The sequence below is a fragment of the Chlamydomonas reinhardtii genome, chromosome 16, assembly GCF_000002595.2.
Source record: "Chlamydomonas reinhardtii strain CC-503 cw92 mt+ chromosome 16, whole genome shotgun sequence".
NCBI classification, from domain to species: domain Eukaryota; kingdom Viridiplantae; phylum Chlorophyta; class Chlorophyceae; order Chlamydomonadales; family Chlamydomonadaceae; genus Chlamydomonas; species Chlamydomonas reinhardtii.
In genome coordinates, this window is record NC_057019.1 from 3,429,471 (window position 1) to 3,491,203 (window position 61,733).

The window sequence follows — 61,733 nt, forward strand, 5'->3', positions numbered from 1 at the left end:
TTCCCCCCAACAATCACCACCCGCCGCGCCTCCCAACCCCCCACCGCGCCTGGCTGTCAAGGCACGACAAGCCACACTCCAAGCATTCCTCAAGGCTGCACAGGCGCCTCGGGAAGACCCTGCAACGCAGGTGGCACCCACACACACCGATGCATGCCACCTCGTCACACTTAACGCCCGAGGCCTGCTCTCAAATCTGACAGCGATTCGAGATGAATTAGAGACTTGGGACGCAGACATCCTCATACTCACCGAAACCAAAACGAGAGCCCATCGAACCAGGACGGAACGAGACATCATCAAAAACAGCCTCAAAGCGTACACGTCGTTCGTGCACAGCACACCCCGCCCCCCACCACTGAAGGGCCAAAAACAAGACCCGCGGCGGCACCATCCCTCCGGCGGCGTCACACTAGCCGTACATACCAGATACGCCCGGAAAGAACACATTACATGCTTGCCCACACCAGCACAGCTGCAAGGATACATGGTTCACTTGCGAATCGCAACACATTCATCCCTACCGCTGCATATCATCGGGATATACTGCCCACCAGACAACAAATCCACCCGCGATGCATTATACACATACATCACCCGTGCCACCAAGAGCGCAGCCCGCCTAAAGGAACCCCTCCTAGCCGGCGGGGACTGGAACGCCGCTGCTTATGACACGGATAGGAGCACCCGCACTGGTACCCAAGGCGACAAAACGCACCAGACCTTCCTGACTCGCACAAGCCTCAAACCAGCCGCAGGCGCCCTCACACAACCCAGGCTGTACACATACACACAGATACAACACGACACCATCACCCACGAGAGCCGCATAGACGACTTCCTGGCCAATACCCACGCCCTGCGCCAGGACAGCCCCGCTCGAGAATGGACTACAGAATGTGCAGGCACAACTGATCATCTCGCTCTCCACCTGCAAACTACCCTACCCTACAAACCCCCGCGCGACGCCTCCCCACACACTGAACAGGAACCTCGAAGACAACCAGACGATGCCAGCCCAACACTTGCAAACATTGTCAAACCTATCACGCAAAGCCAAAGTCGCGCCATCTCGCAACAATGGGAGGCAGAAGGAACCACCGCGCTTGTAACACTACACGCCACACTTGCCCTACCCAACTGCAGCGCACAACAAATCATCGACTCCACCGTAGCCGCAATCTCTCACCACACCAACTCCACGGCGTTGACACGCACCGCCCATGACATCATAACCGGCGCACGCGCTCAACTCTCCGCCATCGACCTCAACGCCGCCTCTACCGCTCTATATGGAGCGCTTGCCGTCGGGGCAAAACTCATGCTGCAAACGTGCCCCCAGAAACCACCTCGGACCTCCAGAGCGAAGCCCTCCCGAACAGAAGCAAAGAAACTCAAGCGCTTCAGTCGAAAAACAAAAAAAGCAACAGTACCTCGCCCTCGTGCGGGCGGCTCAAATGCAGGAACCCGCAATCCCGCCTCCAACGGCCCCCAACCCCTCACAACCCGAGCCCCCCGCGACGCCCGCGCCCGCCACTGCCGCCCGGCAGGAGTGGCAAGACGCACTCAAAACACGCCGCACCACACAGAAAGAAGTCAGCGCCAAGGCCGCTAGCAAATGGCTGACTAAGATTTCCAAACTCTTTGCAACCTCACAAAGCAAGGCAGCCAAAATTATGCTCGGAAAATCAGGGCCCCGGCAAAACCTCACGGCTGTGCGGCACCCCGCAACCCAACACATAGCCACAACCAGTTCTGACATCAACGACGCGCTCCACGCCCACTTCCAGGCAGCCGCGGAACCCACCGGAGGCCAGCGCACCGGCCGCTACAGACCCGAGGACAAGGACACAACCTTCCCGTGGAACGAACCCGGAGCGCCCGACGGCGGCTTCCTATTGGCCCGCACAGCACACCCAGACGCTCAGTCCCTGCTGCCCAACGTCGCCGACTCCAGCAACTTCCAGAGGTGCATGCAGGCCCTCTCCCGCAATAAAAGCCCCGGCCCGGACGGCATCCCGAACGAGCTACTGAAGTGCATGCCAGAGGCGTTACAATCCGCTGTCCATACCCTCATGTGCGTCGCGTGGATTAAGGCCGAACTCCCTGCCGGCTGGTCCACAAGCGACACCATTCTCCTGTACAAAAAGGCAGACCCGCTCTCCATCTCTAACTACAGGCCTATTGCGCTGTGCAACACACTGTACAAGCTGTATACCAGCTTAGTCACCCGGGCGGCAACTGAAGCTTGCACAGACCTTCTCATCCACAGCGAAGCACAAGAGGGCTTTCAGAAGCACAAGGGAACAGAACGCCAAATCATGAACCTACTGCATGTAATAGAAGACGCAGCCTTAACGAAACGAGACCTATATGTCGCATACATTGATTTCTCGAACGCCTTCGGTACCATTGACCACGACCGTTTGCTTACAATAATGCACCACCTGGGCCTACCAACCGACTTTATTGAAGTCGTACGCAATCTGTACTCCTCCGCAAACACCACAATCCGCACAACACACGGCCGCACCAACCCTGTTCACATACGGCGCGGCACTATGCAGGGCGACACCCTATCGCCCCTACTGTTCATTATCTTCCTTGAACCGCTGCTGCGGTGGCTCCACTATGGGGGACGAGGCTATCGGTACGGCTGTCTCACCAACAGCGAAAACGACGAACATAACTGCTCGTCCCTAGGCTACGCGGACGACCTGACTGTAGCTGCCAACTCCCGAGACAACCTTAGGTGCCAAACTGACAAGATCGCCCGGTACGCTGCCTGGGGCGGCATGCGCATCAACCGCGACAAGAGCGCGTGCACTGGCTGAAAGCGGTCAAAGCCGACCTGACCGACGCCGGCGAGGAGCTGAGCAGGTACCGAAAACTCCCACGCCAATGCTACATGCTCATCAAACAGTGCCTGAAAGCCAAAGTGGCCTACTCCTTACCAACCATGGCCTACACGCAGCCAGACATTCGGGCCTTGGACGCCCAAATCGCAGGCATCGCTCGAAGATGCGTCGGTCTACCACGCGATTGCGCCACCCGCGCCATCCTACTACCCGCCGAGCTAGGCGGTCTCGGGATCGGCTCACTCCGGGAAGAATACGTGCAGAGAGCCTCGAGGCTACTTGTAATCTCGCTCAACGACACCGGCCGGCTTGGTGTCGTGACACGCCGCCTGCTCCACCTACAGGCCGCGCACGCAGGAAGTGACCTCCCACTGCACGACATGAAAAGGGCGGGTCAATTTTTTGTCACCCTTAAACAACTCACACTTCTACAGGACCACGACCTACTTGCCATGCTGCAAGGCAAAGAATTCACTGCCGCCCTACCAGCCCTTGTCTCTAAACTACGGGCCGCTGAAGCCACCACGCCCGCCTACCTTCGCGCCGACTGGATCAGCCCCTTGACCATCGATCTTGGACTGAACCTGGCGGACCTGGTGGACGCAAACACAGGGCGGCACATTATTGACACCACGCAGCTTGACCGGCAATTCCCAAAAGGCAGGGTGAAAGACAAGCACAAGAGGGCCTTAAACCGATTTACCGTCGCCCTATGTAAACCGGCAGAAGCACCCCCCAAATCTATGGGCCACAAACCCCTCCCCATGCAAAGCCGCACCCTGCCCGCCGGCGTCTCCAAGGCCGACCTCAATTCAGCTGGAGACCTACCTAAACCCATACCCCAACGAACTCTCACCTCCCTCCTGGCCCGCTGGCAAGAGGCACTACCGAGCCCCGCGGCTCCACCAAAACCTTCCCTAGAAGTCCTGCAGGCAAAACCGAAGCAAACGGCAAAGCAACGTCATTCTCACTTCATCAAACACGACACACGCACAAGAAACCCCGAGGTCGAAGCCAATGACGACGCCCTACCCGGCTCTACGGTTCATGACCCCTCCGACCCCACAAAGGACCTAGCTTTCTACATGAGTGCCGCGAGGGAGTTCGCCCCACTCGCTCAACAATGCAAAACCCTAGGGACCACGCGATGGACGGGGACCTGGAGGTCCCCAATCAGGCAAATGCCAGCCCGCGCACTAATCACCGGCCCACACACCCACACAGTCCACGCGCTACTACATACCCGGCCATACCAGCAACCTGCTGCTCCCACGTACCAGCGGCTGTACCTACCCGATGGCTGCCCAGCCACAACCCCACCGCCCGCGCCCGCACACTCGCATAACCGGCGTAAACGCGGCTCCCAGCCCACCCGCTGCCCATACACTCACCATGCTATTCAGCCGCGGGCCCCTACACGGGCAGCCGCACCCAGGAGAGACAGCGCAGCCGCGCAGCCAAGCTCCCGCCCTGCATGGCGCAAAGTCAGAGACAATGCGCTGAATGGCCGCCTACCCCAGTCCATCGCTGGGGTACAGGCAGCACAGCACATCACCGCCCATCTAACTAACCGCGACGACATTATCGCAGCCGTCGTCAGCGGACCCATGACCCACAAAACTAACGCCCCGCCGCCCAAGCGAAAACGAAAGCAGGGCCCACCGCCCGAGGAGCCCCCCTGGGCAGAACGCTGTCGCTATAAGGTTCGGTGGCAACCCACCCTGACCACAAACGGCATCCTCCGAGCCTACGAGCTACAGAACTACAACGCCACTAGCACAACCAAACCCCCGTGCCGACTATGGGGGCAAGGCATCCGGCGCTTCATGGTCCAAGTGCACTGGGCTGAAACGGAAGACCCCCTCTCCTCACTCTCCGAAAACCCAGGGTGGGCGGCCGCCCTGGCACGCTACACTCTTGCCCAAGCCGTAGACGCGCCCCCTGACCCTACCCCGCCTCCCGCCCTTGACAATCACCTCACCAGTAAGCAGCGCCAGGGGAGATGGCGAGACCCAGCACCCAGCGAAGCCGCACGCAAACGTGCGATCCTCCGGTGCAGCACCATCGACGTCAAATCCTGTAACCCGGACACAGACATCCACCCGACAGGTCAATACTGTATTCAAGTGGGCACACGTGAGCCGGGCAGCGCCACAGGCACGCCGTCCGGCCCCCCCCAAGACCCCGACCCCCCCGCTAGGGTCTACGGCCCGGACGGACGCTGCATAGGAACCGTTAGCGCTGCCCGACTTGCCCTACTCCACGCCCGGTACAGGACCCTTAACCCCACTCACCCCCCGGAAAGGTTCGCTGCCGCCCTGGCCTCCCTGATTATACGGTACCGCCCCAGCAAACGCCACAAGGAGAGTTCCACCAACCCAGCGCACGAGGTCACCCTCTGCCCCGACCTAATGTCCACTCTCACGTCCCATATCAAGTTCCAGACGGAGGCATTCGCATCTCCCCTCAACGCCCACTGCGACATCCCGGCATACTACACTACCCACCCGCAAGATTCAGAGTTCGGGGCCGCCCATGACTGCTACAGCCGCACGCTAGATGGAATCTCCTTCGTTCACCCACCCCCACAACCCGAACACACCAGCCTGGCCATGGCGTGGGCGGTCGCCAGCGCCGAGGCGGCAACACCGCACACACCGCACCACTACGGCCTAAACCTGTTCGACAAGTTCTCATTTGAAGAGGCCCGCTGCGCGTTCAAATACCGCTGGGGCCTCTCCTGGAATGCCAAGCGGGCCGCAAGAGTAAAACACCCCATGCCCGGCTGCGCAGGCGGCGAATGCCCCCTGTGCCGCGGCGACGACGGTGGCACGCACACCCTGGGCGGCTGCACCCACCCACGCATGAAAGCAGCCTACATTGCGCGTCACAACCGCGCTGTCCAGCGGATAGCGAAAGCAATTAGTCAGGGCCACTATGGAGGCTGCGTTATGTACATGGACGCCGGTAAGGATGCCCCCACTTACAGCGGGGGAACCCGCATTCCTGCGTGGATGCTCCCCAGCACGCCAGAGAGCGTGCGCAAGAAGTTCCGTCCAGACCTGCTGGTCATTCCCACACTCCGGATGCACAGGCCCGGACTGCCAGCCCGTGCACCCCGCACACGCCGACAAAGGAGCGCTCATAAGGTCTACGTCATAGAAGTCGGATACTGCTCGGACCTAAACCACCCGGACAAACGCGCAGAGAAGCTGCAACAACACGAAGACCTCGTGGCCGCTCTCCGCGACGCAGGCTGGGACGTGATGTACAGCCCAGACACTGTAATTAGCCTTGGCCATACCGGCACGGTCACACCCCACCTTCATGCCCTCCTCAAAACACTCGGATGCCCCACACAGTCCGCACACAGCACATGCCGTAAACTAGTGCAGCACGCCATCCACACCACAACCGCCATCACAGCCCTCCGCCGCGAAATCTACAGCCACAAATGGCCAGGGAGACCACCATAAAACCGTATGACCCGCTGTGGGAAAGGGGCCAGGCCCAGTACGCCTAGGCGCACTGGCAACCTCCCCTCTCTCACTTGGGGGACAGGGGCTCAGCGGCGGAGACCATCTATGCGGTGGTCTCTCACGCCCTCACACCCCTACCTCCGCAGAACACGCCCTGTCATGCAGGGAGTACCTATTATTATTATTATTGTCCAGCTTATGCGCAGGCAAGGACGTGGCTGCAGCAGCTGTGGGCCTGCGTTGCGCCCCAGGCAGCGGCGCCGCCAGTGACGGACGCGGGCTTCATGCTGGGGGACCGCATGGGTATGTGGGCCTCAGGCCCGCGGGGGGCGGGCGCGCTGCTGTGGAGCACTTTGCGGGCCACCTTCTTGTACGCCGTCTGGTGTGCGTACTGGTCCCGCGAGCCTGCTAAGCAGACGTCGGAGCATGTGGTTCGGGAGGTGGTCAGCGAGCTGCGCAGGGTGATGCAGCTGCGTTTCACTGCCGCCACGCTAACCCCTGAAACCCTGTCGGCTCTGCCCACTCAGCTTCTCACCGCACAGCTCAAGGCGGCTAAGCTGGAGCACTTTGTGGCCATCTGGTCTGCGGGTGGCGCGCTTTGTGAAGTGGAGGAGGTTCAGGGTGGGTCACCGAAGTTGAACTTGCGGCTGACGCTTGCATCACCTGTGCAGGCCCCCTAGGTTTCCTTTTGGGCGGTGGTTCTTTCCAGGCGCTGGCGTGGCATTTATCGTCATCAGCTTATCTGGCGCCCATGTGTTTTAGCTCTGGCTGGCGTCGCAGCGCCTGGGCGGCTGTGGGCCTTCCTGCACAGCACGTCTTGCAGCGGGCTGGAGCCCGCTTAGTCAGCGCCACATCTGGCCCGTTTAGTTTTCTGCTTGTGTCTCCTCTGCCGGTTCTCCTGGGGTGTTGCTTAAGCAACCGACTTGTGGGGGTGGGGTGGGTTTGGGCGGGGCGAGTGCGTAGCGCTGGTGTTTCCTTTTCTGGCGCGCGGTGGTGGTGGTTCTTGCGGTTAGGCTGTGGTGTAGGTTGGTGCTTGGGTTAGGTCTGGCGGTGTTTTTGTGCAACCCCTCCCGGGGGGCGGGGGGGCCAGCCTCCTGATCTGTCTGCCGGGTCGGGGTGGGGTGAGGTGGGTTGGGTGGGGGTGGTTGTTGGCGCTTTCGGGGTGTTTGCTTTCTGCTTTCTTCTCTTTTCTTCTCTTCTTGCCCTGTCAGGGTTCTGGTCTCGGGGACCAGGCTGTCTTTAGGCAGCAGGGGGGCAGCGCGTCTGCCCCTGTTCAACCTTGTAAGGATGATTCCTCAAAAAAAGGCAGCGGCGCCGCCAGTGACGGACGCGGGCTTCATGCTGGGTGACGACATGGGTGTGTGGGCCTCAGGCCCGCGGGGGGCGGGCGCGCTGCTGTGGAGCACCCCCCCACCCCCCACACATGTCGTCCCACAACACGAACCCCCCACCCCGCCACCCGCCACCCAGCCACCTGTGCACCTGTGCAGGCCCCCTAGGTTTCCTTTTGGGCGGCGTTTCTTTCCTTGCATGGGGCGTGGCGTATTATCGTCATCAGCTTATCTGGCGCCCATGTGTTTTAGCTCTGGCTGGCGTCGCAGCGCCTGGGCGGCTGTGGGCCTTCCTGGAGCCAGGGGTCCAGAGCCACCGGGTTATTGTGGAAGTGCTGCGCCGCCGTGGTGGTCAGCTGCGCCGCTGCACGCTGCCACTCCGCCTCCCGCTCCGCCAGCCGCGACTGTGCCGCCGGCTGGGTCCCCGAATCCCCCGCCTGCTGTGCTGGCGCCGGGCACGGCATGGCTGCGGGGCGGGCCGGAGGCGGAGGTGCGGCCGGGTTGGCCGCGGTGATGGCCCGCCGCACGTCCCGCACCGTGTAGTCCGCCAAGCTGACACCCGCAATCCGGCAGTGCTCCGGGTGCACCACCACCCCAGCCTCCGGCGCCAGGAAGTACGGCGCCCGAGGCCACGCCCCCGCCCGTTCCCCTGGTGGTGCTGCATCGTACGCCGCCCGCTCGTCAAAGGTCCACAGGTGCCGCGGCTTGCGATGCTGCAGCACACAGGCAGGCTGCCACGCCACATCCACCGCCGGGGGCAGCACGCCAGGCCCAGGCTACCTGGCGCCCATGAGTACTAGCTCTGGCTGGAGTCGCAGCGCCTGGGCGGCTGTGGGACTTCCTGCACAGCGCGTTGTTTGCAGCTTTCTTCTATGTCTTGCAGCGGGCTGGACCCCGCTAAGTCAGCGCCACATCTGGCCCGTTTAGTGTTTCCTTAGCAGGTTTTCCTGGGGTGTTGCTTAAGCAACCGACTTGTGGGGGTGGGGTGGGTTACGGCGGGTCGAGTGCTGGTAGCGCTGGTGGTTTCGCTTCTGGCGCGCGGTGGTGTGTTTTCAGGTGGCGGTGTTTCTTGCGGTCAGGTTTTGTTGTAGGTTGGTGCTCGGGTTAGGTTTTGCGGTCTTGTTAGGGAACCCCTCCCGGGGGGCGGGGGGGCCAGCCTCCTGCTCTGTCTGCCGGGTCGGGGTGGGGTGGAGTGGGTTGGTGGTGGGTGGCCGTTGGCGTTCTTCTGGGTTTTCTTTCAGCTTTCTTCTCTTTTCTTTTCTTCTTGCCCTGTCGGGGTTCTGGTCTCTGGGGCCAGGCTGCGTCGGGTCCTCGTGCCCAGCAGTTGGGAGGCAGCGCGTCTGCTTCCGTTCAATCCTGTAAGGATGATTCCTCAAAAAAACAAATCACGCTGGACCCGTGCTGCCCCCCGCCGGCGGCGCCCCAGCGGCTGCACAGGCAGCCGCTCAACAGGCAGCAGTCGGTTCCACCAGCACTGGCGTGGGATTGGATGCTGAAGATGAGGGCCGTAAGCGGCGGCGGCGCGGGTGGGCGCAACGGCAGCGGCGCGGCGGTGCCCCCCCCCACACACACACACAGGCCATGGCTGCTGGCGTCGCAGGCACTCATGCTGGACTCGTGCTGCCCCCCGCCGGCGGCACCCCAGAGGCTGCACAGGCAGCCGCTCAACAGGCAGCAGTCGGTTCCACCAGCACTGGCGTGGGATTGGGTGCTGAAGATGAGGGCCGTAAGCGGCGGCGGCGCGGGTGGGCGCAACGGCAGCGATGCGGCGGTGCCCCCCCCCCACACACACACAGGCCATGGCTGCTGTCGTCGCAGGCACACATGCTGGACCCGTGCTGCCCCCCGCCGGCGGCACCCCAGAGGCTGCACAGGCAGCCGCTCAACAGGCAGCAGTCGGTTCCACCGCAGCCAACCCGGCCGCACCTCCGGCTCCGGCCCGCCCCGCAGCCATGCCGTGCCCGGCGCCAGCACAGCAGGCGGGGGGTTCGGGGACCCAGCAGGTGGCACAGTCGCGGCTGGCGGAGCGGGAGGCGGAGTGGCAGCGTGCAGCGGCGCAGCTGACCACCACGGCGGCGCAGCACTTCCACAATAACCCGGTGGCTCTGGACCCCTGGCTCCACCGCACCTCCGCGGCAGCCGGGCAGCAGAACACGCCGGCAAGAGAACTGCAGTCGTATACGTCCCCGTCCCAGCAGTCGGGTGAGGGGCCGCGGCGTTCCGAGCGGTTGCAGGAGCAGGCGGCAGGCGGGGCGGGGCCTAGCACGGGGCCTTTTGATTAATCATCCTTACAGGATTGAACGGAAGCAGACGCGCTACCTCCCAACTGCTGGGCACGAGGACCCGACGCAGCCTGGCCCCAGAGGCCAGAACGGATTCCTCAAAAAAAAGAGCCCCGACAGGGCAAGAAGAAAAGAGAAGAGAAGAAAGCTGAAAGGAAAACCCAGAAAAACGCCAACGGCCACCCACATCCACCCCACCCCACCCCACCCCGACCCGGCAGACAGAACAGGAGGCCTGCCACGGTGGCGGCGGCAGCAGCGGCGGCGGTGGAGGGCGACCCTCGCACACCGCCCCCGGATGCGTCCATTCTGCGGGGTACGTGGCGGAGGCTGTGGGACAGCCACGCCAGTCGGGGGGCTAAGGTGCTGGTGTACCGGCTGCAACATGCCCCTAACCGAACATCCCCTCCACAACACCTACGTACCCCATAAAAACACTTTACATACCGCCCCACAATAACTATCAATACCTGTAAAACACCCCCTTACCGTACTTCACACACGTCCACACAAGGGTACCTTGACGTGTTTGCCGTGTTATTACACGGCGCGCAGCCTCACAGGCCACGACGACCAGCCTAGCAATAGCACTTTTACGGCTTTCAAGGCAGCGCTAAGTGTCTCTTACAAATTGGCGGCGGCAGCGGCGGCGGCGGCGGCGGCAGCAGCGGGCGCGCGTGCGCGCATCTTGGTAGCGGAGGGGGCGGGAAAGGCCACGTGGAGGAGGAGAGCGCAGCGCCGCCCAAGAAGCGGCGCAAGCGCGCAGGCTGAGGAGCCGGCTGGTGTCTAGGTAGCGGTCCGCGGTGGGGCTGGCAGGGCATTCGTAGCGGCATGACGAGTGGTGCGGCTGTTGATAACTGTGCTGTGTCTGGCTGCGGTTGGCTCTGCTGTGGCATCACGATTGCTAGGCACCTGGTTTGGCTTTGTGCCTGTGGAAACCGACCCCGGCTATGTCCGGGCGATGAGGTTGTTCGGCCTCAGACTGGAGGGGCTCAGCCCCTTTTCCCGTGACTGGGGAACAGTTGTTCTTAGGCTTCATCCTTACAGGGGGCCGCGGCCGTGTGCTCCGCCGCCTACATTGGGGCCCGCTTCTTGCCGCTCCCCGAAGATTGGGTTGGTATTTACACCCCCTTCCCTGGAGGGGGCGGGGTAAGCGGCATGATGGGCCGGAGCCCACAAAGCCGTGACTGTGCTGCGCCCTGCCGCCTGCCGGAATACTGAATACGCGCGTAGCCAAGTCGTGTGGAAGGCCCCTGAATGGCAGCGTGATAGAGCCAATCAAGCGGAGTTGATTGGCACAACTTTGTATTGCATGGCTAAGTAAAAACCCCTACCGCTGCGCAGTACCCCGGCTTGCCCCTCCCCCCTCCGGGCGCCCCGTGTCATGCGTGCCCCGAAAGGGACGCAGCAGCACGTAGAATCCCGTGCACAGGCGCAGGTGACAGCCGCGGATCAGGTAACAGGGCGTGACGGTTCGAGGCTGTGGGAGCCAGCACACAGCATAGGTTGTGTCCCTCCAAACGCATACACTTCTGGCTCTGTCATTACGGATGTCCGCACTGTCAGGTTCAAGGCCAGCGCGCGCGCAACCCAGTGCACAGCTATTGCATCTCCCCACAAGTGTTCAGGTAGCGTTACGTTCTGAAGTCGAGGCGCAGACCGCATCATATCGCGGTATATGCAAGTGCAAGGCTTCCTCCTCCCCACTTGGCCGACTGCGTCCTGGTAGAGGGTTAGAGGCTGTGTACTGCGCGAGAAGGGTAGCTGCAGCGGTTCGTGCCCGGCCCTCGTCTACATAGTGTATCTCGAGCACGCCAATGTTATCGCCCACGTCTCCAAGCTGGGCGACGGCTTCTGAGTACTCCGCGAAAGCTTGTTCTAGTGCGTTCATGGCCCTCGCACGAACATGTGCGCATCGACCACTTGTCCGAGCACCATTGCTACGACGTAGCCTACTGCGTCAAAAAGATCATTCCCAACTTGATAGCGATAATTGGAAATGCGCTGTAAACCGCGTTGGCGTTATGCGACGCTGCAAGTGGCCTTGCTGTCGCTAGAGCGACCTTCCTTCACGGGGACCCTTAAAACTACCAGTCACTGCACAACGTAATACTATTCCACGGTGCTCGCGCTCTTCTGCGCGGATGAGGGCCTCACAACAAGTGCTGATGTGATGCCGCTTGAGCGGCAACACATTATATGAGCTGGTTATGGTCCAAGTATAATGACGTCCTTTACATTGGTAACCTCTGTGTACTGACCCGCCCGTCCAGCAACTCAATCCTGTCGCCATAATCAAGCGTTGGAATATAGGTGCCAGCGTTTGCACCTTTGCATTCTCAACGCTCGTCATTGCGTAGACCTTTGTGGGTTCTCCTGCACTTGCGCGTTACTCCTCCGCTGAACTTCGTCCTACCGCTGAGCTTCTGTTTTTTCCAAGTTTCGCATCGCTACGCACATATTCCAGAGCGTAGTTCTCACATGCCACTCGCCTGCTGTGCTCGGGTTTCCCGAGAAATAACTCAAGGTAAAACTGTCATAACCGAGGGGGCCCCACCCGGGAACTCGATGCGACCGCAATGGCTTCCGCCCCTCCCCCTTCGGGGAAGGGGCAAGCCAACCCCTTATCAAGGCGGATTCCGTCAACCAGTTGTCGGGGTTATTCGGTCAGTCGGTCCCGAGGGTTTCAGGGCATGGGCGTGGGGCATGGGGCTGGCACTCTGTTTTACGATCCCTTACCTGCGCCCACAGCGCCCACCGCCCCCCAGCCACTCCCACAGCGCCAATCTGGATATCGTATTAGCATTTCCTGCTGCATTCACTGTACTGTACTGTCATAACAGGCAATCCTAGTCCGGAGGTTCAACAACAATCAAGGCCAAAGACTGACTGATGTAGTTCCGCCACACTCTAGCTCTGCTGGCTCCCCGCCGATGCCGCCTTCTGCAGAGACCCGCCCGCAGGCTTGCTCAGTACAATTTCGTCGGGTTGGAGGAAGGGGTTGCCGTGGGCCTGCCCCTGGCCAGCCGTCAGCGCTTCCTGTTCTGCAGCCGCGTCCTGTGCGGGCTGGTGGAGCTGCATCGCCTGCTGTGCATCGACGCGTCCTCCTTGCCCACTCGCTGCAGGCTCTGGCTCAGCTGCTTGTACCAGTTGGTTCGGACTGGACGTCACGGCCGGCACACCACGTACATCTGCCGTGCTCAGGGTACTGGGCCGGTCCGCCACCCCCGCGGCGAACAGGACGCCCAAACCGGCCGCACCAACGGGCATCAGCGGTGGCGGCTGCCGTTGGACGGTGTACGCCTCGTATTGGCGGAGCTGTGCGCAACCACAGCAATAGCGTGAGGCGGAGAATAGTAAGTGGCAAGGCCCTTCCGTAGTAAAGCTTTACTGATGCGGCAAATCCAAATGCCAAGGGTTTAAGGGAATGCGGATGACGCACCTGTGCAGCGCGGAAGACCGCCAGAAGCGCGTTAAAGTCAGTCCATGTGGCCGCTGCGGGATCCTCCGCAACCGACAGGCTCCTGGCCCCTGCAGCAGGTCCAGCGGGCCCCAGGCTGGCGCCGAGCTGGAGCAGCTCCAACGTGGGGACGGCCTGCGGGAATGAAATACTCCATCCTGAGCTCCAAACTTTATACGCGTAGTCAGAAGCGCCTGCATCCCTTTCACAAGGCAACTATGGACCCGCGACACGCAAACCATCAGTTGCTTATATTGTGACCCATCTGCGACGCCGTCCCCCCTTTTGCGCGCTGCGGGTTGTTGCTGGGTCTTAAGCTACTTGGAAATAGAATCAACTAAAACACCCCCCAGTAGTGCCCCCCTTGAGGAAAATGGGAGAGCAGCAGCCTTCGGAGGGTCGACGCGCTGGAGCTGACCGCTGCGGGACTCTACAGTCATCTGTAACGACGCGCCTGCTGCACCAATGTGCCTGGCTACAACTCCGCTTCTCCCTAATTAATCATACATGCAACCCCGGTTTAGTTTGGGCTGGTATTTGCACCCCCCCCCCCTAGCCCCCTATGCCCCATGCATCTGTGTCCGCGTGGTACTATGTCGTGGTACTATGTATAGATTTAGGTATGGCCAGCAAAAAGGGACGCCGCAGCGAGCTCTGGCGCTATTCATCGGTACGCGCACCCTACACCCGCTGTCTACTTCGCTACACTTCCATGTACCTATCTTTGCACACACACACACCCCAAGCATCCCCTTGCAGCCATGCGACCTGCCTGCAAACGGGTGTTGAGCATGCGGAAGGCGTTGCACTGCGGGAGCAGCATCAGCAGCCCATACAGCGCCCGCAGCAGCGAGGGGTGCTTGCGCGGCTCCAGCAGCTGCAGGCGCAGGAACGTGAAGCAGGGCGTCTCCAGCAGCGCCACCAGCCGGTCCACCTACACGTGGTGACAACAACGAAGAAGAAGACCGTGTGCGTCAAGTGCGCCAAATGCGGGAGCCATATTTGGACGTGAACCAGGAGGGGCGTGCAGATGGGAGGATTGGCAGGTATGGACTAGCGTGGCATCGCAAACAGGGCGTTCCTAGTTTAAACCCTTGCATGCAGTCATTGCAAAGCGGTCTCCAAACCTCCTGGTTCGCTACTTGGCCTGCGCGCGATCCCTGTTGCCGTACCTGCACTAGCAGCTCCGCACCGAAGGGCAGGTCAGCGAAGGCGTGCACAATATCCACCGCGTGGTCATAAGCCTGGGCCACGAAGCAAAGGCTCAGCAGCGCGCCTGCGCAGGCAACCAGCAGCAGGTGAGCATTACGGTACCAAGAGGACGCACTGGGACAAGCGGCCAGAAGCATGAGAAGCAGCGAGGAAGAATTACTAGGAAGGCGGGCTGCCAACAAAGGCACCAATGCCGCCCCGGCCTGCATTGTAAATTGCTTTTACTGTCTCCGTACCTGCGCTGTAGCACCAGGACGGGTACAGCACGCTGAAGAGCCTTGCCCCCGCGGGATCCTTCGCCGCTCGCCGCAACTGGTCCCGGAGCTCCGCCAACTGCACGTTGCAGTACATGAGTCAAACGTTGGCCAACGACACCGGTGCCAGGCATAAGGCATCTGAGGCTGCCAGTGATCATACCAAGCCACTTTATTGACAGCAAGCGCGACGGCAGTCTGAGATCTCACCTCAGGCCCAGTCAGCAGGATGAGGTTTAGAACCTGCGGCAAAACAGGTTGCCAGGTACAAGCCGCGCTGGGCAGGTCCACTTCTTCAAGGCTGGTCAGGGTTCGAGTGTGAGATCTTTCACTGGAACTGCCCCGCCAACCTACTTGCACCCTTGCGCCGGCCAGCACACCGTGCAATGCGCATGCAGCGCCCAGCCCCAGCCCTTGCCCGTGCCCCAGCCCCAGCCCCAGCCCCAGCCCCAGCCCCAGCCCATGGCCCCCAGCTCCAAGCTAAACCCACCGACACCATGGTGGCCGCGAAGCCCATGTCCGCGTCACGCTGCAGGATGGCGCCCAGCTCCGTGAGCACCGCCGCCGCGCCCAGGTGGCTGCATAGCCGCCTCAGCAGGCTGGAGCCACTGCGCTGCAGCAGCGCGAAGCCTGCCTCGCCGCGGAACCGGTCCAACAGGGCCACCAGCACCGGCCTGCGCGCGTGGGCGTGCCGGCGAGGGTGGAGGTTGGAGTGCATGTAAGACGGCGGTAGTCGGATAACATGTACCGGTACATGTTATCCGAGGCGCAGAGCCTTAAACTAGCAGCTCCCAATGCACGGCACAGGGGGATGCGCCCCGGGTGATGAGCGGGGTGATTGAAATGATGGGCCAGGGGCGCGGGTGTTGTTGGGCATCAGTAGGTAAAGCGGGACAACAGGGTTGACGTTGCTGGTGTCTATCTCTTTTGGTCCGAATGGGGCTAGTGGCGAGTCATATTGCCATATGTGCCGGTGTACGATCGACTCAGACCAAAAGACGCGGAGCATGCCACGTGCCTCCTCCATGTTGAGGTGGGACGGGATACGAGCACACATGGAACCCAAGTGCGGCGCCCGACCCCACTCACGAGAACTGGCCGGGGCATTCCGCCAACGCCGCCAGCACACCCAACGCCGAGGTGACCACGGCGTCGCTGGGTGCCGACAAGGAATCCAGCAGTGGCGGCAGCAGGCGGCCCACCTGCAGGGCACAGTGGATGGGCAACAAGCGCCAGACGGCCAGTAAGGAACGAACCATACAAGGCCATCCTGAAGTGCGGACGTTGCAAATCGACACGCGTCTGGTAACCTGCATGCCGAAGGAAGGCAATCGTCCCTTCCATGTACCGGTATATGCCGATCTGCTCTTCAGGACTGCTATCTCACCCATTCCGGCAATCACAACACAAGCACACCATGTACCATACCTAACCGGTTACCATCATGCACTTCAGAAGTCTTCCGCCTCGTCCCCCCTTCCCCACCTGCTCCAGTACCAGGTCCTGCGCCCGCGCAAGCAGGAAATGGAGCCAGCGCAGAGCCTCCAGCCTGTGAAAGCGTGGGGACGTCCCGGCATAAATCGTGAACGGCTGGAGCGGGCGGAGAGGGTGCAAGCACGGTAGTAGGCAAATTGCACTGACCGCCTGACAGGTACGGTGGTACAGCGGGAAGAGCACAAACGACGCGGTGAGTTCCAGACAGAACTAGAGGAGACTGAAAAATGGGAAGCTAATTAAAACAATGAGATGAGGGGGGCTCGTGCGGATGACTGTTGCGGTGGTAAAGGGCGAGCAGCCATGCAGCGGATGCGGGAGCAGATGTGAGAAGGCGAACAGGCAGGGCTGGCGGGGCAGTGAAGCAGTGCGTATGCATGACACAGCCAGGCTGGCAGGCTCACTGCCCAGGGCCACGCCCAATCTACACACATGCAACCGCACGCGTGCAAGCGGCACGCACCGTGTGGCCTCCATCTCGCTGCGCATTTCCAGGATGACGGTCCCCAGGATGGCCGCCATGTCAATGGAGCTGATAATGCCGTGAGGCGCGCCGGCGGCACCATATCCAGCACCCGCACCTGCAGCCCCTGCCGCCGATTCGGGATGCCCGTCGTCATCGCACATGCCCACCTGGAGGAAACCGCCCGGGGCGCACGCCGTGGGAGCACACCGGCACACATCTTAGCATCATACATACAGATTGCAGGTTCGATGTCAATGACGCACATATGGTCTAGCACCATGCCACCATAAGAACACATACTTCAGGCTGCAGCTGTGCCTGCAGATCAAGCCGATGTACCTCCTTCCAGCAGACATAGTTATGTCCACGCATTTGCTAGGCATCCTCGGCAGCCTACGGCCCATCAGAGCCGACGTGCACCCGGTCGAGACACGCGCACCTCGAGCCGCAGCAGCGCAGCGTTGGCCTCCTGGCACTCCCGCTGAATGTCGGGGTTGTGGCTGGAGATGTTGTACAGCACCACGCCCAGGATGGCGGGCACGTGGCCATGAATGCGGCGCGGCGCCAGCTCCACGAAGGAGCGCAGCCAGTGGATGGCCGTGAGGCGCGTCAGCTCGTCCGGGCTGCCGGCGCGGTCCACCAGTGTGGTGGTGAGGCGGCTGAAGAAGTCGGGCGCCAGCTCCGAGGGCGGCGTGGCGCGGATCTCGGACAGAAAGTCCTGGTCGCGCAGAGATAGCAATCAGGGAGGGAGAAGCGGGGGTGAAGGTTGGCATTGTGACAGCCGGCAATGTTTCGCGCTCATGACCCCGCTCCGGCCACGCTCTGCTGCGAGGCCCAGGCGGCAGACTTCATCGGCCCTTGCCACGTCATGCCCTCACGCCCCCGCCCCCCAGTGAGTCGGCTAGTCGGGTGACGTTATGCATGCGGCGCGTCCTGCTACAAGCATGGTCGACTGTCCACTGAGACCACCTGCCACTTTATCGGGATACAAGCCGCCAGGCTGCGCTCCCGCAGTACACGTAGACCAGGGCTTGGGCCGGGTCGGGCCGCTGTCCCTGGGACCATTACCATTTCCCACCCTCCTCCCACTCATGCCCCGTTGTGTTCTTTTCCTCTGGCTCCCTGGCTGGCGCACCTTGAGGCAGTTGGCGGCTTGCGTGCGCACCTCCCGCACCGGCTCCGCCAGCATGGACAGCAGCCCATCCAGCAGCGCGGGCAGGTGGCGCAGCATGCGCACATGCGGCAGGCTGTCCAGCACCACCACCCAGCTGAGCAGGAATTGGCGCTTGTGCGGGTTGGTGACGCGCAGGTAATCGCGCAGCTTGGGAATGAAGGCGCCAACGTCCCAGTGCGTACAGTCGGCGGCGATGTCCTTGATCAGCGCGTCCAGGAACTGCACCGCGTTCTGCACGTTGGCCTCGCTGTCCGCGCACAACCTACAGGGCCGAGGCCGGGCGAGGAGGCGGAAGGAAGGGCGGGAAGGAGGCGGTGTGGATAGGTAGATATTGCAGGTGTGGTGTTCAAGCACCCAGAGGGGGGAGACATTTGAGGGAGAGGGTCGCGAGGTGTGCGGGAGTGCACCAAGCTGGGTGACCACATCGGCACTAGACCTGTGGGGCTGGATATGACCAGACGGCAATCAGGCTGATTCTCGCGCCCTCGCTGGTCATCCCCTGCCATCCCTCCACCCCGACCGCCCCCCGGCCGACCTGAACATGGCGTCGAACACCTCATTGAAGAACAGGATGAATGTGCCGCGAGCCACCTGCAAGGCGACGCATGCAAGCAGCACGGCTTGGGACTCCAGGCGCCAATGCTAGGATGCTGCTTCGCGTGACGCCTGGAATCAGGGTAGGCCAAACCGCCAGAGGCGCACAACCACCTTCGGGCCCTGCCCATGCCCAGGGCTCAACTGCAGACCCCTCCGCGGCCGTTTCCCATCCACCTTGGCGATGTTGTACAGCGCCTCACAGGCGTAGTAGCGCACGCGCGCGTCCTGGTCTGTGAAAGACGCCAGCACGGGCGGCACGATCTGCCTCAGGTGCACCTCTGTGGGGTCCCCCAGGCCCACCGCACTGGCCGCCAGGCACAGGAGGGCGCCCTGCAGTAGCAACAGTCAAACACATGAGACATATGGTGACTGCCATCCTGGGTAGTGTATGGGTATGGCAGTCGAGACGGTGCACATCGTTGACGCCTTCAGAGGCAACCAGCATGCATGCACCCAAGGGATCAGCAGCGCGTGCTGCCTTCCCAGAAGGAGTGGACGCTTTTCTGTTGCGCAGGCCGTCGGGCTAGCCATGCCCTTCCGCCCCTGCACACGCCACCAGCAAGGCGGAGCAGCGAGCCCCAGTAGCGCCTTGGCAGAACAAAGCACGCACCTTGCGGTGGTTGGCCTGACTTGAAAATGCATAGTCGCTGATGAGCTTGTCAACTGTGGCAGAGAGGGAAGTGACCGACAGGTGCAGGGCAAGGTCAAACCAGCCTGAACGGTACATCCAGTGGGTCTGCCGGTCGCCAAACCCGACACCCAAGGTCTCTGAGCGGCAAAGCGAGACCAAAGACGCGAGACGCTGCCTGAAGTTGTGCGGCTGCTACAGTGGCGCCGTCGCCAACCCCAAGCAACCAGGGGACTGGATATGGTGCCAAACTGCAGTACATGTCTAGTCCCGCAGGCAAAGCTCTAACGGAACATGGCTCGATCCCAGGCTCTCGTGCTGCGTGCTCCTAACCGGTCCATCCCCCATCGCTCCAAAGGCAAACTGCGCCCAGTGCGTGCCGTGTGACGCCGACGACGTCCCGACAGGCACCATCAACCGCCCCCATCAGCAAGTCCTATAAATCCACGTGTCGACGTTGCCTTTCGCTTGCTAACGTCACTCGCCTGTCAGCCGAATGCGGTGTTGATCGTTCTGTGCCGCGAGCCGCTTGATGAGTTGCTCCACTTCCAGCGCCGCAACCTTTCGCTTTTCATAAAGCTTATCTCCAATCTGCCGGAGCACAGCAGCTGGCAAGAGTTCGTCCGTGACTCCCATTGTGCGCAGCTGTCACCTCCGAGCTGCTAGACTGCACGTATTTATATTCGAGTACCTATTTCATTCTTTGTTGCACCTGCACGGCGTCCTTCTTGCTGATTTCCAGACTTCAGACTAGCCAACACCCCTTCCTGAGGACCGAGAGCGGACCTATGGTATACGTGTCTGCGGGAGGGTTGAAATGAGAATGTGTGTTTTGTGATTTTGTGCAGGTTGTGGAAACGCATGGGACAGTATGGTTTGACACCCCGCCCACGCCATACCCCCAGTTGCCCCCAGATCGGCGACTCCTCTTTTTCCTCCAACCCTGCGCCCTGAGTCCTGACCAAATACAGCCGTCACCATGGCTTCGTTGCACCGCCTACCTCTGCCCTCGCTGCCGCACAATCACAGCCTAGCAAGCACACCACCCCAAATCAGCCCCTCCTGATAGGCCCATCAAACCCCCTCGTCAAGCGTCGCGTGCCTGCTCCATCCCATCAAATCACCGTTTCACCAGAATAGCGCTCGCTCGTATCACACACGTCATGACTATGAGGCATATTAGGTGTCACCCCCTTTTTCAGGGTGGACGCAGGCAGCCTCCTGCTACGATTGCGGACCAGGGCCGTGAAGTGCTACTGCTTTCCGTACTTGAGTAGCGGCATGATGAGGTAGGATAGCGCCACCGGGATGGCGTCCTCGGTGCGAATGCGCAGTGTGCCAAGGTGTGGCGTGGTGTTGAGGTACAGGTTGAACACGTCCTGCACAGTGAAGGGAACATGGTACATTCTTGGTTGGGCGGCCGTGTCCAGTCCCTTCCGCACACGCGCATGACCATGGCATGTGCTTTGGACGGTGTCCGCGCCCCGTCATGGCTAGCAGGTTTGCTCACAGGACTCAGCCCTTGATTTCGAAGCCCTCACAGCGCTCACAAGCTGGCCAGCGCCCACACCTGCGGCGTCTTGTGCTCCCAGTCCGGCACCCGGTTGACCATCTGGTCCAGGTCCTGCTGCGGCACCGCCTGGCCCGGCACCGCCTTGGGCTTGGCCTTGGCGCCGCCCTCCGCCACCGCCGCTGCCGCGGCCACCGGGCTGCCGCCGCCAAAGACCATTAGCGCGTGTTTGAAGCGCGGCATCACGAGCGACCCCGGGTCCGTGTCGGCGCCGGCTGGGCTGCTGCCTGCGTCATGAAAGAAGGGTAGGGAGAACGACAGCATGTAGCTGAAGCGGCTGAGCGAGTACAATACACGACTTGTCCCTTCAAGCCCCAGGTCGGACACATCGCTTAACCGACATGAATAAAGGTGGCGCGTGACAACCACACCCCTCTCACCGATAGTCAGGTCGTAGCTGCCGGTCTTGCTCACGGCAGCGTCCTTGAACACGCGCTGTAGGCCCAGTGCAATGCGCACGGTGTAGCCCCAGTACAACCCCAGCCGCTCACGGGGCTCCGAGGGCGGCACCACCTGGCATAGTCCCAGACGACACAATGCAGTAAGGACGGAAATCAACACCACAGTGCTGCGCCTTACAGCGCACTAACAACCAGCAAGCTGCCATCTCCGTGTGTGCCTTCTCCTTCCACTGCACCCCTTCATGGTGTGATTCACAAACATACACCACAAGCGCACGTGCTCTCTCACCGTGCCTACGATCATGGTCTCCGAGTAGGCCGCGAAGAAGCGTGTGACCGGCTCCATGTCGCCCAGGTGCACCGTCACACGTGCCCCCTGCAGTGCAGCGCGGCGCAATGCAAGGCAGTAAGATGCCGGGCAAGATGCGTAGGATGTGGGTAGTGTAGTGCTCGTTGAATTGATAGACACGTAACTCGCGCCCGTACGTCACCCAGCACCACCGTCTACTGCCCCCAGCACCACCAGCACTACCCCACCAACATACCGTAACTACCGCGCCGCAAGCGCCCACCAAACGCACCCAGCACGCACCTGCTGCAGGCTGTGCTCCAGGTACACCATGCGGTCCAGCCCCACGTCCACATAGCTGCCCGTGCCCGCCTCCGCCTTGAGCACCACGCCCTCGCGGTACGGCATCCACACGGCGCTCGGCCGCGCGTGGTGCGGCGGCGACAGCACCGGAAGCGATGCCGCCAACCGTAGCTCCGGATGCTGGCGAGCGTTGGCGGATGGTCAGTTGCAGCAAACAGTAAGCAGGCGCACGTTTGGCTGGACGTTCTCAGCTACGTGTCCCGTACCACCTCTTACCGTGCTCCCTCCAGCTGCTGCCCTCGCTCACACTGCAGACCAACCGTGCATTACCCTAGGCATCCCATATCCCCGCAATGCCTGCGCCCCTGCCGCTGCCCCGCTCGTCCCAGTCGGCTACCCTTGCCTGTTGCAACACCTCCTCTGGGTACATGTTCGGCCGCAGGTGGGGCGGCGTGTCCAGGTACTGAAGTATACGCGCCAGCAGCGCAGTGCCGGGCGTCACACTGGCCGCGGACAGCGGCTGGCCGGGCTGGAAGGTGGTCGCCGCCAGCGAGTCGTCATAAACCACCACCTCATCCACCTAGATTCAGAGCAGGTGTGCGAGGTTTGGTAATGGGCGGTCGAGCAATGGAGCTGGGCACAGTCTGCCACCTGCAGCACAGCCCGAAAGCGTGCCACACCCGTTTGCAAGCCCACCTGCAGCGGCCGCCCTTACCTGGAAGTTTGCTGCTGCCCTGTGAATCTGACCAGCGGTAGCTACCGCAAACTCTACAGAGGACGGTGCATCCAGCAGGGTGCCCGGGAGCCCCACGCTGAGGGTCCACTTGCGACCGGTGGTCTCGACAGAGGGGTCCGAAGCCTCCCCCGCAGCCCCGCCCACATCCGTCGCTCCCTCCACGCGAGCCTTCTTGTGCTTCTTATCTTTCTTATCTTTATTATCCGTATCCACGCGAGCCTTCTTGTCTTTCTTGTCCATATCGCTTGTGTACTTGTGTGCGCAGGCTCAGTTTGTCGGCGGGGGCGACGCGAAGCCCTATAGCTTACGTATGAATTGTGCTATCTTTCAAAAGTGCACCAAGCGATAAGCGCCAATCCCTACGCCCAGGTCCAAGCAGGTGGCACTGGTGAAGGGAAATTTAGCGAACTTCCCAGTTCATTAGCTCGTTCATGGCTTATTTTTGCACGACATGCAGAATGTGTGCATGAGGCAGCTAAGAGGGTGAAATCTGAACCGGGTTGGTTTGCACATTGGCAGCACGCCGCGGCAACCCCGCCCTGCCGGGCCCCGCCCGCCCCAACCACCGCCCTTCCTTCCCGGCGAACGGCTGGATATTCAATCATAGAGACTCCGGCAACTCTCTCCATGCGAGGTGGCCTCTTACAACTTATATAATGCGCACGTCCAAGGCGCAACACTGCAACAGCAGGCACGCGTCCCTGTCGCCGACTCGCCGTGGCAGTAGGTGGCGGGAGCTGTTCTAGCTGGCGGGTGCCTTGGGGTGCCCCGTATCCAAAGCTAATTTGTAGACCATAGCAGACGAATCAACAAGGAGGTGGCTGCCTTATGGCAGGAAAAGGGCTGATCCCGGGGCCACCTTGACGCGGGCGCCTACTAAGCACACGCCTCTATGTTGGGGGCCTTTGGCATCCCCGCAAATCCGGACATGGCCGGTTGGGTGGGGTGCACAGTCCGTGCTAACCCGCAGCTAACAAATTAGTCACGTCACTCGCCGCCAATCACCACGTGCACCCTCAGCCCCACGCCCTGCTAGCGCCGTTCAGGCTCTCAGCCCGGCCCCGCCGCCGGCGGCGGCCATGGCGGCCGCTGCAGCTTGGTCGGCCGCTCGAATCAAAAATGCTCCTTCATCCACGCAACCCCAAATTACTTCATGGTAAAACGGTACGCACGCATCAGCAAGTAAACCGCCGGTACTCAGAAAATTGCCCATCGGCTCTGGGTAGCTTTCTTGTATGTCTGGCCTCGCATCTCAGGGCAAGCCGTATGATAGTCAGCCCGCAGGTGTCCACTTGCTGCGCTTCCATGTTCCTGGTTCTGCTCCCTGCCACCTCTGTCGCGGATGTTGCGCGCGTGAGCGCATTACGCGTCCGGCTTGAAGGCAGCACGGAAGCCCTCGCTGTTCTTGTCGTAGAACGCCTGCAGTTAACCGCCACCGAAACAAAGGATGTGAGCCGGTGAGGGGCGATGGCAGACACACACAGGCAAGGGTGCCGACAGCAACCCTCTTGCCGGCAGTGGCATGCCCTTTGTCGCGCAAAGTGCACAACCCAACATGGAGCCGGGCTCACCTTGACGCCTGGCTCCGTTGCAATTCTGCTGCGGAAGGCCTTGAGCGCGGGGTAGTTCTTGAACAGGTCCTTGGGGATACCGTCTAGCTGGCCGCAGATCACTGCATGCAGCAGGCGGGTGCAGAGGGGCGGCGGAAGGGGCGCGGCGGAATCGGAGGTATGGGGCAGTTGCAGAAGGATGGTAGGGCTGGGACAGCAGCAGCTGCTCCTAGCGCTGGGCGCCGCACAGGTTGGTGACCAGTCGGCAATTGCCGACTGGTCATGAGGCACCGCAGTGTTGGCAGGCACGGACAAGGACAAGGGGTGTACTGGTGTGAGCACTTACTGGTGGAGAATGACACAAACAGGGCCAGATCCGCGTACGACAGCTTCGCGCCCGCCAGGTACTTGTCGCCAATAGAGGCCTGCGACAGCGCATGCAGCTTCAGTTTGTGATGTACATGTTGCAAGGGCGTAAGTTCGCGACAGAATCTTGTTACCTAGCTGTGTTGTGATAATGGGTTGTGTCTGCATTCTGTGGAACAGCACTCGAACCGCATCGCTGCTTCAGTGCTGCTGTGCGCTGCAATCCATCGATGCATGCAGGCCATCCAGCTCTCAGCCTTGCGTTGTAACTCGCTACCCACCACAAGCTTCTCCAGCAACTTCAGCTTCTCGCCGCCCTTGCCCGCCAGCATGTCCTGGCGCGCCTTTATCTTCTCCTCGAGCGGCAGGCTGTAGCTGGACGAGAACAGCTGCGGGCAGGCAGGGCGGGTCGCAGCGAGACGAACGTATTCGCTTAACGTGGGCATGGGATGGGATGGACACATGCTAAGATACAAATGCGCCCCTCTTACGTCGGTAAAGTCATTCAGCAGGAATACGGCCTGGTCTGCAAACGCCGCCTGGATGGGGTCCTCCGGGTACAGACCTGCCAGCTTCGCAGTGTAGCGGTCTGCATGAGAAGGAGAGCAATGGAGTCATTGGAGGGCCTCGGGATGACAGAGGGGTCTCAGTTCCATAGATACACACGCACACATACACACTCTCACCAATGGCACCCGACTGTGCGAGCATCTTGCCATCTGGGAACTCCAGTACCGGCACTACGGGAGGGGTGACATCAGAGGAACTGGAGTAAGCGGATAGTTTCGGCAACGGGCCCTAGTCGCACCGCGCACCTTGGCCGAATGGAAACTTGGGCTTGGCCTCGCCAAATGTGGCCCCCGTGTAGATTACATCCTGTAAAGCGTGCAGGCGGGGACTGAGCACCGGTGCCCATGGCGATCCCAAGACGAACAAAGCGTTGACGAACCTCGTAAGGGATGTTTCCAATGGATAAGCAAAGTCGCGCAACCTCCGCACGGCCCGGAACTGCATGACAAGAATCGGGGGCGAAAATTAGGCATGCGCTGCAACGTTGCCCCTTTGAACTCGAAGCTTGCCTGGGAAATAGTGGATTTTGAGCGACATTTATGTGCCTGTTGGTGATGAAAAATTTTACAGGATGTGAGGAAGGAGGAAGGAGCTCGGATGCAGGCACGCTGCGTGTGTTTCGGCCCATGCATTCTCCCGATGCCAAGGCCCCTGACCCAATTCGGATGGTGGTGTGTGACGATAAGACACCCAAGATTGTTTTAGTCGGATACGTCAACCTAGCTTACAGGGGCAGCAACCAGTCGTTCAGGATACTTGGCAACTCCTGTCGCTCACCCCGGACTCGACCCTGGCTATCATCCGGGCGTGTTTGAAGCCCTGGCTTGTCCGCGGCTGTCATCCCACATGTAACCCTATTCGCTATCATAGCGGACACCACGGATCACCAGCAGCCTCGGACCCCGTACCAACTTCGCGGCTCCACGAGAGTGCACGTGCCCCACAGCGGGTCTTTCGCAGCTTTTGCAAGCGTCTTGAAACCGGAACATGCAATGACGAGGAGGTAACGTGCTTGTGCCACATGACCTTCACCTCCGTCCTCACACGTTGTCTACCAGCGACCGTTGCGACCCTCATGAGAATGCGCGATGCACCCCACCTCCATGCGACCCAACCAACGCCCTGGCAGCCCAGGTGTCCTCTCGTGTCGCCTCCATGTGCGCTGTAACGCACTTGGCACTCGCCAACACCTCAGCCATCCATGGGCCTTGCCACCAAAATGCAGGAAAGGCGCCACATGCCTCACAGATGTGTGCCATCAATTCCACCCTGTCGAAATCATTAGCAATGGCAGCGCCACCAGTTACATGAAAGCAGGCTTCTTCCGGCGCTTGTTTCGAGCTGCGGCTGCGGCGTCCTCGTCCTCATCGCTGCCCTCCGCTTGTGCGGCTGTTCGTGCCCCCGGCTTGGCCGGCCCCATGTGCACCCCCGCGCCTTGCCCGCGCTCCTCCTCGTCATCGCTGTCCTCGCTCCGCCGCCCACCGCGTGCCGCTGCTGCCTTCGCAGCTGCCTCTGCTCTCCGCTTCACCTCCTCTTGTCGTTTCCGCATCTGCTCAAGGATGTGTGACTGCAGTCCTTGGCCCTGCAAGATGCACGTGGCAACATTACAACATGACGCCTGCCCGACACATATCATGGTCCAGATCGCAGACAAGCCCCAAGTTCCTCCAGAGGAAACTGGGATCCACGGTCATTGCGCTTTTGCAAGGCTCAAACCCACCTCCTGTTTCCGCATTTCCCGTGCTCTGTCGTTCTTGGCCGCATTCATTCTCATGCGCGTGTCCAAGTCCGCCGCCGCCTCCTGCTGCTCCCTCTTCCGCCGAGCCTTGTCCGCCGCTCCACGTAGCACGTCCTCCTGTTGGGTCGACCAGCGCTTCAGTCAGGGCCTGCCACTAAGCAAAACCCTGCTTGTCACCTGGAAGCCTACGCTCCGCACGAATAGGTACGCCACATACGCATAAAACTTGAAGATCCATCCTAGGGCCACTATGCTTACCCGTGAGGTGGGGTCTTTGAGCATTCGATGCGCCTTGTTGAGCACCTCAAACGCCCGCCGCGCTTCATCATCACCCGGGTTTTTATCCGGGTGCACCACGATGGACAATTTGCGGTACGCCTTCCCCACCTCCACCTCCGTGCAGCTCCACACAGGGCGGCCCAGCTCGTCCGCCTCCGGCTCGGGCAACCCCAGCAGGCTGCAGCAGCGGGCAGTGGAAGGCCCAGGGTTTGCATCAGCGCACGCAGCGTGCCAACGAAGCACGCGCCTCCCAACCCTCCCCAGCCTGCACTGCCAAACCCTCCATTGAACATACTCTCTGCAGCCACCCCTGTACCTCCCACCTGAAGTAATCCTTTATCTCCCACGCCTTCAGAATTCTCTGGGCGGCGGTCAACGGAACGGCCGGCTCTGCCTTTCGTGCGGCTGCGTCCGCCTTTTCTTCATCCGTTGCTAGCTTTGCCGCCATTCTCTCGAAAGATGCCTTCGCCATTTCTTTTCCCCAAAGTGAGTGAAAGGCGTAGTATTTCGGCTTATCTGTGGCGCGTTCGAACCAGCATCTCGCCCTCTGATGGCTGATATACTGCGAGGAAGTAACCTAAGCTGCTGATGTTGATTAGTTATTTAGTATAGTGTGGCACCGCAATGAGGACACGAGTTTGCTATATGGATGCACACTGTCTCGCTGACGCCGGAAGCTATTCCCTTATTTACAATATATGCAACTTGTGTCATATAGCTTGCTCCTGTTCCGCTTCAAGGCGCATTTTGAATGATAGCTACCGACAGTCACCGTCGCTGCGCACAAGCATGCGACAACACCTACTAGAACGCGTATTGATACGCCGCTGAGTGGCTGTTGCATTTGCAGCCAGCAGCGAGGGGCCAGCAGCACACGCATGTCACGAGTCTAGCTTGTCACTACTCCGCCGGTACTCAGGTGGCACTACTCCGCCGGTACTCAGGTGGTTGCTTGCTTGCTCCATTCATTAGAGAAGGCGTGGTTGTCAGTGATGCTGCTAGGTGACGCTGTGACATCATGCGCCATAGCAGCAAGCCTTGGCGCTGTCCTGGGTAAGTGCGGCCGCCAGCAGGGTGGTGTGAGTGCCCTGCGTCAGCGCCAGAGCTGCGGAGCTTCGTCGATTGTCAATTGCCTACCACCACCGACTCGCAACGGACATACTCAATGTTGGGGTGGGGCAGATGCCATACACAGTATGCCCTTTGGCATGCGCTGCAGTCCTGGCATTGCGCTACCTCTTCTATTCCCTAGTTTACGAGCGGATACGCATGTACCTGCGGAGGCGATGCCCAGGCTATGAAATGTACACCCCTGTAGTGACAGAGGAGCTATGGGAGGTAAGTGAGTACGGTGGTGACAATTATGGTGTCCTGTGGAACGTGCCGGGCACTGTCCGGCGGGGTGCTGGTGTATGCGGCAACACTACCGTACGATCCCGCGCATGTTCGGTTAGCGGTACCTGTCCACATCCGCCATGTAATGCCGGGTTGTTGTGCTGTGTTGCCTATCCCTGTGTATCCGTGCTTCCAGGGTCTTGGGATGTCGCTGCTCGTGGCACTTAGTTCATGGGCCCTGTGGGCAGGCCACAACGCGCGCTGTCATATAGCTGACACCAGGTGCGCTGCAACTGGCCTCTTACTGGTGTGGGAGCAGAGCACATGACTCACGAGGTCATGGATAGCAGAAAGCATCGGTGATGGTATCGACCTCATCTCTCACGAGTTTCCCGCGTGCTATCCCCGATGCCTCATGTCTCACAGCGGCTGCCTGCTGGGCTGGCCCGACCATTATCACACGCCTGTGCTGGACGGGCTGTGGCTGGCGACCATTGCCTGGTACATGCAGAGCAGCGTTAAGCACTGGGTCGGGCTGGGCAGGGTGCAGGTGAGAGGGCTGCGGGCGTACCCTTACCCGGGCGATGTGGCCGCATGGCAACCATGCTGCGCAGCCGCCAAGCCCACCAGCTGCCCCGGCCTCCGCCGACTCGCCCCGTGTCCTCCTCACTCGTCACATACACCTTGCGGCGGTCGGCAGCGCCCCTGTAATCTACCATATTATACACCTTCACACCTCTCGAACGCAGGCCATACCATATTATTCACCTGTCGAACGCCATGGGCGAAACCGCGCGTAGAGTCTCCATCCAATTCTTAGGGACAAGCAGTTGGCTGTCCGTGCATTGGCCTCGTCCTGCTGCCGCTCCTCACTCGCCACACACACCTTTACGAAGCGCCACTACCTCACTCCACTGCCGCGGCCTCCTGCGAAACGCACATTCCAGGGTGTGCATCAGCTGCAGGCGGGCTCGCAAAAGCACCTGTGCACCTGCCCGCCCCCTACTACCAGACTCCAGCCCCCCCCCCTCCCCCGCGCACCGTGGCCTCCTCCACCTTCTTCAGGCTCCACACGTGCCCACACACGCTCACACACAGCATAAAGCCTGTGTCACGCGCCCTGCCACCACACCTCCGGGCCCCTATTCTGTAATCCTGCTTCTCCTGCCCCGCTGCGTGTGCCCCGCACCCAGGGCCTGGACACGGCGCTGCACCACGCCTTCTCGCTGGCGCTGCTGGCGCTGAGCTACAGCCTAGAGCTGCTGCGCGTGGGCCTGCTGGCGCACTGGCTGCTAACCGCCACGGCGCCGCTGCTGTCCGCCAGCAAGCTGCTGCATTGCCTGGACGCGCCCGGGCGGGTGAAGAAGCCCTTCTTCGTGCTGTACGGCCTGGCGGTGCTGGCGACCCGCGTGCTGTTGGTGCCGCTGCTGCTGCTGCCGTGCACGCTGCGGGACCTGTGGCGCGTGCCGCTCAGCCGGCCAGCGGCCTACGCGGCCAATGGGTTCTTGCTGCTACTGTACGGCATTAGCTTGTTCTGGTTTGGCAGGCTGATCGGCATCTGGGTGACGGGTAAGCTGGACAGCCGGCCGCAGATGGTCGTGAGCCCGGAGGTGCAGCGCTGGCAGAAACATGAGTGAATTGGCGGCCGGTGGCAGACCATATGGGACAGGCTTGCTGCTGCATGGGGCGTAGTGCATGTGGTTGTGCGCAGGATTGTGGAGGGGACAAGTAGCAAGGCGTGTAGGCGCCCAAGCCAGCATGTCTCAGCCTGTCTCAGCCTGTCTCAGCATCTGCTGAAGTGGGGATGCAGCGATTAGTCCTGATGCTACCCAGGTCGCTGAAGTGTGAGCGGGGAACGACGCGGCGTGTGAGGAAGGAGGGCATGATACCAAAAGCGAGTCTGGAGACAGAGCTGCTGCCGCTGCCGCGCCTGCCGTCTACGCTGCGCCTGCCGTCTACGCTGCGTTCTACGAGGAGGAGGAGGAGGAGGAGGAGGAGGAGGAGGAGGAGGAGGAGGAGGAGGAGGAGGAGGAGGAGGAGGAGGAGGAGGAGGAGGAGGAGGGCTGATGAGCAGCAGGAGCGAACAGCAACCAGGAGACGGAGCAATAGACTTGGAGCTGCTGTGTTGCAGGCAGGCGTGTGGGCGTTGTCAAGAGAGTTGTCGAGGGCGTGTGTTTCCACACGAACGAGTCGCCAGGGGCCCGCTGTAGTGCTGTGCTACATGAGGCCCGGGTCAGAATGGTTCGCCGCTGTTAGTGCTGACCCTTGCTCACAGGGTAGGCTGCTGAGTGTGTAGCGGGTGCACGGACCTTCGACGGTGCCGCCGAGTTGCTAGCTGTTGAATTGTCTAGGGGGGCTATCGGATCCTGAACGCCATTCCCCACCATGACCAGCGTATGTGATTGCTGCCCGTGGCTGTGACAATGCCGTGCAAGTGGGAGACCTGCCCCGCCAAGCAAGTAAATGGCCGGCGGTGGGATGCGGAATCGGGGCGCCGTTTGTTGCCCTGGTCAAGAAGGAAAAATGGGAAAATTAAGATGTATGGCACCTCCCCCATAAAAATGCCGCAGGGGACGCGCAGCCTCCCATGCATACCCGCCCCCTGCGTGCTCAAGGCCATGTTCCATCACGAGCGCATAGATACGGGATTTCGGGGCTGCGACGTATACAAAGTTAGGGGACAGTTACACTGATGTGGGCTGGTAGGGAGGGGCAGCGTTGGCACGGCCAGTGGAAACGATCAGCGCGCCTGCCATCTTCATGCCACGGCAGGCTCGGTCCAACAATTGGTCGGCGGGCGGGTCGGCCGCCCCTACCAAGACTGATGCGCCGGCCAGTTTAGCTTGCTTGGCCGTGTCAAGTCACGCAACCAAACTTGACTTTCGGGACACCCAGTGTGATCCGGCAGAAATATGTCCAACCAGACCCACTTCCGAGATATGCCCGAGTGCCTACCATCGTACCATCCACGCGGCACACCCCAGCTTCATCCTTCTCGAAGCACCTTGCCCAGTTACCCATCCACAAGTAGTCACAGGCTTCAGTGACTGGCTCACGGGAAGACACAATAGCATATCAACGCGCACGTTTCCAGCCCCAAACGCGTCAGCTTCATCATGGCCTGCGCCCCGCCTGCTAGCTGCGGCTGTTGAAGGCCACCGCCTTGGGCACCCGGAAGCTCAGGCACAGCATGAGCTTGTTGGGGGCCACATCGCGCACGGTGTGCACGACACATGCGCCCGCCTCCATGGGGCCGCCCAGGTAGCCCTCCGCCTTGGCCACGATGTCTGTGTGGCCGGGTGTGTATTTATGTGTGTGTATGTGTGTGGTTCTTTGTGCAAAACAAACAAAACAGCACCACTTACCGAGCGTCGTGTTGGTGCGTCGATCCCGGTAGTCATGCTTGTAACCCCACGGCACGCCCTGACCCCACGAAAAGCTTGCAACCCCACGGCACACCCTGACCCCGCGAAGCACCCATATGCATTGCACGCGCCGCGCCCTGGGCGCGCTACAACGTTTACCCAGCACGCCTAATTCCCTGATTCCCGCCCGCTGGTCGTAGTCGAGCTCACCTACGGGCGACAGAGGAAGCATTGGTACAGGGCGGCAGCGAGGAAGTGTCACAGGCAGGTAAATGGAAAAGGCGACAAGTGGGGCGGCGTGCAGCAGGCAACCGATGGAATACGCAATGTCCGCCCACTGGTAAACCGTTCATGGACAGCGGAGTAATTGAATCTCGAGTTGAAGTGCCGACGTCCAGTGGGAACAGGGATTGCATGTCGTGGTGGTGGTAGGGGTGTGGTGGTAGGGTTGTGGGGTTGTGGTGATGATGGGGGGCACCAGGGCACGGTGGGCGAGAAGCCAATTGACGTACGACACGTCGAGGAAGGAAGACGGGAAATCAACGTATTATGCCTGCGCCTTGCTGCCGTGCTCCGGCTACTCCGCCTCCCCTGAGGATTCTGCACCTACCCGCCTCCGTCTCGTTGGCGCGCTTGAAGGTGTAGCAGTGCACGGTGGGCAGCGGGCGGTCCGCCCAGGCCACCGGGTCAAAGGCGCCGTTGAAGGCGTCCAGAAACTCGATGGCGCTGGCCGGCAGGTTCATCACCTGTAAGAGCATAACACATGCAAGATGGGGCCCGGGGTGGTCACGGCATGGTGGCGGTTACATCCCGGGAAGCACGTGGCGAAGGCCAGAAATACCTCTGTGACTAGTCACCAGCACCGCCGGTATCGCAACCATCATATGAGCGGTCACGTTGGCCCCGCCCTGCACTACATCCCCACCACGTGGTCAAACATGATGCCGCCGACCGGTGGTGTGAACGACTCAGGCACTGGCGGTACAGGTCCCTGGGCCTCGAACACCCTCTCTTTGGTGCGCTGCCGCTTGGCGGGCTGGCCTACAGCCGGAGATGCCGCCGCGCCCTCAGCCGCAGCCGTCGTGCCCGCAGCCGCAGCCGCCGCGGCCCCAGCCGCTGCCTGTGGCACGGCGATGCCAGCAGAAACAGGTTCCGGCTCCTGCTGCTGCTTGGGCTCCTCCGCTGGCTGCTGTCCCTGTTGTTGCTTCTGGCGCCTGATGTCCGCCGCGGGGCCGCTCGGCGTGTCGCACAGCAGGCGCAGGAAGGCGCGGCCGTCCATGTTAAACACACGCACGCCGTCACCTAGGCGGTTCAGCCGCACGTTCACTGCCAGATAGTGCGTGGAGCGCGGATTGAGGTCGTTGGCGTACACCTGTGCAGCAAGCACGCCTGTAATCCACTGACAGTCCCAAGAAGCTCCCTTCGCGCTCAGACGCTGGCATCGGTTCGCATTCGTGCAATCCTTTGCCTTGCTTAGCCTTGGGCAAATGACCACAAAAATACCCTCCTACGCGCCTGTGAAGTCACCGCGGCCTGCTCCCTCACCGTGAGCCCCTTCTGCGCCGCCGGCACCGCGAAAGGCCCGATGCCCGCCATCATGTCCACCAGCACCTGCCCGCGCTCCATGGTCCCCACCAGCCGCAGGTGCTCCGACTCCAGCCGGGAGTTCCAGTACACCTGCGTTACGTGCCGAAGCGTTGCTATGAATAGGAACAAAGTGGCGTCGCGCAATAAACAGCGCGTGCTGCGGCTGTGCGGCACCCTTTGCAAGACAGCCGTGCGCAGTTACTCCGGTGCACCTACTCAGCAAATCCTCAGCTCTCCGCTGCATCCCGAACCCCAGACCAACTTGCGCCCACCTGCGAGAAGTCCAGCTTGAAGCGCGCGCCGTGCTGCGTCACCTCCGTCTCCAGGCGCTGCTCGCCGCCAATGACCTCCATGTTGAACACACGGAACTCGTTCTCAATGCTGCCCACCTGCGGCCGTGGCACATACCTCATACGCGGAGGCTGCAAGGCTCGCGCGTTCAGCCCACACCGCGCCGTACCAACCGCTAAGCACCAACCCAAACAGCACCAACCTCCGCCCCAGCCAACGCACCCACGCCTTGTATACCGTTACACGAATTGCCGTGCCCGCCCCTCATCACCACTGACACGTGCTCACTCGACCGGTAACACGCGCGCTTACCTTGTTGACAATGGTTTTGAGGTGCGGGTTCTTGTCCAGCAGCACTTGCGCTATGAGGTGCCGGTACGGCAGCTGCTCGTCGCGCAGGTTGAGGTGCGCGATGTGGCCGATGGTCTCAAACGAGCTGGGCGCGTCCACGCCTTCAGGCAGTAGCTTCTGCGTACCACGAATAATTGGGTAAGGGTGCCAAACTGATTAGGCATACAGTTCGCCCCAGGCCCCCCCCATCCCCGTTGACCAACACTCGCCACGGACGAACATGCACGGCCATTGGGCGCCTGTCCCTGAAGCCGTAGTACCAGGACGAATCAGCCGGTGTGTCGCGAACAAAGTGTGTGGGAGCCTCACATGCGCACACGCAAACGCATGCCCGCACCTTGAGCACCGCGTCCGCTGACAACATTGAGTACTCGAGCGTCACCTGCACAGACGACATGCAGCCGGGCAGCCATGTGAGCGTCGGCGCAAGTCTGCAAGCAGTTGGCTTTCCAGCTGCACAAGCTCCAATACTTCATCTGCCGTGCCTTTGCCTTATAAAGACGAAGCAAACGACGAAGATGTCTGCCACGGCTCCCACCACCCTGTGCAAAGGCCGCTTGTGCACACCACGCTGCTCCTAATGCCGCCCGCGTGCCAGGGCCGCTCGCACCCACGCCACACTTACCTGGTGCGTCTGCACCTCCAACTTGTCCGCCTCCACGCGCCCACGCAGCTCAAGGGTGAGGCCTACAACGCGCCCGTGCGTCCGTGAATTGCCGTTAGATGCTGGTGGGCTTTGGTTCACTTGAGCAGGTCACTTCATTCTATACGGTACGTCCACCAGGGAACCACCGAAGCCAAACTGGTGGAGAGCACTTGCAATGTGACAAGGACAAATCCGCAGTTCTGGTCTTTGGCACTCACACACTTACTCTCGAGCGTGACGCCCTCTTCGAGGAGTAGCAGCTTTGTATCTTTGCGCGGTGGGTCTCCATCATTCACAATGCATTTGAGACGAGGCCGGTCCAGCGTAAACCTGTGCGCGTGCCGAGAGAGGGGGTTTGCAACAGAAACGTGGATGGGCGTGGTAAAACTGATGATCCAAACATTGGACGTGTTAACCACTGGCAGCACCCCAGGTCTGCGACCTTCTGGACCTATACCAGTACATTTAATTCAGTGCGGGTGCCGTCCCAGCAACCCGCCTGCTCAAGGCTTGCGTCTAGTCCATACCAACAGCGCCATTCACCCTCCTCACCCTCGGAACGCCTTCATCATATCCGCGCACTGCCTTGCAGGCACACGCAGTGCCACCAGGTTGAGGATCTGCTTGAAAGCCTCCCGGTCCAGCGTCGCATGCTCGCGCCCCGACGACGAGGCCTCCGCCGTGTCCACCACACAGGCAGCCACCTGAGACGCCATCCAGCCCTTGATCGCCTCTGCCCCGGCGACGACTGCGCTAGCTGTCCAAGGGAACTGTTTGCGCGATGGATTTATGAGGCAAGGATAAGTGTACGCAACCGCCGCCGGCGCCTGGTGTAGACAGGATGGTGTGCGTGCCCAATTGCACACGGCGGCGCGCTGCCTCCAGCCCCAGCTATCTGATAAGTAACTTTTAGGTTGGATGCTGGCCTTCGGCAGTAAATGCCGCATCAGCGGGGCCAGCGCGTGACTGAAAGAGCAGCTGAAAAACTAGGTATTGGTTTACCGTCCCTAGATATCTGCAGGTTTTAACTATCAATTTCAATGCATGCGCTATGCAGCTTTTGAAAATTGTATTGGGGTGTAGGTGTCGGTGTCTGAACAGTCGCTGACCATGATGCACTCATCGGTCGCGCCACCAGTCGCCAACGATTTCCGGGCTGCGACAATAGCAACAAACAGTTGGAAGCCAACAATTACGCTTACCGAACAAAAGGGCAAGGCCCGCTTCCGAGGCCCAGGCTTCCGACACCCATACCCCAAACATTTCTACAACGTGGGACCATAGTAATTGTTGTCTGGGCGTGCGGCTTGAGCAGGAGGGGCAGGCCCCGACCAGCGAGCTGCAATGGCTTCTCAAGCAGCAAGCCAAGCAGCAGGCCTAGGGCCACCAGCCGCGTCTCAGCCGTTTGCCGAAATCGCTGAACCCAGTGAGGCGGCCACTCTTCCCTCGGGCCCCGTCCTTCAAGGTCGCGTGGGCGGTCTGCGCAGCGCTGTTATCCATATCGTGCCGGGAGAGGACCATACCGTGGTGAGCTTGCTTTGTATATGGCACTGCCAAGGCCTTGCAAGCCGGCCACAGCCACTGGACCACTAAGCCTGACACATGTCGTCGCTGACAACATTTTACCACTACTCGCGGATTAGCCCGTTAATCATATATGCCCTCATCGATCAAAAATGTGCAGCATTCCAGCGAAGGGGGCAACGAGCACTTCGGCTACGGGCTCGCCTGCACCCAGGGTCACCGCACCGGCATGGTGAGTGGACGGCAACCTCTTTTCATGGGCCTTGGGTCTACACGCTATGGGCTTGCCTTGCCAGGGTGGATGTGTGGGTACATTTGTGCTTGGCGTATCTGGAAAATGGATTTCAAGGGGCGGGGGAGTGGGTGGGGTTCAGTGTGTGCTGAAGCACGCGGCGGATGCAACTCCTGCTTGCATGCCTGCCTCACAGGAGGACGCTCATTCAGTGGAGCTGGATCTGGACCCGGAGACGGGGACGGCGCTCTTTGGCGTGTTCGATGGACACGGAGGTGGGCTGACAGGGACTTTGCCCTGGCTTGGGATGTTGCTGGTAGAAGCAAGCAAGCCCCGGGTTGGTGCGCCGCTTACTAATATGTGTGCATACTGCAGGCCGTCAAGTGGCCGACTTGTGCGCCGCCAATGTGGTGAGGCCTTGCAGCGGGGGAGGCGGGCGAGGAAGGGGCAGAGCGTGTGTGTTTGGGGTGCGGGGCAGCAGCGTGTCCTGCGGCACGTCGCCGGGGAAACCGTATTACTCAACCTGTGCGCCGGTGAAATGGAGATTCAGGAGTGACACGCGTGTGCAATGTGTGCAGGTGGACGCGGTGCTCTCTAGCCCGGCCTACCAACGAGGCGACGTGGGCGAGGGGCTGCGCGAGGTAGGCGGGGTCGCCCGCACGTGGCGCTGCATGGGTGTGGCCCTCGGCGCCAACACACATGGGCATACCTTCACAGCTATGGGACCTCCTACCCAGGCGGTGCACGCGGTCATAGGGTTCCATTAACTTTTCACTTCATGATCCGAAGAATGTGCCGCCGCAGCCGCGTGCGCCACCTGACGCAACTAAACATGTGGCTGGCATATGCAGCACCGCAATTAGTAATGGCACCAGCCACAGCAGCAGTACTCACATCTGTCAAACCTCTGGCAAATTGCGGCAGCTTGCGACCGCTTCCTCGGCGTCACGACCACGAGTGCCGCCGGTAGCTGCACAATCAGCCGCATTCACGCCACACCCGCACCCCATACCCTGGCCTGTCCCATCGGGATCAGGCCATTACCCTGAAAACTATTTCACTTATGCGTGTTCCCATGCGGTAGGCGTTTTTCGAGCTGGACAACCGGGCGCTGGCCTGTGCGGAGGCGCACCTGGCGGGAGCCACTGCCACCGTGGCGCTTGTTCGCGGTGACCGGCTGTACGTGGCGGGCGTGGGCGACTCGCGCTGCGTGCTCAGCCACGCAGGCACAGCGCAGGTGCGTGTTCATGCTGTGAGGCGTTAACGTGGTGCTGTGCATTCGCAAGAGTTTGGGACGATGCGCACTGCTGACACCTGAACCGCTTGCTCCCAGGTCCTCACCAATGACCACAAGCCGGACGACCCTAAGGAGCGAGCGCGGATACAAAACGTGAGTTGCTGGCAACAACTTATCATGTGTGGTGCGGGCCTTCCGCTTTATCTTCATGTGCTCACCCCATGCATCCTGCGTGCAGGCTGGTGGCTTCGTGGTATGGGGGCGCGTTAACGCCAACCTCAACATCAGCCGCGCGCTCGGGGATGCATCCTTCAAGCAGGTGCGGGGGCTGTCTCTTTAGCTCAGGTGCCGCGGGCACTTCACGTGTCGTGCCACGGTCTGGCGGTCTGCCTGAAGGCACATCCGCACCGCCGGAATCCTTAAAAGCAGTATGCCATCCATGCCCTCCTGTAGGACAAGAACCTGTCCGCGAGTGAACAGCAGGTGTCGCCCGACCCGGACGTGCGCTGCGTCACACTGACGCGCCACGACACCTTCATGGTGCTGGCGTGCGACGGGCTGTGGAACGCGCTGCCGGAGCAGCAGGTGTGCATGCGTGTGTTTGCATATGCGGCTTGCATGCCACGGGCGTGACGTCGCGGCTTCCAGAGTGACATCAACAGCATACGGGGAGTCTCAAAAGGTGGTGTGTGCGTGTTGGAAGGCTACTGAGATGTGACGTGCCCAAGCCCAAACATGTCCCTTGCGTGCCGACTCGCGCTGTGTGCAGGTGGTGGCGTACGTCCAGCGGCGGCTGAACCTGCGGCATACGTTGGGTGCGGTGGCGGAGGGGCTCGTAGCGGAGGCCATGCAGCCGCAGCGGTGCGCGCACGACAACGTGACCGTCGTCGTGGTGCAGGTGCGGTGGTTGGAACTTGCCTGGTGCTGCAGCCTAGCCTGCAATCGGAGCGGCCACGGCTGCGCGTACTTTAGTAGGCTTGTCGCGGCCGTTGTGCATCTCGTCAAGAATTATCCGCCAAGCCAGTTTGTTTGTGCATGACCCGACTGGCCGACTGCGTTCATGTCTCTATCGCAGTTCAACGACGCGGTTCAGGCCTCGCAAATGACTATCGGCTCTGGTGCTGTGGACTCCACAACAAGTGCGGACGCGGCGGCTGCGACCGCATCTCCTCCCCACGTCTAGTTGAGGCGGCTGTGTTCGTTTCCTGTGAGCACTGCGGTATCCTCTGTGCCAGTGTTGTGTTGTCTGGTTGCAGGGTGGTTGTCGGCGTGGCGGTCCATGGTCATGGTGGCCGCATGGATATTGAGAGCGTGGTTGTGCATTGGCATTGCGTGTCTGTCTGTATGTGTGTGTGTGTGTGTATGGAGGTAAGCACAGCACCCCCAGAGTGTGGATGTGGGGTAAATAACACAGCTGCCTTGCCAGGTTGGTGTCCTGGCGTGTCCGTGAGTGGGTGTGGTCCGTGTAGCTGGGCGAAAGCTTGCTGCGGGAAGGGCCTTGGTCGGACGCTTGGCAGGTGCTGGCTGCTGAGGGTCCTATGAGCCCGGCAGTGCGCATGGATGTGTGGGCAGCGTGCTGAACATTATGCCTCAAACATACGGATTGTGGCTGCGCGCTAGGCCAATGCTTGCGTGGGCAAAGGCCGCCTTTGCCCGAGTGCAGTGTGGTGCAGGCAAAAAGCCTATTTGCAAGTAGGCGGCGGGTCCAAAGCAGCCGGATTGACAAGCAACTTCGCGGATCGATGGACAATTGACTGTCGCGAGCAAAGCGCCCGAGGCGCGACGCCGTGAGTATGAACTATGTGAGGCCAATACCAACACGCAAACCGAGTACCACGGCGGCGGCAGCAGCAGCGACGCTGGCGCAGGGCCCGCTGGCGGCGCAGGGCCTGGCGCAGGCAGCGGCGGCAGCGCAGGGCCTGGCTGAGGAGGCGCAGGGCCTGGGCGGAGCAGTGGCAGCGTGTATGTGCGTAGCGGAGGGGGCAGGCAAGGCCAAGTGGAAGCGGCGCCGGCGCGCAGGTTGAGACCTGCCAGTGTCTGGTTTACGGTCTTTGCTGGCGAGCATAGCATAGCATGTATGTGGTTGTCCTGTGCCTGCTGTGCTTGTGCTTGACAGCGGGACGCGGCTGGACGCTTAATTGGCGGGTGGTGCCTGTACAAGCCGACTCACGTTGGGTGCGCTTATGGGGCTGATACCGCTAGTGGGTTCACCAGGGTCGTGTGCTGCAACTGCTGTCACGCGCCGTCTAAGGCTTAATGTCTGCTCATCTTCTAGGAACGCCTGAGCACCCAGCAGGGCCGGCGGCCGGTTACCATGCAGCCAAATGCCCGGTTGGTCCAGCGCCCAGCACTGCCCAACACAGCCAACCGCAGCATGCACTTTAAACACCCACCATCCAGCCACCTGACCCCAGCCTGGCCCCGATTGGGATACTCGACAAGTGATGGCGGTCGTGTTGAAGGGTGCCCACTGGCTCCTGCCCTATCACTACCTGTCAGCTGTTAAACCGTCGGTATCCTAAAAACACCTACCGCTACGCAGTACTCCGGCTTGCCCCTCCCCCCTCAGGGCGCTCCATGCCGTGCGCCCCGGAATGCGGTGTGGGGATGGGGTGGGGGGGGTGGGTGGGTGATGGGACAGGGTTCAGGCAGGTTGGCGAGGTCCCATAGGGTGCAGCTGACGCCCGTACCCCAAGCAGACAGCAAACAGTTTGCAGCGGCAGAGCAGGAGTGCATGGCTGGTCGAACGCCGGAGTTACTGTACCGACAAGTTGCTGGCTGGCTGGAAGTTTGCTGATGCGCATTCCTCACGCTCCGGGCGCCCGGCCAGGCGATAGCACCACACAGACACACCACAACGCCACACTCGCTCGCGATGCAGAGCCGCACCGCACCTGCAGGAAGATGACCAGCGTCCACGGATGAGCACCAAATGCAACATAGAGAAAATGCAACAGTATGCAGCAAAGCAATGGCCGGGCGACAGTATGACAAGCAGGGGCGAAAACAGGGCGCGGCAAGGCAGAAAAGGGAGCCCGAATGTACGGATGAGTGGCGGGCGAATCGAATGCGAGTGCGAGACAAACACAACCGGAGTGTGAGGAAGCGCGGGTGGGATTGGGAATGTCGGGATGGGGTGGGGTGGGATGGACTGGCGGATGGTGGAAGTATCATATAGGTCTGCTGGGGGCTGCGAGCAGCCATACTACCGGTCATGATATTGCCTTCGGTAGCTCAGGGCGCCGCGGGCTGGGGGTGGGTAAGTGAGCGGGGATGGGGGCTCGGACTCAGCGGGGGCACGGACTCAGGGCGAGAGTAACGCCGATGTGCCGGGTGATGTGCGAGCAGAATACAGAACGCGGCATTCGTCATTGCGGGGAAACTAAAACTGATAGCGCCAACCTTTTGCGCCTCGCGCTTTCGCGCGCAATTTCCGGGATCCTCCAACGCGTCGATTCCTCCGTCTTGCGTCCTTCCGTGCCGGGAGCCTTGATTATCGATACAATTTGTGATATATTGTATGTTGCGCTGGAGCTCTAATGCAAACGCTGCGCTTGTGCGTTTACCCCGCTCTGGCATAGGGCTTGCGTTTTCATAAAGTTACGCTTTGCAATACATACATAGAAAGGCGCATTATTTGCACGACAAATTTCGCTGCGCTCGGGTTTCAAGGTTATAACTCAACTCAAAACTGGAATAACCGGGAGGGCCCCCCGCGGCGAGCTCGATGCGACCGCAATGGCTATTGCCCCTCCCCCTTCGGGGGAAGGGGCAAGCCAACCCAAACATGCTACCACCTTGCGCAAAGCACCCTTTCCGGGGACGGGTCGAGGCCCCAAAGGGCAAAGGCCCAAAGCACCCCTTTAGGCGCCGTGTGGAAACTGGCACACATTGCTGAACTACATCAGATGGCTTTTGAGGCAACTTGCCTGGCTGCGGCCACATATTCTACAGGTTGTTGGCAAAGCAACGGGTGGCCGTCAAGCCGTAAGCCTACCAGAGTCCTTTGAAGCCCGGAAAGGAAGGGCCCCCGGCGGGGGCCTCAAAATCTCATGCGCGCCAGGAGCGCTTGCCCCAGCTACTCCTGTATACAAAGAACTTTTTCCAGGCCAATTGGATGGCTGCCTCAGTCTTGTTACGTGCGCTCCCCCTCCGCCACCACATACACATTCAGAAGCCCCAACATTTAGAACCCCCAGCAATCACGGCGCAATTCTAGGACCCCGCTGTGCTCATACCTTGCCCCAGCACTCTATCACAACGCATCTTCACTCTAGTACGCATGCAAAGTAAGTCTTGCAGACAGTGCAATTAACACACCGTTTCCACTCCAAGCGTTTCGTGTGTTGGTGCATCGTCACGCGTCCATGATAGCCATTTGCGAAAGACTGCACATTGCCATATCTTACCTTGAAGGGCGTAGAGCTAAGCAACATGAAGCAGCATTTGCTTTTACTGACACCCCATCAATGGGCATACCTGACTCAAAGCTGCACACGCATGGCTCAAGCTATCCAGCGCCTGCACCAACGCCATACCGCACATACCGTACTACATTCCTTGGGAGACGTCACACTGTCTCTTCGCTAGCCGTAATGCCTTCGCACGAGCGTGCAGTTGCCGATGGCTCTGGCAGGCGCTCGTGCGAAGTGCATAAACAGCGACCTGGTCTTTGCATCATGTCGGTGTAAGCTCAGCATACCTCCATAGGAGCGACGAAAAAGCCTCCTTCGACAGACGGGATTGCCACACACCTGCACACCATGGGCAACAACACACAATAATCAGTCACACACGCGCGCCTGATATGTTGTGACGTTACAGGAGGGGCAATCTGCGTGCGCAAGCACGCAGAGACCAACGAATGCTGCCAGGGCCAAACTTGGTTCCACAGACCTTACTGCTGCTGCAAACACTCCTTGCCAGAAGTCTAGCACTCCACGCACTGAGTCAAAACTCAGCCCAAGTAGATCCGCCTTACATGCTAGCAGGAAACTGCGCGAAGGCACTTACTCGCGCTCCAGCCGCCAGCTGCGGCCGCTGTCGAGCCTGACTTGGCCAGCACCTTGGAGTCGTACTTCACCTCCCGCCCGCCCTCCAGAAGGGCAGAGTAGTCCTGCGCCAGCTTGGGTAAAATCATGGGCAGGCCGCCCGTCCTGCAAACAGAAGGATTGTGCCTTGCAGATATGAGCAAAACAGCGGAAACATCATGGAAGCCTCAAGTTGCTCGTGCATCTCGTCCATCAGTGGCGCCAAAGCACTGTAGTGCTCACATGGACGGTGCAGCAGCCTTCGCCGCGGCAACAGCTGCCAGTGCGATCGCATCCAGAGCCGCCGCATGCAGGTCGGCACCCATGTTCGCCTGCATGCCCAGTCACACGTTACGATGTTGTGCGCAGCTCTTCATAATACGATGCCAGAACTAGCCTTCTCCAGTGCATACCTGGCGTGCGCTCTTGGAATTTATTTGCTCCTGGTTTGCTGAGCGGTATCTGCGCACTTGCGCCTCGGTGCGCTCGATATCCACATTGTTGGACAGCCGCCAAACTGTTGCGTGCACATTGGAAATACGTTCGCATTACGGAGGGACTGCTGGGTACGGGTCAGCAGGGCGCAGTGCAAGGTACCTGCGGATTGGCCTGTCCCCCTGTGCCCCATAACGCTGTAACTGTACTCAATATACGGAAACCCAGTTGTGCTGGTACTCAACTGATGTCCTCCACTTCTTCCAGGTAGTCATCGAACTTCTCCTTGCTGTCAAAGTCATCCCGGTCCTTGTTGTATCTGCATCCAAGCGAGGGCTTGTCCGTCACGCAGGCGCGCTGGGCACCAGCATGTCGGCAGTGCGACTCCCACAACCTACATGGCCAATATACGACGGCGCACTTTCAGCTCCTTTTCTAGGTCAATTTCCATGGTCAACTAGCAGGATGGCCCCACGAATATGGTGGGAGGGCTGCTTTGCGTTGGCACGGTGCGTGCACTCGGCACGGTGTTTGGGTGGCGTGGGGCGGGGTCGGCGCGCGTTGATACCCCCAAATGTCACAGACAGATTTAGGTTCCCATGCGTTGAATGGGTCGCTGACTCCCGTGAAAGCTATATTGCGATTCGCGCGGCAATGTGTGCCCTTCGCCGTGCGCAGACACGGTGTGCCAATTAAGATGAAAAACTGTAATTCCAACCATGTAATTTCATCAGTCGAATTGCACTGGGGAATGGAAAGGAGAAAAACAGAGTGCATGGGCTGCCCATTCCGTGAACTCTACCGTCTCCTATGCGCGCCTTGTGCTGTTATTACTGGATGTGCTAAAGACTACGCTGCGTTGTTAGAAGGAAGCTATCCGTTTTCGCTGTCCTGATTTCTTCTTGGCACAATGGCCCTCTCTTCTGCTGCCAACGTGGTCCGGTCGGCTGTTCTGCAGCACTTGCGCGTGACTGTGACCTCCAGCCTTCAATCGAGCTCTCTGCCGACCTTCACCAACATAATCAGCCGTGGCTTTGGTGGTGGCTTCCTGGACAAGGATTCCGTCACGGAGCGCGTGCTGCACGTCACAAAGCACTTTGAGAAGATTGATGCATCCAAGGTGCGTGGGCTCTCGCGGTCCTTGTACGTTTTAAGATGGCGCTGAAGCTCGTTGCCGCGTCCACCGACATGCATGCGCGCTAACCATGCGTTCATTGCATGCGCTGATCATTCTTAGGTGAGCCCGGCGGCCTCTTTCGAGAAGGACCTGGGCCTGGACAGCCTGGACGTGGTGGAGCTGGTCATGGCATTGGAAGAGGAGTTTGGCCTGGAGATTCCGGACGCTGAGGCAGATAAGATTGCTTCCGTGGGTGACGCTATCAACTACATCTGCAGCAACCCTATGGCAAAGTAGAGCAGCGGCGATGATGGCACGTTGCACGCGATGTGGAGCGCAGGGCGGCAGGGCGGCAAGGTTTGGCTTATGGCTTCAACGGTAGGGTAGGGGTGTTTCAGGGCTTGGGGTTTAAGCGAGGTTGAAGGGGTGAAAGCAGCTGGCCGGCAGCAGAAGTGAGTAAGAGTAGGACTGCAGCCTTGTTGGGTATGCCCCCACGGCCCGCACTGGCGGCTGAGTTGCCGCAGTTGTGCCAACTGGTTGAGAGTGCGTGTGTCGTGCCCTGCTGATGTGCGGAAACACCTTTCGTGGTTTCCCAAGATGGGAGTCATAGTGTTAGGTTCGTGTGGTTGTGACGAGCACCACCGCGTATGAGCATGAGCATGTGATGAACGGGTAGATGCGAGTTGTTTACGTGGACATAGGATTGGCATGTAGGCGCATGTACAACTGGCGCACGTTTACCTTCAGTGGTGTCCAGGTGGCTGTAACAGTACGGGGCACGCTCGGTGTGCGCATCCCGACCGCCCAGCCCAACCCCACGACAGGCCGACTGGGCCAAGACTCGGCTCGGCACGTGCGTGTGCTGTGCAGCTTTAGTGGTGTAACAGAACCGCTCCCAGTAGTCATGGGCAAGAGAGGAAGTTCACCAGAAGGGAGGGAGGCAGACTTGACGAAGGGCACAGTGGCAGTCAACGAAGGGAGCCGCTTAGGTCCAACTACCATCACCATTTGACGGACGTTGACCGCGGCAAACCCGCCAACCCCACCAACCACATGGCAAACAGGCGGGCCCTTGATAAGGATAGATCTTGCAGGCGGTGTCCGTATCTAGTAGATGCCCTGAGGCCTGCGGCTTGTAGCTGACCCATAGTCCCATACGGCAGTCCTGGCGACCCGGCGCGCTGGGATCGACAGTGCAATCCTGACCCCACGAGAATCAGACACGCCCATGCCCAGTTCTTCCTGAACCCCGCACGGCAAGGCCCGTACGGCGGTTGGGCAAACTTTGGACAAAGATTCTGACAAGACAGGCGACTGGTGTGGGGGGCAGGTAAAATTCAATTTCTTGTGGGACTTTCGTCCCAACCACTTTTGTGGGGTTTCTCCTACAGCCCACCCGGGGCAGCCCGGGGCCCACCCTTGCCAGCTCCCCTGCTCATACCAGAGGTTCAAAGCACGCCATGCAATCTCCCATGCCATCCGACATGCTCGCAGCCACCCGGTCACCGGCCATTCGCACCACGCCCGGAATCACGTCTCCTACCAGGATTTGCACGGCCACGCGCTATGTTGAAACATGCCTATCAACCGTACCCGGGCCTGTAGGTGCTGGCACGTCTGGGGCCACAATGCCATGGACACGTGCATTACGGTGGCAGCCGGTCAATGTCACGCATGCCGTTCATCGTTTGCGTCATGGACCATTGCAAATTTGCACCACAGGTGAAAGCCTCCTTGATTGACAGCAAAATACGTTGGGCGCGGGGGAGACCGTGGGTGGCGAGGGGCTGTGCCAGTCGGGGCGCAGCCGCGCAAGTCGGGGCGTGTCGGGTGTGTCTCCGTCGCGTGCCCGGCGTCTTTATTTGAAGTCTGCTGACTTCTAGGCCAGAAATATTCAGCCGTCTACCGTGGACTGTGTTGCTACGACGAAACACGCACAAAAACGTGCAAGAGTACTTGCGCCGCGTGTGGCCACAGTTGTGGGCCCCGTCGCCTAACCCTGCGGTCCGCCCGTTCACCCGTTCGCTCTGCCTGTCCGCGCAAGCGTCTACCTCATCTCCCGGACATAACCGGAGTCTGTTCGTACAGGCACGGCCCGCCATGCGTCCAGCCACGTCCCGCTGTCAAGCACAAGCACAGCCAGCAATGAGCCAAACAGCAGGAAATGCCCTAGCCACAGCACTGCGGCTGACCACATACGGGGTACATGCTGTGCTACGCTCACCAGCAAAGACTGCAAACCAGACACCGGCCGGCCTCAACCTGCGCGCCGGCGTCGCTTCTTGGGCGGCGTCACGCTCTCCTCCTCCACGTGGTCTTGCTCGCATGCTGCAGCCACAACGGCAAAAGCAGCAGCCATTAATGCTGCAGTCACAGCTGCAACTGCAACAGCAGCCACAGCAGCCAACGGTGGCGCATGCGATGCAGCACCTGCAGCTGATGATGCAACAGCACCCCCTCCGCTATGCACATGCAACTGCTGGGCCCAGCGCCGCCAGGTCCGGTGCCGCTGCGGCTGCTGCTGCAGCTGCGGGTGCTGTCATTGCAATGCGTAGATGCGAATGCGAATGCGAGTGCAGGCGGCAGTGAAGGTTGTTGTCGCTTGCAAGCAGTGAAAGCGGTTAGCAGAATGCATTGAGAGCAGACATGTCACCTCAAACGGACGGTAACCGCCGTCCGCTGCTGAGGCCGCCATGTACCAACGAAACCAGGGAAACTGCTGGGCTGGCGGGTCGCTGGCGTGCTGGCGATACGCGGGGCGGGGCATGGGGCGTGCGGGACCAACCTGGAAACACCAGCGCCACCGACGCCCAGCAGCACATGTGGGGAAGGGAGGAAAGGGAGGGCGCAAAACCGTGGGGGACGTAGGAGAGAACAACGGCGAGAAGGCAGGCGCAACAAAGGAAACGCTGGGGCTGGCGGGCCGGCATGGCCGCATGGCTGAAGGGCTGGGGGCTGGTGCGAGCTGTGTGAGGGGGGTGCGATAGGCGTAGCGACCTGACCAGAACATATGCAGAGTCGGAAACCGTACGGAATTGTGAATGGAAATACTGAACGCGGGCGGCCACGGAAACGTGGACAGCGCGATGGCTGCACGGCTCATCCCGGTCGTACTCCATGCGGCATTCGCAATGGGGGCGATGCAACCCAAACCCAAACACCCGGGGCACGACACACATGCATGCACGGGGGCGAGCAAGACAATGCTGGTGGGGCCAGGCCCTCCACCACCATCGCCGCCGCCGCCACCGCGGCGCAGCAGGCAGCATCTCCGTCAGCGCGTGCCACATGTTCGTCGCAGAGTTGGCGTCGCGGCCCTGGGATTGCAACAACGCGCCAGGGGTCTTTTATTAGGTGTCCCTTATAGGTCTATGCGAAGAAATCGGGACGAGGCCTGGTCACAACTGGGAATTGGGGGCGGTTGCCGACCTTTGCCGGCCACATGGGGCGAGTTGGCCGCCCCGCATCCCTGACGACTTCCCATCACTTCTGGGCCCAGGCCCTGCGCCGCCGCCGGGCCCTGCTGCTGGTGCCGGGCCCTGCTGCCGCTGCTTCTGCTGCTAACCATCCCAGGGGCTCCCAAGCATCCCACGCCTCCCCCAAACGGCTATTCTTCAACATAAGAGTCAACGCGTTTCGTTCATAAGACAGTGCTACAAAGCCACAAACACTGGCAAAACATACGTGCTTCAGCCATAATCGCACCTATGTTATGACGTGTTCATGAGTACCGTATATTCCTGTCGTCGCCAGGTGACCCCCATCATTAAAATAGGCATAAGAAACGACATGCACTCCTGCTGGGAACGACAAGCCCAGCGCCCTTCAAAACCCCGGCCCAAGCCCCCACTACACTACAGGCGCTTATCCAGGCAGGCGGGAGTCTATGATTCGTGGAGGTAGCACGTGCAATACCATGTTTAAACGCGCCGCAATTCCTCATGTATGCACGCAGCAATGACCATTACGCCATCCTATGCTGCTACCCAAACGGCCCCAGTGAACATCAAAGCGCCTTCCAAGCCCCGAGATGAGGCCGGCGGAGTACCGAACACCTCGCACGGGCATCATTGCGCTCTGGCAAGGGCGACCGTCACGGTGCCTCACCACACAGCTTCACTCTCTACGTGGCGACTGACTGTGAAGCGATCCTAGTCAGGAAATTATTGCCGCGTGCACTTGCATTGATACCATCACCAACGTCACCACTCCGCTTCGCAAAGCGCCAGCTGAGGCCGTTACAAGATATGGAGGGGGAACTCGCTATCCGCAGCGTCCTGCACAACGGAATGAATGTGGAAGGGCGAGTTCCATTTTATCATGGCACGCAGGGTGACGGCCTTGGTTCATACGCATGCCATTCAGGTTGCAGGCCTCAGCTTTGACCCGCCCGTCTCGCGCATCACTCAAGCGGCCACCCCGCCCAACGTGTCCGTGCTTACCTCGCCCACTTGCAGATAGTCTGGATATACGGGCAGCCGCGCGGCGCTCGAGGACAGCGTCAGCAGCGACTCCCGCCCCATGAGCTCCGCGTCCTTGAGCATCTCGTGGATGCGATCCATCACCTGCCGGAACGTGGGGCGCAACCGCCGATCACCCTGCCAGCAGCGCTGAGCCAGCTCCCTGCGGTGGGACCAGAACACATTCCGCGGGTGTTGCAGTACGAAGGCAAGGGCTGTAAGCGCTTACATGGCCGGGTCTGACAAGAAATATCAGCGTGGGCTCCCTGCAAGTCCTCAAGCAGAAGCTGAAACGCAAGCAGGGACCTACTTGAATGACGGATGCGTCGTGGAGGGGAACTCAGGCCGGAGGCCCTCCTTCGACACCTTCACCGCCACGTCGATGGTGCGGTAGCCGGTGTAGGGCCGCAACCCCGTATACAGCTCCCACTGCAGGTTAGCCCAGTGGATAAGGGCGAGTCAGCCACGTCACTGTGTACGATGTCCGGAGCGCAAGAGCATGTGTAGGCTTCGCTACAGGGACAGCAATATACTGCGCCACTCCAAACGCACACGAGGGCGGACGTTAACCCACCATCATGATGCCGAACGCGTACACATCCACCGCCTTGGTCAGCTTGCCATTGGGCTGCATGGCCTCTGGCGCTAGGTGCGTGATGGTGCCTTCCGCATGCTTGTTAAAGTAGCTGTTGTCCGACACGATGTTGGACAGCCCGAAGTCCGCAACCTGTAGCCGGCGCGCAGGTACAGGCAGTGTTCGAGGGAAGAAAGCAGCTGCGGGATTGGCGGCTTGGCATAGCCACACTTTGTCGCAAGCCCACAGGCACGAATTGAACTACCGTAGACAAGGGAGCCGCAGGCAGAATGTTTGCATGCCCGGCTGCGCACCTTGCAGTTGAAGCCGCGGCTGTCGATGGTGGAAGACTTGAGCAACACGTTCTCGGGCTTCAGGTCATAATGCACGATCCCTGCACACATCCAGGCCGTGATCGTTTCGCACGACCAGCCTCCACGAGTCCAAGGAACAAAACCGCGGCGGTGATGGCTACCTCCCTTCCCCGGCCTTCGTCCTAGCAAGCCCGTGGCCAGCTCACCAATGGAGTGCAGGTAGTGAAGTGCGGACGCCACTTCCAGCAGGCAGTGCAGGATGGCAGGCATGGCCACCTTGCCGGCATGGTGGCGAAGCAGACTGGTGTTGAGCACGTCCGCCAGCGAGCCCATGTCGCAGAAGTCCATCACCAGCACCTGGCAGGCGAGTGAGCGAGGTGCACTTTTCAATGACAGAGGGTGTGAGAATGTGTGTGCCATTGCCTTGCTGCAGCATCAGATTATGCTTGTGCTCAGCTAGGCTATCTGCCCGCACCACCCACACGCAATCACGCGCGCGCTAGCGCCTACGTACCTGGCAGTTCTGCTCGCCCGGCCGATTGAGCTTGCCGCTGGCGTCCTTGCCGCCAGGCCCACCGCCCTCGGCGTCCTTCTGGCTGGTTGGGTTGTTATGGCCGCGCACGAACTTGATGCTGTTGAGCGGCACGTCGGCATAGTAGGTGTGGATCTGAATGATGTTGGGGTGCGATATGGAGGTAAGCAACGCGAGCTCGAGCGCGCCGTTTAGTGAGCCGTTGTCGACGTCGCGGTCGCACACCACCTTGACCGCTGCCAGCTGCCCCTTGTAGATCTGCACGTGCGCGATAGGCGACGAGACAATTGCGTGTAAGGGCATCAACCAGCCCCAAAACCACCCAGCTTGAAACAGTCCCTTCAACACCCACCACCCGGCCTGCTTCCCCAACCCCTTCTCCATGGCCACTGGCTACCGAATCCACTGCATCCAACTCACCGCGCGGTACACGGTGCCGTACCCGCCCCGCCCCAGCTCGTCGTACACCTCCAAATCTTCGAGCATGTTGTTGGGCCCGGGGTCGGGGTGGCCCTTGTACACCTATCGTCGGCGATTCGGCAAAGGATGTACGGTAGGCGTTGGGACATCGAACTGTGCTACTACGACACCTCACATTCTGCCGCACTTTGCTGACGTTGGAAGCCCCCACCCCCCCAAGTCTGCTGTAGCGCCAGTCAGAGCCTCCACGTACCCGCACATCCAACCTGTCCCGCCGCGCACACCCGCACCTTGGCCAGCTGCCTCCGGATCTGCTCCTGCAGCTCCGCAATCAGCGCATCCTTTTCCGGCCGCGTCCCCAGCACCAGGTCCTTGGTGCTCTCCAGCGTGGCGCTGTCGCTCGTGCCCAGCTCGTCCTTGGCGTTGGCGCCCGTCGCTGACAACGACTCAAACTTGCAGATCTGTGGACGTGTCACAGCGGCGCAGCAAGTCGGTGCAAGCCCATCTATCCTTCCGACAGCAAATTCAGTCCTTCCACAGTTTGCACTGGACTGCGTACTCCTGGTCTGACTCGTCCCCAGCCGCTCTGAGTCCCACAATCGCGCCCGCGCTTGCAGTACACACCTCGCTGACTTCTATGAGCTTCTTATTGAGCTCCGAGTACAGCTTCTGCTGTAGCGTGGGGACCATCAGCTTCACCAGGTCCATCACCTCGCGCCGCACCATGCCGAAGTCCGTGGCCGTCCTGTGGCGCCATTGTCGCGGGAAGCAAAGGTGTCGCGGGAAGCAAAGGTGTTCATGTCGATGCCACACAGAACGCCGCGCCCCCACATACAAAGCACATGGCCCGCTGCCCCGCACCCACCTGGATATGGCGTACAGGCCGCCTATCCGCGCCGCGTCTGGCGCCACCAGAGGAAGCACCATCACGCTGGCGGGCGAGCGACCCTCGCTCTTGTACAGTATCGCTACGTCCGCGCCCGTCTTGTACAGGCGCAGGTAGCGGCGCATGTTGGCCACCTTCATCACCTGCCCCGTCGCCAGCGCGTTCTCCAGCAGCGTCTCGTTGGTCACGAAGCCATGCATGTCCTGTAAGATCCAAGGCCGCATAGTTCCTACCTGAGGGTCTAGGTCAGGGTCTACGTGACAGAACACGCCCGGCCAAAAAGTCCCAAACCGTAGCGTACATTTGTACGCCGCCCGTGTTAAAACCTCTCAACCCTGCCCCAAGCCCCCGCGCCATGATTAAGGCCAAGCCCGAACGCGAGATCCTTTACCCTAGCCCTGCTGCCACCACCCTGTTAGCGTCTAGCGTCCACACCCTCAACGCCAGCCCCGGCGACACATACGCACCACGTGCTCCTTGTACGCCGGCGATTTCCGTTCCCCGGCCGCCGCCTCCACCATTTCCCGGCTCAGTGAGAACATGATAGCGCAGGGCCGCCCCGGCAGCACCAGAGCGATGTAGAAGGACAGGTCTTGCAGTGCATCAAAGATGCCCGTCAGACCCTGTGCACGTCCCCAATGCGCACAGACGTGCGCCAACAGCAGTATCGGCTGGCTACGAGGAGCTGTCGAGTTGGCTCCAGTGCTACTCGTCCAGTGCTACCTGTCAGGCATCAATCACCCTGCCCCATCCATCCACCCGTTCGTCTGAGCCCCTCATGGCCCTAGCGCCAAGCTGGCATTGTTTAGCAACCGCCACGATACCTCGCCTTGCCACAGCGTGCTATGGGAGCTTCAGGCGTGCATAATGCAGCTTTATTACCCTCAGCAGCTACGCGAGACGCGGCAACGATGCTGCATCTAAATCACTGAGGCGTCCTACACAGCCAGCCCTGCGTGCGCTCACTACTGCCACCCACCTTGAGCGTGGCCATGCTGAGCTGCTCCACCGTCTCCTGCTTGGCTATGCTCTGCAGCCAGCTGACCTTTGAGCGCAGATGCGCATCGTGGAAGTGCTGTGCCAGCACCGCTGCCAGCAGCCGCAGCTGCAATCCCCACCTGCGATTGCCCGGAGCGCCCGGAGCGTGGATGCGTGCCGGTTTCGTGTGCCCGGCACTCGTTGGGCTACCCGTCACCCCCAGCAGCGCCTGGCATGCTTCCTTTGCCCTTGCCGGCATACTGTCGTACACGGTCACACGCCCCGCGCCCGCCATCCCAACAGAACCACCACTCACCAGTGCTTTTGCTCGTCCACCTCGATCACGAGAGCCACGTTCAGCACGCCCACCAGCTGCGCGCCAACTTTGATGGGCACTGCCAGAAACGACTTGAGTTTTTGCATCTTAAAGAGGCATTTCCAATCCTCTGGCAGCTCGTTTGCGTTGTGCTCGCCTGCCGCCCAGAAGCATGCAGTCCCCTCCGACACAACCCGCTGCACAGACCAATGCGAGCTGGCCACATTTAGCAGGTAGTGCTTTGGCAGGAAGTCCGAACCCACGCCTGCTGCTGTGAGCACCATAAACACCTGCTCATCCTCGCTGACCACCGAAATGCTGCAGAGCAACGTGAGGTCAAGTGTAAGCCATTCGACCTGGAGATACGCGTGTGATGTGCTTACCTCGCAAACTGCACATAGCTCTCGCCCACGAGCAGGCTGGTGAATGCCTCCACTTTCTCCACAGCCGTGCCTTCAATCGCTGACAGCGACTCTATTAGTTGCGTGCCCTACAAAAAATTCAACCATAATTGAGCTTGATTAAGCAAGCAAACAAGCCGCGAGAGGTGCAGCCCAAGCCAAAACGCCCCACCTTGTCCACCGCTGAGAGCGTATGCTTGTTGTTTGCTACTTTTCTCCCGCCATTCGTGGAAGCGGGCATCTTGTCCTGCGTGCTCGCGTTCTCCCGGGGCCCCGAGTCAGGGTCCGCGCTGCTGCCCGCTGGCGCTGAGCTCCCAACGCCATCAGTTGCGGTCCCTCCTCCATTGCTAATGGGCGTATCTGCAGGTTCGCTGGGCTCCGCTTTGACCTGCAGAGGGGATGGGGCTGCTTCGGCAGGCGCTGCTGCTATCCCTAACCCAGTCGCAGGTGGACTATGAGCTGTAGGTGCTTGGGGCGTGCTAAGCAAACATCCCATTTTCTGCGTGGGAGCGTGTTCACATTGGTCGCGGCGACATTCTGCGATAGTGTCGCGGGTTAGAGTCAACAGCTTTGATCATACTTGTGCAGATTTTAGGTGACAAGTGTAGCCCATAAGTAAAGTGTCCCTTTTGGTATGCGCGCAAACGGCAAAGGCCAGGCAGGTGCGCGGTGGTGATATTAATGATGTGCGTCAGTCAGATTGTATTTAAATGATAGCTATGTCCTTCGGAATTTTACCGTGTGACGTGTTGTGCTCGTCGACGCCATGCGGGTTAATGTCGCATTCATGCGGGTGAGCCCACACCATCCGGCACGGCACGGCACGGCACGACTGGCGAGAAGGGCCCTCTCGCCCACGGCATCCAGGGGCCCAAAAATGCCTAGTTCTTAGCGTTTGGAACCCCCCCCCCCCCCCACGGAAAGAGTTGTTGGCGGTAGGGGACCGTATGTGCACCCCCGGAAATGCCCAATCTTTCTCGCCGGAGGGCCTGCATTTGGGGCAATTTCTTGCCGCTCCCCGAAGATACAAGGGCTGAGCTCATTTGGCAACAACTTGGTATTAAATCTATTCAGCGATTCAGGAGGGGCGAAGGCCCCCAGGAACACCCCTGTCCGTGGCTGCGTGGAGTGGGTCGGCACGAACTCAGAAGGTAAGTCTGCCTCAGACTCAGCTGGTTCAACGGGGGCCAGGACAAGTCTCAGAGTTAGATTCGGCAGTTCAGTGGGGGTCCCTGACGTCGTCTCGCACGGCTGGTGCATTGCAGGGGCGCGTCGCAAACTCAGCGATAAACATGCGGCACGTGCTGATGGAGATGCTGCTTGGTAGAGCACGGCCTGCGGCCATGCGCCGTGGTGGCGGCGATGGTGGCAGCGCCGATGGTGGTGGCAACGGCGCATGGCCCGGCGGCTGCAGCGGCGGTGCAGGGCCCGGCGGCGGCGCAGGGCCTGGGCCGAGCAGTGGTGCTTGTGCGTAGCAGAGGGGGCAGGCAAGGCCACATGGAGGAGGAGAGCGCGGCGCCGCCCGAGAAGTGGTGCCTGCGCGCAGGTTGAGACCTGCCGATGTCTGGTTTGCAGTCTTTGCTGGTGAGCATAGCATGCCACGGTGTGGTTGTCCTGTGCCTGCTGTGCTTGTGCTTGACAGCGGGACGCGGCTGGACCCGCATGGCGGGTGGTGCCCGCGTACAAAACCGACTCCGGTTATGTCCGGGAGATAAGGTAGATTTAAGACCTTCGGCCTGAGACGTTGCATCAACGTGGCGTGGCGGCACAGCCCAAGTTTCCCTTGAGAGGGAGAGCCACTTTCTTGTCAACCCATAAACGACCCGTTTCGGTATTGTTGGTGGAGGGTCGGTCGTCCCCCGGGGCGTTTCGGGGCGTGGGGTCCGGCACTTTGTTCCCCCCTCCCCCGGGCGTTGCACTGTGGTAGTGGCGAGATGAGGTGCAAAATTGCGTCCAAAACGCTAAGCGGCGGGGGGGTGTCGCATTATGTTGGCGCGGCGGTACCTCTATCTGCCAGTTGCGGTTAAACCGTGGGTTTGACTGGAATGTCCGTCTGCGCAAGCCTTTGTGGCACGACATGGAGCTTATGTACGGCGCTCGTCTTGCTGTGACCCCTCTGGCCCAACCGCCCAACTCTATCCCAGATAATGCAGTCAACTGCTCCACTTGCCGTGCAGTGCCCAGATGACTACTGCCTTTTTACAGCCCAGCAATCAACCACCAGGCCGAACCCTCGACAGTCACGGTGACCAGGTAGTCCTATGATTCGGGACCTTACCGTCGCATTCCCAAGCGGTGCACGCCTGAACAGTAAGGGCGCGCTCCCAATATCAATTGGAAACCGTTTACATTTACGGCTCCAGAGGTGCGCTCATGCCCACGGTGGGTAATCCGTGGCTCTCTCGATACATGGGTAAACACCATGTGTGGGAGGAAAGCCTGACGGCGCGCAAGTCCCACAAACCCTAAGGAAAGCCCCAGCTCATCATCAGCTCCTTTTATGGCGTTTCCTGCTATACCATGTCCCTCACACGATGAGCCTTGAAAATCGAATGCAATTCCAGCATGCGAACTCAGTGTGCCATACAATTCCGTTTCACACACGACAATGTGTCGACAAGGTGAGTGGTACTCGTGGCGCACGATAGTAATGACGCGCTTCCCTTGCTGGCTAGCTGTGATGCATGGATGACCTAATCCCGCCTACCATGTAGTGTCCAAACTCAGTTCTTGCTTGCCCGGCGCATTACTCGTGAGCCAGAGCATAACTACACCTTCTGGCCCGCGCCTTGCAGGGCGCGCTTAATGGCCTGTGCAGATGAACACGCACAGGACCAGCGCCGGTTCAAGCCCCAAAACACCAGCGAGTAAAGCACCCCATCGTAAAGCGACATGCATACACACACGTCGGCGCCCTGAAACTTTGCCAACCTCACTCGCACCCAGCCCCTCACCTACCTGGTACTCCTGTCGGAAAGCGAACGAGCTGTCAGCCTGCGCCGCCCTGCGGCATGCCTCCGCCGCCTCTCCGTACCGCCCCAGTGCGTACAGGCAGTCAATCAGGCGGATGGTGGACTATAACGGGGGAAAGGGCACATCCAGAAGGCAGGAGCAGGCATAGGGAGAAGCAGGGTTGAACAAGTGGCTGGGGAGAACCATAAAGAGCTAGTGTAATGAGCTCTCTGTTTGACCACAATTTCAGCCATTCAGTGTCGCTTACGTTGTGGAAGCCGCGTGGCGACGTGTCAACCGCTTTCTGGGCGTTGTCCAGCGCCGCATCTTTGTCACCCGCCTGCACAGAGCACAGCGATAAAAAAGCGTTGCCCAGCGTTATGTGCTTTAAAGACAGGCACGGGGCATCCAAACCACAGGGGCACCCCAGATCCAGCAGAAGCAGAAAAGAGAACCGTCGCCTGGAGGAAGGTGGGCCGACGGGTGGGAAAGAGGCGCGGGAATCCGCTAGCGTACGCCCCTACGTTTTAGTGTCGTGTGCTGGCCAACCTCCCATAAGGCTCTGCTGCCGTTATCCTTGTTCACAGCAGTACGTCATATTTTGTCAAGCAGCGTGCACCGTCCTCACCTGTAATAAGGCAGCGCTCATGTTGCTGTACAGCATGTGAGTGCCCGAAGAGGGCTGCAGCTCCAATGCACGCTTGTACAGCTCAATGGCTTGCTTAAAGTCGCCTTGCCCAGCACACGCGTTCCCCGCAAGCCGGAGCTGCACGTAGTGGTACAAACCATACGTGCCATGCCAAATGTTGAGTGCATGCATTGAAACACGTTTAGGGCTGTAGCTCGCCAGTGATGGCCCCTGCTGCCCTGCACCAAGCTATGCTCACATTGTGATCCGCTTCGCTAATAAACGGGTATAGCGGCATCTCACCTGAGTCGCCTGCAACACTCGGCCGTCAACTGAAGCCCCGCCCAGCGATTGTAGCACCTGCATGAGCATAGCCATGCATGCATACCAGCTGAATTGAAAGGTGCAGAAAACGGTTGCCATTATCCCAACGTTGCTTTCTGTTTCTACCTGCATACCCAAAGTTCCCGACCTCAGAACCACCTGCGCCACATCGGCTGGCGTCGCCACGTGGTGCAACAGCTGCTCCGCGGGAAGCAGCACAGCATTGGGGCCATTACCACAGTTTCCTGTAGGCCATGTGTGTGCAAGCAGCAGGTGGACAGGTGGCCGAGCAACCCTGTGCGGTGCGCCCCTGCTTTGAGGACTGTGCCTTCTTGTAGTGTCGCATTCAGCCGCCGTACCAGCACGGCACTGCAATCCCGCAGCACATGGCGAATGCAATGTGTACGCGCGAACATGAGCCCACGTAGCTCACGCTGTACGCCGTTGATAGGGCTAAAGGCGAGGCCAGGGTTGGGCGAGGCATGACTACAGGACTAGGACAAAGCCCGCAGCCCCTGATTCGCTTCCAACTGACACCATGCGCATGTTCCCACACCCAATCACAGCTCCCAGTCGCACCGTCAGCCGCGTGCATGTCAAGGTAACAACACATTTGGTGTGTGTCCGTGCCACGCACGGCCGCCCAGCGCACGGCCAGGGCGTGGTCGGTCCTTGCAGCGCACGCGGTTGCAACCGGTATTCACACGCACCTAAGCAGCCAGTGGTCGTCGCCTTGACCTCGGAGATACCCAGGTCATTCACGAACTTGATAATCTGCATGTCAAGAAACACGAATGGCTACGGGCTTCACCATTTCAGAGCTCACCGACAATCGCTGAGATTCGGCAAGTTAACTCAAGCACGACGCACGTTCTCGGAGCCTTGACGCTTGCAGCTTCTGTGTATACAGACTTGCAACTCCAGTTTCGTCACTGCCGCAACCGCCAGCGGCCGACGCGGGGCGCAGGCAGTTCTCATTGATACCTTTATGCGCTTTCAGCTCGCATCGTTAAAGACCGCTTTGCATGATAGTGTTACACGTGCAATCTACTCTAGGTCAATTGCACCCTCCTGCCGCCGGACTTGAATCGGGCCTGCTGGTATTATGATGGGCTGGCCGACGGATGCGGGATGGGGACTCGCCCCGCTTCAAGAGTGGGGCGATTGAGCGGACTGAACCTGCTTTGTTCTGCTTTATGCGCCTCCGGACTCAAAGGAGTTAGTGGGGCCGCATGGACTACGACGCCATGTAAATGCTCAATGCTCAATGCTCAAGAGTGGGCCAGGCGGCTTATGCTCCCTTTACCCTGCTGCTGCTGTTGGTCCCGCAGTCACGCTACAGCCCCCGCCCCGTCCATGAGAGAGGCACAGTAGGCATCCAACAGCTATTACAAGACCGCAGGGGTCATGCCCCGCCTTGCCCCGCACTTGCCCCGCCCTGCCCCGCACAAGACCACAGTGCGGGACGAAGTCCCTTGCAGCTGGGATCACCTATCACCTATCACCTATCGCCTACCTCACTGTCATCCGCATCCCAATCTTCTCTAATGATCCCTTGCAGAACTGGGAGCAGGTCGGGCCCCATCCCGGGAACCTCGGTTCAAAGTCCAATCGCGCCCCAAACCGGTCCTCTTTTCGGGGCCTATGCGCCCCACGCGCCTATGCAAGCCTCTGCGCTGTGGTGAGTGTCGTCGCAGATGTTCTCTGAGCGAACGAGTGAGCGTGTGACAGCAGACAGCGGGCTTACGTCCCGCCCTTGGGGCAGCTTGGGGTGGGTTTAGGTGGATATGTGAGAAGGCGCCTACACCCGTGCGGGGTGATGGAGACGGATGGAGTGAGGAGAGACTCGACCGGACTGGCATGCGGTGCATCGGTTGTTCTGCTTGTAGTCTTTCAGTAGCCTGTGGCGCGCGCCCATCTCGGCACTGGCAGGGGCACTGGGGCAGGCAGGGGTGCGCGTGCGCTGGTGCATCCTGGCGCGTGCACTTGTACGTCCCAAAGATCCCGAAGCTATACCCCGTTGTGGCCTAGGCATGGGACACCTGGCCTTGGTGCAATTACAAGGCTCTGGCACGGGCAGTTTGAACCTTGGAGCAAAATCAGAAGGATCTGGAGAGAGGTGTGTTGAGGATCTGGGGAAAGGTGTGTTACAGGGGTTAACCTGGGTGTGTTATGTTTACTCCTACAGCCCACCCGGAGGAGCCCGGGGCCCACCCTTGCCAGCACCCCTGCTCGAGCCCCTGCTTGCCAGTGGACCGCCCGGCCGACTGGGGGCCTTCAAGCCTCTCGCCATGCCTCGCCATCGCCGCGTCCTGACAGGAAGCCATGTTGAGTTTGTCTGGGCCAACTACACGTGGCATTACCACGTTGTCCAACGAAACTTTCCAACAATACTTTCAATAAAGAGTCTGCGACAAGAAAGGGTACCCTTCAACATGACCGCCATTGCTTGCCAAGTATCCCAATTGGGGCCAGGTTGGGGTCAGGTGGCTGGATGGTGGGTATTGGCAGTGCATGCTGCGGTTGGCTGTGTTGGGCTGTCCTGGGCGCTGGGCCAACCGGTCATATGGCTGCATGGTAACCGGCCGCCGGCCCTGCTGGGTGCTCAGGCGTTCCCAGAAGATGAGCAGACATTAAGCCTTAGACGGCGCGTGACAGCAGTTGCAGCACACGACCCTGGTGAATCCACTAGCGGTATCAGCCGCGCGAGTGCGCCCAACGGCTACTGTGATCAGCGTGGCAGGCGCAACATTGGGCCATCACACCGCGTGGGCCCGCTGATATTCCAACAGATGCGACAGATAGGAACGAGGTGGCCCCAAGAGGCGCAGCTGGCAACCGGACTCGGCTGCGCAGGATGTAGCGCTGACCTCATTTCTCTGCAGTCGGTGCTCAGTAGTATTGCACCGGCGGTCCTAAACCTGAGACGGCAAGTCACAAAAGACAAGGCAAGGGTCTTCCCCTCTCACGCGAAACGTGGGCTGCGCCCACTCTCCCGTCTGAGGCCGGAGATTCCGAAACTACCTCATCTCCCGGACATAGGCGGGGTCGGTTCGTACAGGCACCACCCGCCATGCGTCCAGCCGCGTCCCGCTGTCAAGCACAAGCACAGCAGGCACAGGACAACCACATACATGCTGTGCTATGCTCACCAGCAAAGACCGCAAACACGACACCGGCAGGTCTCAACCTGCGCGCCGGCGCCGCTTCCTTGCCTGCCTCCGCCGCTACGCACATGCACGCCGCCACTGCTCGGCCCAGACCCTGCGGCGCCGCCAGGCCCAGGCCCTGCGCCGCCGCCGCCACTACTCGGCCCAGGCCCAGGCCCTGCGCCGCCGCCGGGCCATGCGCCGTTGCCACCACCATCGACGCTGCCACCATCGCCGCCACCACGGTGCATGGCCGCAGGCCGTGCTCTTCCAAGCAGCATCTCCATCAGCGGGTGTCGCATGTTCATGGCTGAGTTTGCGACGCGACCCTGCAAAGCAACAGCCGTGCGGGACGACGCCAGGGAACCCCACTGAACTGCCGAATCTAACTCCGAGTCTCTGAGACCTGTCCTGGCCCCCTTGAGGCAGACTTACCCATTGAGTTTGGTGCCAACCCACGCCACGCAGCCACGGACAGGGGTGTTCCTAGGGGGCTTCGCCCCTCCTGAATCGCTGAGTAAATTCGACACCGAGTTGGTTCCAAATGGGCTCAGGCCTTACATCTTCGGGGGAAAGCTAAATTTCTGAAGAGCGTGGACGCTGCGCTCCAGGGGCTCAGCTCGCTAGGTAGCGCCGTTGGCTGGGCCTGACTGAACAGCCCAAACAGGTGAACACGTTCCGCAACCGTTACATCAGTCTTACCACACACGTTACACTGCACAGTGAACCTGCGGCTGCCCAAAACCGGTGTTTATCAACACCACCCATCACTCGGCGGGCTGCATGCACATGTCAAAGTTGAAGCGGCACCAGTGGTCGCAGCCCTCGTCACATGGTTCAAATCCTCATGCATTGTAAGCACACCCTTGGTCGACTTCATCGCAGTTTTCCGGCGTGTCCAGAGCAGCAACTGGCCGCCTGTTACATCCTGGCCCACAGCAGCCACTGAGACCCCAACCAGACCTGTGCAGCGCTGCTGCCACCCCTGTGCCGTTATGTCCCTCAGTGAACGCGGACTTGGAGTTTACGGTAATATCACAGCCCTCGGGCATACCCTGGAATGACCCAATGCACCCTGTTTCCCAGGTCCGGCCTCCTCAAAGCCCTCTTCACACACCTCTTACATTGGCTGTGAAAGGCCAGCGTCCATAACCACAGCATGTTCCAAGTACTTGCGACTAGTGCTTACGTGCTGTCCTGCTGCATTAAGGCGACGCTCCAGATTAACAAGCGACAGGTAGTCTTCACCAGTCTTTAGATTCGCAAACAAACGAAGTGAGCAACCCCCAAGCTCGCAGGACATGGCACTGTGGCGCCACAAAAGAGAGACAGCAATTCGTTGAGCGGGCAACACCGTGATGGAGCGCCCTAATGCAGCCTTATCATATTAATCTTCTCGGTTGTCAAACTCTACACTGCGGGCGCATTACGCGCTCTCGTGCAGGAGTAGCAGCGCGTCAGCCAGCTCTGCAAGCTCATCCTCGACGTCCATGGAGACCTGATTCCGCTTGCCTCCGCCACCGCGGCTAGCGCCACCCGCCATGCTAGGCTGTGGGGGCGGCGGCGCTCCATCACTGTCCTCCAGGTCAACGCCACCACCTGCAGCCGCTGC

General features: G+C 60.3%; 14 protein-coding genes across 16 annotated transcripts in view; 4 read left to right on the forward strand and 10 right to left on the reverse strand.

Annotated features, from left to right (window-relative positions):
- Positions 1-11,452: 11,452 nt before the first annotated feature.
- CHLRE_16g670261v5 (uncharacterized protein) lies at positions 11,453-20,016 on the reverse strand. Its single transcript, XM_001699169.2, has 16 exons — positions 19,721-20,016; positions 19,218-19,270; positions 18,782-18,937; positions 18,546-18,601; positions 17,972-18,272; positions 17,276-17,554; positions 16,834-17,003; positions 16,362-16,425; positions 15,966-16,078; positions 15,367-15,550; positions 15,087-15,119; positions 14,859-14,955; positions 14,583-14,686; positions 14,183-14,344; positions 13,393-13,545; positions 11,453-13,268 (listed from the first exon to the last, which is right to left on the reverse strand). Exons 1-16 carry the CDS (start codon positions 19,869-19,871, stop codon positions 12,861-12,863), a joined length of 2,484 nt encoding a protein of 827 aa, XP_001699221.2. The 5' UTR covers positions 19,872-20,016; the 3' UTR covers positions 11,453-12,860.
- Positions 20,017-20,062: 46 nt separating this feature from the next.
- Positions 20,063-22,968, reverse strand: CHLRE_16g670617v5 (uncharacterized protein). Its single transcript, XM_001699168.2, has 7 exons — positions 22,514-22,968; positions 22,202-22,378; positions 21,799-21,978; positions 21,496-21,582; positions 21,186-21,318; positions 20,806-21,032; positions 20,063-20,614 (listed from the first exon to the last, which is right to left on the reverse strand). Exons 1-7 carry the CDS (start codon positions 22,772-22,774, stop codon positions 20,489-20,491), a joined length of 1,191 nt encoding a protein of 396 aa, XP_001699220.1. The 5' UTR covers positions 22,775-22,968; the 3' UTR covers positions 20,063-20,488.
- A 196-nt stretch (positions 22,969-23,164) lies between these two features.
- CHLRE_16g670973v5 (uncharacterized protein) lies at positions 23,165-25,588 on the reverse strand. The gene is made up of 9 exons (XM_043071161.1): positions 25,530-25,588; positions 25,400-25,458; positions 25,266-25,326; positions 25,137-25,190; positions 24,942-25,039; positions 24,732-24,839; positions 24,431-24,509; positions 24,106-24,206; positions 23,165-23,953 (listed from the first exon to the last, which is right to left on the reverse strand). Exons 1-9 carry the CDS (start codon positions 25,555-25,557, stop codon positions 23,897-23,899), a joined length of 645 nt encoding a protein of 214 aa, XP_042915727.1. The 5' UTR covers positions 25,558-25,588; the 3' UTR covers positions 23,165-23,896.
- Positions 25,589-25,642: 54 nt separating this feature from the next.
- CHLRE_16g671329v5 (uncharacterized protein) lies at positions 25,643-27,638 on the reverse strand. The gene is made up of 4 exons (XM_001699166.2): positions 27,361-27,638; positions 27,017-27,215; positions 26,741-26,875; positions 25,643-26,602 (listed from the first exon to the last, which is right to left on the reverse strand). Exons 1-4 carry the CDS (start codon positions 27,483-27,485, stop codon positions 26,324-26,326), a joined length of 738 nt encoding a protein of 245 aa, XP_001699218.2. The 5' UTR covers positions 27,486-27,638; the 3' UTR covers positions 25,643-26,323.
- Positions 27,639-27,738: 100 nt separating this feature from the next.
- Positions 27,739-30,930, forward strand: CHLRE_16g671685v5 (uncharacterized protein). Its single transcript, XM_001699225.2, has 5 exons — positions 27,739-28,090; positions 28,257-28,375; positions 28,569-28,654; positions 28,799-28,922; positions 29,566-30,930. The coding sequence occupies exons 1-5, from the start codon at positions 28,030-28,032 to the stop codon at positions 30,007-30,009; spliced, it is 834 nt and encodes a 277-aa protein (XP_001699277.2). The 5' UTR covers positions 27,739-28,029; the 3' UTR covers positions 30,010-30,930.
- A 114-nt stretch (positions 30,931-31,044) lies between these two features.
- CHLRE_16g672041v5 (uncharacterized protein) lies at positions 31,045-35,638 on the reverse strand. Its single transcript, XM_043071181.1, has 10 exons — positions 35,165-35,638; positions 34,839-34,942; positions 34,592-34,653; positions 34,304-34,348; positions 33,928-34,083; positions 33,597-33,713; positions 33,283-33,414; positions 32,663-33,109; positions 32,348-32,483; positions 31,045-31,659 (listed from the first exon to the last, which is right to left on the reverse strand). Exons 1-10 carry the CDS (start codon positions 35,326-35,328, stop codon positions 31,508-31,510), a joined length of 1,515 nt encoding a protein of 504 aa, XP_042915728.1. The 5' UTR covers positions 35,329-35,638; the 3' UTR covers positions 31,045-31,507.
- Positions 35,639-35,783: 145 nt separating this feature from the next.
- CHLRE_16g672397v5 (uncharacterized protein) lies at positions 35,784-39,875 on the forward strand. The gene is made up of 11 exons (XM_001699224.2): positions 35,784-36,139; positions 36,297-36,368; positions 36,565-36,643; positions 36,744-36,778; positions 36,947-37,009; positions 37,453-37,605; positions 37,702-37,758; positions 37,844-37,924; positions 38,059-38,190; positions 38,375-38,503; positions 38,681-39,875. The coding sequence occupies exons 1-11, from the start codon at positions 35,957-35,959 to the stop codon at positions 38,786-38,788; spliced, it is 1,092 nt and encodes a 363-aa protein (XP_001699276.2). The 5' UTR covers positions 35,784-35,956; the 3' UTR covers positions 38,789-39,875.
- Positions 39,876-41,200: 1,325 nt separating this feature from the next.
- Positions 41,201-43,768, reverse strand: CHLRE_16g672753v5 (uncharacterized protein). 2 transcript variants are annotated; one of them, XM_043071199.1, is made up of 6 exons: positions 43,469-43,768; positions 43,316-43,389; positions 43,049-43,152; positions 42,879-42,967; positions 42,619-42,761; positions 41,201-42,359 (listed from the first exon to the last, which is right to left on the reverse strand). In XM_043071199.1, exons 1-6 carry the CDS (start codon positions 43,519-43,521, stop codon positions 42,283-42,285), a joined length of 540 nt encoding a protein of 179 aa, XP_042915729.1. In that variant the 5' UTR covers positions 43,522-43,768; the 3' UTR covers positions 41,201-42,282. The 2 variants fall into 2 exon arrangements, with proteins under 2 accessions (XP_042915729.1, XP_001699216.1); XM_001699164.2 differs by having other exon boundaries at positions 41,539-42,359.
- Positions 43,769-43,878: 110 nt separating this feature from the next.
- On the forward strand, positions 43,879-45,083 carry CHLRE_16g673109v5 (uncharacterized protein). Its single transcript, XM_001699223.2, has 2 exons — positions 43,879-44,190; positions 44,308-45,083. Exons 1-2 carry the CDS (start codon positions 43,981-43,983, stop codon positions 44,482-44,484), a joined length of 387 nt encoding a protein of 128 aa, XP_001699275.1. The 5' UTR covers positions 43,879-43,980; the 3' UTR covers positions 44,485-45,083.
- A 469-nt stretch (positions 45,084-45,552) lies between these two features.
- CHLRE_16g673465v5 (uncharacterized protein) lies at positions 45,553-46,778 on the reverse strand. Its single transcript, XM_043071217.1, has 2 exons — positions 46,658-46,778; positions 45,553-46,569 (listed from the first exon to the last, which is right to left on the reverse strand). The coding sequence occupies exons 1-2, from the start codon at positions 46,728-46,730 to the stop codon at positions 46,445-46,447; spliced, it is 198 nt and encodes a 65-aa protein (XP_042915730.1). The 5' UTR covers positions 46,731-46,778; the 3' UTR covers positions 45,553-46,444.
- Positions 46,779-47,611: 833 nt separating this feature from the next.
- Positions 47,612-53,801, reverse strand: CHLRE_16g673821v5 (uncharacterized protein). The gene is made up of 16 exons (XM_043071224.1): positions 53,241-53,801; positions 53,051-53,157; positions 52,668-52,985; positions 52,353-52,491; positions 51,841-51,996; positions 51,353-51,576; positions 51,112-51,232; positions 50,778-50,948; positions 50,488-50,589; positions 50,050-50,325; positions 49,742-49,892; positions 49,536-49,615; positions 49,222-49,374; positions 48,958-49,076; positions 48,630-48,810; positions 47,612-48,464 (listed from the first exon to the last, which is right to left on the reverse strand). Exons 1-16 carry the CDS (start codon positions 53,562-53,564, stop codon positions 48,426-48,428), a joined length of 2,661 nt encoding a protein of 886 aa, XP_042915731.1. The 5' UTR covers positions 53,565-53,801; the 3' UTR covers positions 47,612-48,425.
- Positions 53,802-54,128: 327 nt separating this feature from the next.
- CHLRE_16g674178v5 (uncharacterized protein) lies at positions 54,129-55,210 on the forward strand. Its single transcript, XM_043071237.1, has 2 exons — positions 54,129-54,219; positions 54,334-55,210. The coding sequence occupies exon 2, from the start codon at positions 54,361-54,363 to the stop codon at positions 54,541-54,543; it is 183 nt and encodes a 60-aa protein (XP_042915732.1). The 5' UTR covers positions 54,129-54,219; positions 54,334-54,360; the 3' UTR covers positions 54,544-55,210.
- A 45-nt stretch (positions 55,211-55,255) lies between these two features.
- On the reverse strand, positions 55,256-58,037 carry CHLRE_16g674534v5 (uncharacterized protein). Its single transcript, XM_001699162.2, has 8 exons — positions 57,843-58,037; positions 57,683-57,746; positions 57,132-57,217; positions 56,952-57,008; positions 56,649-56,786; positions 56,289-56,360; positions 56,027-56,143; positions 55,256-55,878 (listed from the first exon to the last, which is right to left on the reverse strand). Exons 1-8 carry the CDS (start codon positions 57,948-57,950, stop codon positions 55,837-55,839), a joined length of 684 nt encoding a protein of 227 aa, XP_001699214.1. The 5' UTR covers positions 57,951-58,037; the 3' UTR covers positions 55,256-55,836.
- A 2,629-nt stretch (positions 58,038-60,666) lies between these two features.
- CHLRE_16g674890v5 (uncharacterized protein) overlaps positions 60,667-61,733 on the reverse strand; it is a 4,142-nt gene continuing 3,075 nt past the window's right edge. For both annotated transcript variants that reach the window (XM_043071255.1, XM_043071254.1), the window contains exon 6: positions 60,667-61,733. This exon is cut by the window's right edge and continues 456 nt beyond it. In XM_043071255.1, coding sequence (XP_042915734.1) covers positions 61,548-61,733 — 186 coding nt within the window. In that variant the 3' untranslated portion in view covers positions 60,667-61,547.

Bases quoted from the DNA above. Each gene is read 5' to 3' on its own strand.
- CHLRE_16g672041v5 (XM_043071181.1), bottom strand. From the start codon at position 35,328: ATGGCGTCTCAGGTGGCTGCCTGTGTGGTGGACACGGCGGAGGCCTCG. The intron at 33,415-33,596 runs GTGGGCGCAAGT...CACGTAACGCAG, and splicing joins TCAAGCTGGACTTCTCGCAG to GTGTACTGGAACTCCCGGCT. The intron at 31,660-32,347 runs GTAGGTGCAGAA...CCGGCCACACAG, and splicing joins CGCCAACGAGACGGAGGCGG to ACATCGTGGCCAAGGCGGAG.
- CHLRE_16g670973v5 (XM_043071161.1), bottom strand. From the start codon at position 25,557: ATGTCGCTCAAAATCCACTATTTCCCAG. The intron at 25,327-25,399 runs GTTCGTCAACGC...CACGCTTTACAG, and splicing joins TTGGAAACATCCCTTACGAG to GATGTAATCTACACGGGGGC. The intron at 25,191-25,265 runs GTGCGCGGTGCG...CCCCTCCCGTAG, and splicing joins CAAGTTTCCATTCGGCCAAG to TGCCGGTACTGGAGTTCCCA.
- CHLRE_16g673465v5 (XM_043071217.1), bottom strand. From the start codon at position 46,730: ATGACAGCACCCGCAGCTGCAGCAGCAGCCGCAGCGGCACCGGACCTG. The intron at 46,570-46,657 runs GTGCATAGCGGA...CTGCTGTTGCAG, and splicing joins GCTGGGCCCAGCAGTTGCAT to TTGCAGCTGTGACTGCAGCA.
- CHLRE_16g672753v5 (XM_043071199.1), bottom strand. From the start codon at position 43,521: ATGGAAATTGACCTAGAAAAGGAGCTGAAAGTGCGCCGTCGTATATTG. The intron at 43,390-43,468 runs GTAGGTTGTGGG...GCTTGGATGCAG, and splicing joins CGCCGTCGTATATTGGCCAT to ATACAACAAGGACCGGGATG. The intron at 42,968-43,048 runs GTATGCACTGGA...CTGGGCATGCAG, and splicing joins ATTCCAAGAGCGCACGCCAG to GCGAACATGGGTGCCGACCT.
- CHLRE_16g671329v5 (XM_001699166.2), bottom strand. From the start codon at position 27,485: ATGGCGGCAAAGCTAGCAACGGATGAAGAAAAGGCGGACGCAGCCGCA. The intron at 27,216-27,360 runs GTGGGAGGTACA...CCGCTGCTGCAG, and splicing joins GAGATAAAGGATTACTTCAG to CCTGCTGGGGTTGCCCGAGC. The intron at 26,876-27,016 runs GTAAGCATAGTG...TCGACCCAACAG, and splicing joins TCAAAGACCCCACCTCACGG to GAGGACGTGCTACGTGGAGC.
- CHLRE_16g671685v5 (XM_001699225.2), top strand. From the start codon at position 28,030: ATGCTGCTAGGTGACGCTGTGACATCATGCGCCATAGCAGCAAGCCTT. The intron at 28,376-28,568 runs GTAAGTGAGTAC...CCGTGCTTCCAG, and splicing joins TGACAGAGGAGCTATGGGAG to GGTCTTGGGATGTCGCTGCT. The intron at 28,923-29,565 runs GTGAGAGGGCTG...CCCCGCACCCAG, and splicing joins TCGGGCTGGGCAGGGTGCAG to GGCCTGGACACGGCGCTGCA.
- CHLRE_16g672397v5 (XM_001699224.2), top strand. From the start codon at position 35,957: ATGGCTTCTCAAGCAGCAAGCCAAGCAGCAGGCCTAGGGCCACCAGCC. The intron at 37,606-37,701 runs GTGCGTGTTCAT...GCTTGCTCCCAG, and splicing joins GCCACGCAGGCACAGCGCAG to GTCCTCACCAATGACCACAA. The intron at 37,925-38,058 runs GTGCGGGGGCTG...GCCCTCCTGTAG, and splicing joins GGGATGCATCCTTCAAGCAG to GACAAGAACCTGTCCGCGAG.
- CHLRE_16g670617v5 (XM_001699168.2), bottom strand. From the start codon at position 22,774: ATGGACAAGAAAGACAAGAAGGCTCGCGTGGATACGGATAATAAAGAT. The intron at 21,979-22,201 runs GCAAGGGTAGCC...AACGCTCGCCAG, and splicing joins CAGAGGAGGTGTTGCAACAG to CATCCGGAGCTACGGTTGGC. The intron at 20,615-20,805 runs GTGTGGGCGCTG...TTCACTGTGCAG, and splicing joins GGGAGCACAAGACGCCGCAG to GACGTGTTCAACCTGTACCT.
- CHLRE_16g673821v5 (XM_043071224.1), bottom strand. From the start codon at position 53,564: ATGGGATGTTTGCTTAGCACGCCCCAAGCACCTACAGCTCATAGTCCA. The intron at 52,986-53,050 runs GTAAGCACATCA...GTTGCTCTGCAG, and splicing joins AGCTATGTGCAGTTTGCGAG to CATTTCGGTGGTCAGCGAGG. The intron at 51,577-51,840 runs GTGCGTATGTGT...TGGATCTTACAG, and splicing joins CGGCGTACAAGGAGCACGTG to GACATGCATGGCTTCGTGAC.
- CHLRE_16g670261v5 (XM_001699169.2), bottom strand. From the start codon at position 19,871: ATGGGAGTCACGGACGAACTCTTGCCAGCTGCTGTGCTCCGGCAGATT. The intron at 16,079-16,361 runs GTGGGGAAGGGG...TGTGCCCTGCAG, and splicing joins AGGACCTGGTACTGGAGCAG to GTGGGCCGCCTGCTGCCGCC. The intron at 14,345-14,582 runs GTACGGCAACAG...CACCACGTGTAG, and splicing joins GTGCGGAGCTGCTAGTGCAG to GTGGACCGGCTGGTGGCGCT.
- CHLRE_16g674178v5 (XM_043071237.1), top strand. From the start codon at position 54,361: ATGCGGCACGTGCTGATGGAGATGCTGCTTGGTAGAGCACGGCCTGCG.
- CHLRE_16g674534v5 (XM_001699162.2), bottom strand. From the start codon at position 57,950: ATGAGAACTGCCTGCGCCCCGCGTCGGCCGCTGGCGGTTGCGGCAGTG. The intron at 56,787-56,951 runs GTGAGATGCCGC...CACTACGTGCAG, and splicing joins GAGTGTTGCAGGCGACTCAG to CTCCGGCTTGCGGGGAACGC. The intron at 56,144-56,288 runs GTAAGCGACACT...CCCCCGTTATAG, and splicing joins CGCCACGCGGCTTCCACAAC to TCCACCATCCGCCTGATTGA.
- CHLRE_16g673109v5 (XM_001699223.2), top strand. From the start codon at position 43,981: ATGGCCCTCTCTTCTGCTGCCAACGTGGTCCGGTCGGCTGTTCTGCAG. The intron at 44,191-44,307 runs GTGCGTGGGCTC...GATCATTCTTAG, and splicing joins AGAAGATTGATGCATCCAAG to GTGAGCCCGGCGGCCTCTTT.